General features: G+C 44.2%; 3 protein-coding genes across 4 annotated transcripts in view; all 3 read left to right on the top strand.

The window, feature by feature from the left end:
• The window catches only part of LOC311131060 (uncharacterized protein), a gene marked incomplete at both ends in the record, with an annotated part of 9,958 nt that extends 2,389 nt beyond the window's left edge, over window positions 1-7,569 (top strand). Inside the window, 10 exons of the mRNA XM_084163877.1 lie at window positions 94-281; window positions 2,987-3,066; window positions 3,906-4,079; window positions 5,157-5,316; window positions 5,776-6,343; window positions 6,443-6,543; window positions 6,676-6,799; window positions 6,886-6,957; window positions 7,129-7,236; window positions 7,529-7,569. Of these exons, the coding sequence (XP_084020003.1) occupies window positions 94-281; window positions 2,987-3,066; window positions 3,906-4,079; window positions 5,157-5,316; window positions 5,776-6,343; window positions 6,443-6,543; window positions 6,676-6,799; window positions 6,886-6,957; window positions 7,129-7,236; window positions 7,529-7,569 (1,616 nt within the window). The remainder of the gene's footprint in view (window positions 1-93; window positions 282-2,986; window positions 3,067-3,905; window positions 4,080-5,156; window positions 5,317-5,775; window positions 6,344-6,442; window positions 6,544-6,675; window positions 6,800-6,885; window positions 6,958-7,128; window positions 7,237-7,528) is intronic.
• A 19,258-nt stretch (window positions 7,570-26,827) lies between these two features.
• LOC311130930 (uncharacterized protein) lies at window positions 26,828-29,355 on the top strand (the record flags this gene model as incomplete). Its single annotated transcript, XM_084163742.1, has 4 exons — window positions 26,828-27,430; window positions 27,598-27,879; window positions 28,902-29,120; window positions 29,215-29,355. 4 exons carry the CDS (start codon window positions 26,828-26,830, stop codon window positions 29,353-29,355), a joined length of 1,245 nt encoding a protein of 414 aa, XP_084019868.1.
• A 4,353-nt stretch (window positions 29,356-33,708) lies between these two features.
• LOC311130899 (GTP-binding protein REM 2-like) lies at window positions 33,709-49,660 on the top strand. Of its 2 annotated transcripts, XM_084163712.1 has the most exons (6): window positions 33,709-33,889; window positions 34,007-34,060; window positions 34,822-35,137; window positions 35,324-35,397; window positions 42,416-42,593; window positions 48,958-49,660. In XM_084163712.1, exons 2-6 carry the CDS (start codon window positions 34,007-34,009, stop codon window positions 49,248-49,250), a joined length of 915 nt encoding a protein of 304 aa, XP_084019838.1. In that variant the 5' UTR covers window positions 33,709-33,889; the 3' UTR covers window positions 49,251-49,660. The 2 variants fall into 2 exon arrangements, with proteins under 2 accessions (XP_084019838.1, XP_084019837.1); XM_084163711.1 differs by having other exon boundaries at window positions 33,883-34,060.
• The last annotated feature ends 22,429 nt before the right edge of the window (window positions 49,661-72,089 follow it).

Below are 72,089 nucleotides of genomic sequence, written 5' to 3'. Positions count from 1 at the left end.
GACTCCTATGGGAACTTCTATCCCCTCTCCACTTCCTTCTCCATTTATCTTTGATCTCGTCATCTTTCCATCTTTTTTCTCTCTCTCTTTCAGGCCTGTGTGATGACTCCAGCTCCTCCCCACCGTCCTCTTCTTTCTCTTCTTTCTCGGCCCTCTCGTGCTCTGCATCCTGGGAGGGGCTGTCTGCGCTCCCTACCCAGGGTGCACCTCTCCATCATGTGACACGGGTTAGGCCGAGGCCCCCACGGAGGCACCGAGCAGGACACGCCCCCTCTGACACAGTAAGAGGAAGCTGATCTCAGCATCTCACCCCATATGGAATATACACTGCTCAAAAAAAAATAAGGGAACACTTAAACAACACAATGTAACTCCAAGTCAATCAAACTTCTGTGAAATCAAACTGTCCACTTAGGAAGCAACACTGATTGACAATAAATGTCACATGCTGTTGTGCAAATGGAATAGACAGGTGGAAATTATAGGCAATTAGCAAGACACCCCCAATAAAGGAGTGGTTCTGCAGGTGGTGACCACAGACCACTTCTCAGTTCCTATGCTTCCTGGCTGATGTTTTGGTCACTTTTGAATGCTGCCGGTGCTTTCACTCTAGTGGTAGCATGAGACGGAGTCTACAACCCACACAAGTGGCTCAGGTAGTGCAGCTCATCCAGGATGGCACATCAATGCGAGCTGTGGCAAGAAGGTTTGCTGTGTCTGTCAGCGTAGTGTCCAGAGCATGGAGGCGCTACCAGGAGACAGGCCAGTACATCAGGAGACATGGAGGAGGCCGTAGGAGGGCAACAACCCAGCAGCAGGACTGCTACCTCCGCCTTTGTGCAAGGAGGAGCAGGAGGAGCACTGCCAGAGCCCTGCAAAATGACCTCCAGCAGGCCACAAATGTGCATGTGTCTGCTCAAACGGTCAGAAACAGACTCCATGAGGGTGGTATGAGGGCCCGACGTCCACAGGTGGGGGTTGTGCTTACAGCCCAACACCATGCAGGACGTTTGGCATTTGCCAGAGAACACCAAGATTGGCAAATTCGCCACTGGCGCCCTGTGCTCTTCACAGATGAAAGCAGGTTCACACTGAGCACATGTGACAGACGTGACAGAGTCTGGAGACGCCGTGGAGAACGTTCTGCTGCCTGCAACATCCTCCAGCATGACCGGTTTGGCGGTGGGTCAGTCATGGTGTGGGGTGGCATTTCTTTGGGGGGCCGCACAGCCCTCCATGTGCTCGCCAGAGGTAGCCTGACTGCCATTAGGTACCGAGATGAGATCCTCAGACCCCTTGTGAGACCATATGCTGGTGCGGTTGGCCCTGGGTTCCTCCTAATGCAAGACAATGCTAGACCTCATGTGGCTGGAGTGTGTCAGCAGTTCCTGCAAGAGGAAGGCATTAATGCTATGGACTGGCCCGCCCGTTCCCCAGACCTGAAACCAATTGAGCACATCTGGGACATCATGTCTCGCTCCATCCACCAACGCCACGTTGCACCACAGACTGTCCAGGAGTTGGCGGATGCTTTAGTCCAGGTCTGGAGGAGATCCCTCAGGAGACCATCTGCCACCTCATCAGGAGCATGCCCAGGCGTTGTAGGGAGGTCATACAGGCACGTGGAGGCCACACACACTACTGAGCCTCATTTTGACTTGTTTTAAGGACATTACATCAAAGTTGGATCAGCCTGTAGTGTGGTTTTCCACTTTGAGTGTGACTCCAAATCCAGACCTCCATGGGTTGATAAATTTGATTTCCATTGATAATTTTTGTGTGATTTTGTTGTCAGCACATTCAACTATGTAAAGAAAAAAGTATTTAATAAGATTATTTCATTCATTCAGATCTAGGATGTGTTATTTTAGTGTTCCCTTTATTTTTTTGAGCAGTGTATAAAGTTACTACTGAACTGCTCAGACTGTTTGTAATGCTTGACTGTGAATATGGAAATACAGGATCTATAATAATTTATAGATTCACGTAGATTTCTCATTTGACTGCAGAAGAGTAAAGACGTAGATTTATTAGCTAATAAATTATACATTTAAGGAGATACTGATATGGCAACACATAGTTAAAGATATGTGAACTTTAAAAACTCATAGAGTAACATAGAGATACTTCCATATTAATAACACAGGATACAGATGTTATTAGCATAGATAATGACAACTAAGAAGATAATATTCCCTTATGATACAAGCACAATTTATAACTTGTGGCTATATTAATTTGCTTATTAAATAAACCAGATATGAATATTGATACAGGTTTGTAACACTGTGCTGTGCGTATGTGCGTGTGCCCATGCACATATTCTATTCCATAAGGGCAATTATTAATATGATTAACATAATGATAATACAAAAATGTTTAATTCCCATCGCATATTCCCAAATACTGGGGCCTCCCGACAGTGGCAGCATGCTGCTCTATTTTCAGGATGATTGGGTCCAGGGTTGTCTATACTAAGTGAATTACTCCAATTGGGTTAAGTCATCTCTCCAAAGCTACGTAGTATAATCCATTTGTATTATTAATAACAGAACATTTTAAAAATGAAACTGTACCCACCCCCGCCCCCCCAAAAAAGTGCTTACAGTGTTAGTGGGAAATCACTCTTTATTTCTCCATATGAAATCGTGGATGTATCAGACTAGGACAGATGTAGGATCTTAATTTGATCACCCTGTGCAGGAGAATTTTCCTTCAATGCAGGAAATGTAAAACTTGTAGTGTATTTGAAGTTTAAAAAGGCTTCTGAAGTTTGTAATTTCCACTTTGAAATTTCAGACTTGATTTTCCCTTACAAAAAATGTATCAACCCCTACAAAAATGTCAGTTAATTATAATGCACATAATAATTCACATTTCATGTTGCTGCAAGATAATTGTTCTGCTGTGAGAAACTGGTCAAATTAAGATCCTACATCTATCTGTATGGTCAATCTGAAATATGGGTGTTTTTCTCTGTCCCCAGCATTGCAATGAAAATGGAGCTGTCACCCCTCTTGATCATGGACTCCCAGATTTCTACACCAAGAGAGTCCTCCCTGATAGGTAGACCCCCCCCCCCCCCTCCTACACACCTCTCTCTCTCTCTACCCTTCTCTCTCTCTAATGACCAAAAGGCAATAAGAGTGAATAGCACACCATATGCATGATCTAAATTACATGAATCACCCAAAGAAACTACAGCCTAAGTCATTTAGCATAGGCCCTACTTTCCATCAGTCCATAGACTACTTTCAGAATAAGGACTTTAGGTGAGCTCTGCCTTTAGTAATAGTTTTAGAGAGTATCGTCTCCACCTGTCACAGACTGGCAGAGTAATGCTGGTCCATGCTAAAGTATACCCACACAGCAGATCATCTTGTTAAGTAGATGCTTTTAGTATTATTACATTTACTGTTAAACATATTTCTAAATTAATGCACTCTGGAAAAGCATTGTGTGCCAGGAGTGGTATCCTAGCAACGCCCCTTGCTGCTGGGAAGTGTTATTAAGTTTCAGAGGCAGCAGCCCAGAGAAACATACAGTCTTCTTCGGCTGTCCCCATAGGATAACCCTTTTCTACCTGGAACCCAAAAGGTTTCTACCTGGAACCCAAAAGGTTTCTACCTGGAACCAAAAAGGCTTCCTCAAAAGTTTCTCCTATGGGGACAGCTGAAGAACCCTTTTAGATTCTAGATAGCACCTTTTTTCTAGGAGTGTATGGGGGTCTGATGACAGAGACAATAAGAAAAAGTGCAGGTGCTGACTAGGGACAAACTGAACAGAAATATGTAATATAGACATACTGTATTTTTACAGCATAGCTATGGTCAGTTTCTCATAACATCTGCTTTTTCTCTTTTTCCTGTTTTGCTCCCCTCATCTCTCTCTGCCCTCTCCATCAGTCAGTTGTCCTCTCTCCATAAAGCCCACTCTCTCAGGCGAAAGAAAAGACGCAATATGCTGGCCATCTTTGGTTTCCGTAGGAACCGCAACTCAACGCTCTCCAATCAGGGGCCAGAGTCTGGCAGAGACGGGTGTGGGGAAGAGTGTCGCACTGTCGCCACGGCACCGACAGGGTTTGTGAATCCTCAGTATCATACACACTCTCCCATGTAGTATGATATATGCAGCTGCAATCTGCACATTATGATATATATCAGGGTGGCATAGTCTTCACTGTCACTTTATAACATACCACCCACTACTTTATGAATGTATCTCTCTCATTCACTCTCTCTTTCTCTCTCTGTCCCTCTGTTAGAGTGATGAGCATTAAGTGCATGCTCTGTGGGCCCTGTGTGCTATTAGTCTAATTGAGTGCTGGGATGCAGCTCTGTGTTGACATGAGGAATGGCCATGCTGCCGGAGAGCACACCCTTACAGAAACACCACATGATTTAACATGTCAACTTACACACAGCTCTGACACACACACTTACCCCACCAGACATGCCACCAGGGGTATTTTCATAGTCCCCAGGTCCAGAACAAATTCAAGAAAGCGTACAGTATTATATAGAGCCATTATTGCATGGAACTCCCTTCCATCTCATATTGCTCAAATGAACCCCAAACCTGGTTTAAAAAAACAGATGAAGCAACATCTCACGGCACAATGCCTCTCCCCTATTTGACCTAGATATTTTGAGTGTATGTATTGATATGTAGGCTGTGTGTCATTTTTAAGTTGATGTAGTTCTGTCCTTGAGATTTCTTTGTCTGTTAATGTTCTGTATTATGTCATATTTCATGTTCTGTGTGGACCCCAGGAAGAGTAGCTGCGGCTTTCGCAACAGCTAATGGGGATCCTAACAAAATACCAAGTTTCGTGTTATCACATTAACTTCACATAAGATCACATGTGAAATTCATGTGGTTTTTCCGTATGGGCAGCAGATGACACCAGTGTGTGTACATAGATGACAGCAAAATGGTTGTGGTGATGCAGTAAATGAATAAAGATGTCAAAATAATGCAAGTCTTATATGTTCTATCCCAATATTATAACATTACTATAACATAGCCTGCTGGGTTAGAAAAACAGGCCCATTTGTTGTCCACACCAAATCAAATACAATCCAGGGGCCACAGAGCAAATTCTTGGTTGACTCTGTCATTGTTTCTCTGACTGTCCTCTTCTCTCTCTCTCTCAGGACAGCCACTGAGAATGTCTACACGCTGCTGCAGCCCGCTCACTCTGCTGCCAGGGCAGGCTCTCCTGGTGAGGGGGGTGAGGTGGAGGACCAGAGGGGGGAGGAGCCAGTGCAGAGCATACCACCAGGCAGCAGACACCCCTTCTACTCACCCAGCCAGGTACAGTATATGCTGTATCACTTGTGGTACATTAACACTCCCCCTGTTTTCTCTGCTGCCACACGGCAAGAAGTACTGGTGCATCAAGTCTGACACCAACAGGCTCTTGAACAGCTTCTATCCCCAAGCAATATGACTGATAAATAGCTAACAAAATAGCTACACAGACTGAGTTAACCTTGTATCTTTATTGACCTTTTATTTAATATTTTGCACTGTATCTATGCACAATCATGGGGCCCTACACACTCATACACAATGTCAATCCAACACACACACAAACACTCACTCCATCATTTGCTCACACACATAATATACACATTTATACTGACTCTACACACCAGCAGACCCACTCACATAAGCTGCTGCTACTCTGTTTATCTTATATCCTGTTGCCTAGTACTGGTTGATGAATTCATGATTATAATATCTCTTATCTTTCCTATGTGTTTTTTACAGCCATCAGAGCTAGAGACAGAGCACGAGCAACCTGCAGATACAGACAGACAGTGGACAGAGGACAGACAGGCGGACAGACAATGGATAGTTGACAGACACACACAGAGACAGATCGACAGACAGTTTGATCGAGATAGACAGTGGACGGTGAGCAGAAAACAGACAGACAGAACGTGGGCAGAGGGTCGACTGACAGACATACAGATAGACAGACAGTGGATAGACAGCTGGCAGTCAGGGAGACAGACTGACAGACAAGCCCAGGGACAACATCTAGCTCAGAGACCTCTGCCCCCTTACCTATCAGACAGGACTCCATCACCTAAAAGTGAGACTGACTCCCAGAAAAACATGGAGGCAACCATGGACAGACAGAATTACTCTGACACACAGACGGACAGACATCTGCGCTCAGACACTGCTGTAGGACAGGTGGAAGGGTGGAAGGGTGGAGAAGGGTTTCCCCCTGGACGGGTTTCTACGAGTGCATCTAAACCAGACCCTCCTCCCAAGAGCAGCAAACCCAACCTGTCCAAACTGAGACAGAGACATCTACAGGAGAGCTCTGGTACTGCACCCTTCTCTTACATACCGTGTTGATTTAATGTATCTGTTTCATTATTTATAATATCGCAGAGTGATATTATTACTCCATCTTTATCTTCAGGGGCCGAGGAGGAAGCAGGTGGAGAGAGGGATGGTGGAAGAATGGAAAGGAAAGAGAGAGATAGAGATGCAGAGGGACAGCCTCCTCCTATTCCTGAAAAGGTGTCTGTCTTTTCATATGCTTCTGGCTGTCTTGTTTATGTGAATTATTTAGTATACTGGTGGATATGTGTGTGGTTATGTTTAGATATTAATTGATAATTTTATGGATTTTTGTGCCCAATTTATTTGCAGCCAAAGACATCATCCTATGTGTCTTCTCCAAACGAGTATGCCAATGAAAGGCCGATCCAGCCTCCTGCACCATCTGCATTCAGAAAGCCAGTGTTGGGATTGGCTGACAGGGCTGTCAGCCAAGGTATTAACAAATTAAGCCAATATTATTTTGTCATTGCAGTCAAAGAGTATGACAGTGTATGATTGACGGTGGTCTATGGTGTGCAGGTAAGGAAGCAGTGAGGCCTCAAGCCCCAGTGAAACCCCAGAGGAACAGAAAGGCTATGTCTTGTGACACAGGTACATCTGTCTGTCTGTATGCTTCTGTCTGTCTGTCAGTCTCTGTCCATTGTCCAATAGTTAGTAAATATGCTTGTATTAGTCCGTGTGTGTGTGTGTGTGTATTAATGTGTCTCATGATCACACCCTGTCTGACGGTTATCTTGTATTTCCTGTCTTCATTTACCCCAGGCACTGACAGGGATAGCCCTAATAATCTTGAGAAGCCCCCAAATCGCAAACCCCCTGTGAAAAAACCTAGACTACCCCAGAACAGAAACAAATCCTTGGACTATCCTGGTATCTCTCTTTCTCTATCTCTCTCTCTCTCTCTCTTTATGTGTGTGTGAATGTGAGCATGTGTTTCCTCTCATACATAATGCATAAAAACAGCTATATTTATTTGGATACAGCTATATTTGTGTGTGTGTTTATGTGTTTAGACTGAAACAAACTAAGCAACGTTTTCAATCACCCCTTTGGTCGGAATAGAATTTAAACATGACTTCATTGTTGGTAATTATCTGATTTAAATCGTGTTTTATGAGATTAATCAGTAATCAGGAATGTCTCTCGTTCTGTGCTCTTCCAGACAGTGTCAACTCAGTGTCTGGTAACAGCGAGCTGTTGTGATGGCGATGGAATTCAGCTGCTTCAGACCGACCAGCCAGAGGGTTGTCATGACAACTGGGCAGCATTTTGTCCAATGTGAAGAGGAGAAAGATGGGAGGGAAAGTCTAGACTCTATAGAGAGAGGGGACACAGATAGAGAGAGTGGGGGAGGGGAAGATAAATGGCTGAGAGTGCAAAATGATAAGGACATCGCCAAGCATCACTTACCTACTGCATTATTATTGGAACACACACAGCTTATCACTAGTCAGTCTCTGTCTGTACCTTGCCTTCACTGTCTGTTTTCCTGTCATCTCAATAGAAACCTGCTGAACTGTTTTGCAGCTATTCAAATGGTAGTTTCTACTTTTGAACATCAAATTCATTGTTGTCTGCACTTAAAGAATTGCTAAAACACTGTCATGCTACAATGCCAAGGGGCCAAACATTGGAACATTGTTATTATCATTATTCAGAGTTACACATTATTTTGTATTATTCATATAAACTAAGCTGGACTAAAGAAAGGAATTTGTCTTCATTAGAATGTTATGCATTTTGACTGCTGTGAATGTTGATTGCCGTGGTTGAAACTTGAAAATGAGTTGTTGCTTATTATTAAATGAAACTTTTATTTCTATCTAGTTCTGCTGTCATGGACTGAAAGGTAATATATTTTATAGAAAAATTCAATTGCAAAATGATGTATGAGTATACTGTATGAATGAATAAAATGCTGTACTGGAAGACACATTGAGAATGTCATCTTTTTTATGGTTTGGTTCGTAATAGGATAATAAACAGGTAAATGATTTCCTTCCAAGCTGCATTCATTATGCCTTAACCACAGTAATACCACACTGGGTTATAATACCTCAACCAGCGGAGTGGCATCTACAGTAGACCTCCTGTAATTCTCTCTAACAGCAGGTGGAGACCAACCCCAACGAATGAGAGGAGGACCACTCAGTGACAGAAAGACTCATAGGCTGCGTTCACACAGGCAGCCCAATTCTGATATTTTTTTCACTAGTTGGTCTTTTGACCAATCAGATCAGCTCTGAAAAAGATCTGATGTGAAACGATCTGATGTGATTGGTCAAAAGACCAATAAGTGTAAAAAAATATCAGAATTGAGCTGCCTGTGTAAACACAGCCTATTGAATACCAAACACATGAGCTGCTGAGAAGTCTTGCTGGTTGTCATTAGCAACTATGTCATGGCCTTATTTCTAAAGATGGTGGAATGAGTCAAATATTGTCTTTGGCTGGCTGGTGTGCTAAGTATACTCTGATGCCAGGAGACATCATACTTATGAGCTATTCATATGGAAATTGATAAGCTGCTTCTATAAACTGTAACTGAAACTTGAAAAGATGCTTCTCAGAAATCTCCCACCCTGCCTAACTTCTCATATTGTTGCTCATCTGATGTTTCCATGCCGTTATCTTGTCCATAGCATATACCATAGATATTTATGAATGATTGCAGTTGTTTTAAATGCATTTCCACATTCCTTGGCAGCTCTGTGGGCTGGCTTTGTGGGTGGGGTGGAGGGTGGAATGAATGGGTGGGAGGGGAGCCGACTGAGAAAAGACACTGGATCTTATATTTATCTTTTTTTATTATTGGCTTTCATGCACTTGGCAGTTAATCATCGTGATTAGAAACATGAACACTTACTTTAATATCCTCTGTTGGACATATTGTCTTAATTTGACTGTCTGGGCTTACTGTTCAACCATCTCTCAATATGAAGGGAAGTGTTTTATTAGGCTAAATTTACCTATATATTTACTTATACCAAAAAACGTTGCGGTTCCAAACTAAATACAGCTAGGGTAAGGCAGGTTGTCAGGACAGGTTGGGTACCAACAATAACTTGATCATGTTGAGTCAGGATGCTGAAGTATGTATTCGAGAGTATCTGTTGTGTGTTTGTGCTTCCCTCTTCCAGTTGTTGGGAAGACACATCATCCATAACAGGAGAAGCCTGTACCAATCCTACCCATAATTATTATTTTACCGTTACCAAGCAACATAATCACATATCATATAGAGTACTGGGAAAGGGAGAGAGCATGTGTGGGTAGAGCAAAGGGAGAAGGATGGACATAAAAGGAATGAAAGCAGAGCAATGTGCACACTGCAAAGCATCTAAACATCTTTAACCCATTATAGCCCCTGTACAGTATAGCATGAGGAGTGATCTGTGTGAAGAAAACAGGATGGACAAGGGGACAGACCCACAGACACATTAGGGTCATGTATACTGTACTGTAGGCTACACCAAGTTTATGAGAAACACAGAGACAACACAAAGAATGGTGTCGAAATTACATACAGAGACACCGATGCAGAGATAAATGTATTCAGAAACACTGACATATGCAGGGAAATGTACAGTACATTTTATCTGTACATGTACTGTACACCCACAACCATAGACAAAAACAGACCAGGTAGGGCTAGAATTTCCTAAATGGCCCAGGCTCTCCCATAGTTCTAGGAGTATACCATCAAATCAGGTACAGTGCCTTGCAAAAGTATTCATCCCCCTTGGCGTTTTTCCTATTTTGTTGCATTACAACCCGTAATTTAAATGTATTTTTATTTGGATTTCATGTAATGGACAAACACAAAATAGTCCAAATTGGTGAAGTGGAATGAAAAAAATAACTTGTTTCAATAAATTCTACAAAATAAATAACGGAAAAGTGGTGCGTGCATATGTATTCACCCCCTTTGCTATGAAGCCCCTAAACAAGATCTGGTGCAACCAATTACCTTCAGAAGTCACATAAATAGTTAAATGAAGTCCACCTGTGTGCAATCTAAGAGTCAAATGATCTGTCATATGAGCTCAGTATATATACACCTGTTCTGAAAGGCCCCAGAGTCTGCAACACCACTAAGCAAGGGGCACCACCATGAAGACCAAGGAGCTCTCCAAACAGGTCAGGGACAAAGTGGTGGAGAAGTACAGATCAGGGTTGGGTTATTAAAAAATATCAAAAACTTTGAACATCCCACGGAGCACCATTAAATCCATTATTTAAAAAATGGAAAGAATATGGCACCACAACAAACCTGCCAAGAGAGGGCCACCCACCAAAACTCACAGACCAGGCAAGGAGGGCATTAATCAGAGAGGCAACAAAATGACCAAAGATAACCCTGAAGGAGCTGCAAAGCTCCACAGTGGAGATTGGAGTATCTGTCCATAGGATCACCTTAAGCCGTACCCTTCACAGAGCTGGGCTTTACGGAAGAGTGGCCAGAAAAAAAGCCATTGCTTAAAGAAAAAAATAAGCAGTTTGGTGTTCGCCAAAAGGCATGTGGGAGACTCCCCAAACATATGGAAGAAGGTACTCAAGGAAAATGCTACATCTGGCGCAAACCCAACACCTCTCATCACCCCGAGAACACCATCCCCACAGTGAAGCATGGTGGTGGCAGCATCATGCTGTGTGGATGTTTTTCATCGGCAGGGACTGGGAAACTGGTCAGAATTGAAGGAATGATGGATGGCGCTAAATACAGGGAAATTCTTGAGGGAAACCTGTTTCAGTCTTCCAGAGATTTGAGACTGGGACGGAGGTTCACTTTACAGTAGGACAATGACCCTAAGCATACTGCTAAAGCAACACTCTAATGGTTTAAGGGGAAACATTTAAATGTCTTGGAATGGCCTAGTCAAAGCTCAAACCTCAATCCAATTGTGAATCTGTGGTATGACTTAAAGATTGCTGTACACCAGCGGAACCCATCCAACTTGAAGGAGCTGGAGCAGTTTTGCCTTGAAGAATGGGCAAAAATCCCAGTGGCTAGATGTGCCAAGCTTATAGAGACATACCCAAGAGACTTGCAGCTGTAATTGAGTAATGCAGTATGAAAAATGTATGCACTCACTAACTGTAAGTCGCTCTGGATAAGAGCATCTGCTAAATGACTAAAATGTCAAATGTAATGCAAAAGGTGGCTCTACAAAGTATGTAATTTTCTGGATGTTGAAATCAGGCTCATTGTTGGTTCTGAATGAAAGTTGAAAATAAGTAATTTATAGATGTTTGGGCCAAATCTAGGCCTGTCTGGACCGTACCAAATCTGAACCAAACAAAGAAGTCTATGATTGGTTCAGATTTGGCCTGAATGTGCAAATCAACGCCGGACTGGAACTGCACCAAAAAAATGACGTCCAAAAGGCGTCTGTGTCGGTCCGTGCTTACGGAGTTGTAGCTTACAGTGTTGCATGAAATTACATTTTATGAATACTCATCTATGTGGTAAGCCTTCCGTTTGTAAAACACCAAAAAACATCGGCTCGTGCTTATTGGGGTGTAGTTTACCATGTCCGCCCGCAATGGAATTTATGAATGCATATCCATGTTGTAGGCCCACCGTTTGTAAAACAGGCCATTGCATTGGCTTTATTTGTCCTAATTCCTGTGGCTAATCAATTTGGCTATTTAACCTCTGAATATCAGCTACCCAACTTTATCAGGAGTTATCGCGAGCCTATTTGCAATGTGTTTACACAGAAGGAAATGCAGAAGTATTTCATGCTTCGCTATGATCAGCTTGTCAAAAATTGAAGGATACAAACTTGAAACCACTGATCATGACAATGGGAGGAAACTCCTGGACAACAGTTGTGATTGTCCATTCCATATTGTCCATTTTACTTTTATCTGTCCTGTTTTTAGGATATGTTGTTTGTTAACATGACAGTGCATTTTTTATTTGATTGAGCGCCGTTTAGATTAGGCTATTTGATCGGAGAAACCTGCATGATGTTAAAAGTGTCCGTCTCATTACATTGTCATACATTTTATCTCCAGCCTGTAGGCTACAGAAAAGGCCACATACTCTTTCTACCATATCCTATATCCGCTACATGATTTATGTTCGATTTTTTGGGGGACAGAACGTTGGTGGAGCGCTGCAGAGATGCGTCTTTCCAACAGCGCCCTGGAGAGGCGCGCTGGGAATGGACAAGCAAAATATTTTGCATCCCTGCCTTTAACAAAGTGGGCACTGCTTATCAAAGGGCGGCATCAGCTCTTACCTAAAAAGCCCATATGCCACTGGTTGAGAGAAATTGTCATTGTTTTGGGGCAGAATTATGTGAGGTTTTATGTGTTGTTGTTGGAGGTGCGTCTTGGTCAGTTTCGCTCAGAAAATGCCGCCCTCTTCAATCTGCCCCATAGGCGGCTGCCTAATCCTGCATAATGAGCGGGCAGCCAGTGGTGGTGGGTGTTGTTTTCTGAAATTCCAGGCACTCTCAGTACAACACAGTTCTTTCAACACCTAAAATAGGACTGAAGTAGGCGGTTGTCACATTGTCAGTTGATACGCACAATGATCCAGGCAAAAGTATTTTGGGGGGTTTCATAAGCAATTTATATTTTTGTGCTCTACTTTGGAGTTTGTTTGACAGACGCCCAAAGAAAGATGGAATTCAATTATCCGACACTGAAGATGAACTCAGTGCTGTTGAGACACTTCATTTATTTTTAATCTGCGCCCTCATTCACTGTAAAAATTGAAGTCAAAGCAAGCCTAAATATCTTGAAATATCTAGAAAAATATATTGAAATAAGATAAGATGCTTGTATAAATATTTTTTTGGGGGTTAAAATAAGCAAAATGATCTGCCAATGATGTTAGATAACTTAGCTTGGTGCAATTTTTTATTTTAATTTTAAATTAATTATTTTACATTTACATTTTAGTCATTTAGCAGATGCTCTTATCCAGAGCAACTTACAGTTAGTGAGTGCATACATTATCACTCAATATAAGATATTTAGGCTTGCTTAGATTTCACTTTTTGCAGTGTTGGCACTTGGCTTGTTATTAGAGAGCTTTGGGTTTGAACAAAAAGGCAACCAAGTTCAGGTTCAAGTTCCTCATTCATACTTTCTGACAGTGCAGTGTCTGTCACCGCTAAGTGGTAGTCAATAATAATACAAAACGTGTAAATGAAAAGGTTTAAATTGGTTCCCTGGTTAACAGATTATGAAAGCTCGGGCAATGATATGACGCAATGTAATTTAATGTAATTATAACCATGTCTGCTAAAGGTCAGGAGTGAGCTGTTCAGCCCGTAGTCATGGGAACTGTCACCCTAGAGGCAGACATGACTGCCTTCAGGGCTACTTCAGAGCCGAAACAGCAGCCTCTTTTAGATCTGCCCACGGCTCACTGTAACTTCCACTGTGTTGTTACTCCAAGAGGGCCTCTGCGATTCCTTGTGTTTGGTGGTAGTGTAGCTGGGTATTACATCCAGACAATGGCAGACAGTTTGGCAGAGAAGACTTGGGTTTGAAAAACCCTCCTCCTATCTATCATTTATTAATTATGTTTAAATTGCCAGTAAAAAGCAATTAAGATTACTATGAGTACAATTGTTAGATGCTTCACCTGAAACTGGAAAAATGTGTCACCTCCTCATGCCCACTTGAGTACCATCGCCTGGCTTATAGCAAATTACACTTTTTCATAATAGGGCTCTATAGACCCATTGTAAAGATAAATGGCAGCCAGTGACTGATGTGTGTGATTAGTTATGATCAATAATTTACAGTAGACACTATAGCGTGTCTCTCAGTGTCGCCCGTGCCCCCGCTGTGTCAGAGTCTGACAGGTCTCACATGTGTTGACTCACTCCACACAGAGCTGACGCCCCCTCGGCTGAAAAGAATACCGGTAATCACAATCATTATCAGGCTTTAAATACTGCTATTACAATTCTCTGCAATTACTATTGAGTTCCTCTCCCTCTGTGTATATCCCCACATGTAGTGCCAAGCATTTAAGATTACTTTTTCTATCTTTTAAAAATTTTCCCCATTGATTTGTCAAAACTGTGTGTTGAGTGTTGTACAGTATTATGTGAATGTCTTAAAAGTATTATAAAGATTGAAATATAGCTATACATAATTAACTAAATGATCTCCCTACCATTGCATTACAAGACCATAATGTGCGTATTATACTAGATATTGTGTGTTGAAAGGCTCTACAGAGTAGCATAAATATAAACCAGTGTATTCCCAAAAACGGGGGAGGGAAGAGTGATGGGAGGGAGAGATGAATGAGGAAGGGAAGGGAGGAGAGATAGAGGAGGGATAGGGAGGGGAGAGAATTAACAGATTTAGTGTCATCTCTCAGTCTGGGACAGGAGCCAATGTATCGACCACCTTAATCCCATCATCCTTCTCTTCCTCCTCATCTCTGTCTACTCCATGTCTCTCTCTTTCTCTGTCTGTCTGTCTCCCCTGTCTTTTCTTTGTGTGTCTGGTTTTTCGTCTATTCAGATTAGTCTATTTAATGCCTATGTTTGTGTGGCTGTTCAGATCCAGCCCTGTAGCCTTCTGTATACTAGTGAGAGGTTTTACTCATTAAGATATCCAGAGCCATTCTCTAACTGGCACATAGCATTCTCCAGGGAGGAGATGGTTGGCAAGGGCCCTTCATCTATTCAGGTGGAACTAATGGTGATTTAGTGGTACAGTAATAGCTGTTATCTGCAAGTATTCAAATTAAAATGAAGAGTGGTTGCCATGGCAAAAAGTGGCAAAGGTGAGTTGCAGCACACAGTAGCACAGTCTGTGAGGAATACCCGACATGGAACAGGTACGGATGTTTGGGAGATAATTGTAGGGAAGTTTTAGAATCAAGATGAGTGAAGTTAAGAGCTTACACATCTAATAGAAAAACATGTTAAAACATGTACCATGATCGTGATTAACATTGGAATGTGGTAAATAACTTAGTACCATTGATCTGTGTGGGGTATAGACACTGCAGGGAGGGGGGTGAGGTAATATATGTTGGGATGCATGAGGGGGAGGACTATTGACAGCTTTTGTCTACATTACAGATGGTTTATTAAAGTGCGGGGATCTGTTAATCTAATACCAGTTACAGAAGCAGAATCAGCTCTCTAATCCCTTGACTAGCCTGATAATCCCACTCACAACGAGAACCAGCGCGTGGACAACACAAGTAAACACACATACACAGACACACACAAAGACACACAGCATCATTTACATACTATACAAACCTATGCCAGATAGCTCAGTCATAGTACTAGGACTAGTGGGGTGAAATCGATTAATCAAACTTGGAATCTACCAGTAATATTGTAACACAGTAGTTTTATAAATTCATGCCAAACAGTTACTGTTTTTGAGAGATGATATCAAAACATGCACCATGTCTGTGAGAAAAAAAGGGGAGGGAGGGGTGGGGGAGTGAAGGAGGGAGACTTAAATGGGCAAGATAAAGTAGGGTTTAACAGTTGAAGTGGTGGATTAGATCCATTTTACAATAATAATGAGATTGACAGACAGACACACAGGGGAGGGAGGGAGGGAGGGAGGGAGGGAGGGAGGGAGGGAGGGAGGATGGTGAAGGGAGGGAGATAGACGATAAACAACTGTTGCAACAGTGAATAACGGAGATCAATTTTGAGAAATAAAGAACTACAAGAGGAGAACAAATTGCAACAACTAAAGGGTGAAACCATGAATTATTTGTAGTAGAACATTATATGACTGTTTTCCTGACGTTTACCTGTGTTTCTTGTGTGTAATTTACAGTACAATGTTTTCTTTAATATTGTTATAGGCACAGGATATAGTAGGAGAGGGATGGACTGAGAAAAATATACAGTATACAGAGACAAAATCAGTCATGTTCATGTCTAAAGCAGAAGAATAGGGCCACGGCAGGCTATACTGGGTGCATGGGAGGTGAGATAGAGAGTGAAGGAGACAGATCCTGCGAGGGAGGGGGCCCTCTTATGAGGTGAGACGTGTAAGCCTGCTGCTTGTAACAGAGTTAGCCAGGATAAGGACATGTATCTGTGGGATCAGGGGGAGTTAGAGGGACCCTCCAGACCACAGCCTCACACCATCTGTCTCAGTCAATGCCCTGCGCTGTTCAAAAACAGGCCATGTTGCACTTTTGAGCAAATTTTAGATCTTGTCAGCGGAAACTTAAACATTGTGAGAATTTTGTGCAACTTCCGGCACGTGTTTACAGTGAACACTGAGGCTGTACCCTTACACTTTTAGACAGTAGCCAATAGGCTATTGTGGCTATTTGAGCATAATGTAGGCCTACCAACAAAACCAATGGAGCAAATCCCATAACATTTAAAAATTGAAATACACTACATGACCAAAAGTATGTGGACACGTGCTTGTCAAACTTCTCATTCCAAATTCATGGGCATTAATATGGAGTTGGTCCCCCCTTTGCTGCTATAACAGCCTCCACTCTTCTGGGAAGGCTTTCCACTAGATGTTGAAACATTGCTGCGGGGACTTGCTTCTATTTAGCCACAAGAGCATTAGTGAGGTCTTGCACTGATGTTGGGCGATTAGGCCTGGCTCGCAGTTGGTGTTCCAATTCATCCCAAAGGTATTCGATGAGGTTGAGGTCAGGGCTCATTGCGCATGGTGATCTTAGGCTGCTCGGCCATGGAAACCCATTTCATGAACAGTTCTTGTGCTGACAGTTCTTGTGCTGATGTTGCTTTCAGAGGCAGTTTGGAACTCCGTAGTGAGTGTTGCAACCGGGAACAGACGATTATTACGTGCTACGTGCTTCAGCACTCGGTGGTCTCGTTCTGTGAGCTTGTGTGGCCTACCACTTCGTGGCTGAGCCGTTGTTGCTCTTAGACGTTTCCTCTTCACAATAACAGCACTTACAGTTGACCGGGGCAGCTCTAGCAGGGCAGAAATTTTACAAACTGACTTGTTGGAAAGGTGGCATCCTATAACGGTGCCATGTTGAAAGTCACTGAGCTATTCAGTTAGGCCATTCTACTGCAAATGTTTGTCTATGGACATTGCATGGCTGTGTGCTCAATCTTTTGTCAGCAACAGGTGTGGCTCCGCTAATTTGAAGGGGCGTCTCCCGAGTGGCGCAGTGGTCTAAGGCACTGCATCGCAGTGCTAGCTGTGCCACTAGAGATCCTGGTTCGAATCCAGGCTCTGTCGTAGCCGGCCGCGACCGGGAGACCCATGGGGTGGCGCACAATTGGCCCAGCGTCGTCCAGGGTAGGGGAGGGAATGGCCGGCAGGGATTTGGCTCAGTTGGTAGAGCATGGCGTTTGCAACGCCAAGGTTGTGGGTTCGTTTCCCATGGGGGGCCAGTATAAAAAAATAAAAAATTAAAATAATAATGTATGCACTCACTAACTGTAAGTCGCTCTGGATAAGAGCGTCTGCTAAATGACTAAAATGTAAAAATGTGTCCATATACTTTTGTATATATAGTATAGCTTTCGATTTCTATTATATAGCCTATAGTAGCCTATATGTGGTGTTCAATGCAGGTCTACATTGCATGAGACTAAACGTTTTTACATTATGAAGGGCTTGACATTAATTATTGCTTTTTTTACTTGGTCTGTAACACCATTGGCCAAATAGGTGACTGTAAATTGCATTGTATTGTGTTGTATGATGCAAGAAACCACTTTACCAAATAAAAGTAATTATTATTATCCATACAGAGAATTAGACAATGTAGGCTACCCCTCTGACTATTGGCTTGTTTGCGTATTCAAGTCTGTCTCAAAATACAACACTGCCCCTTTAATTAACATATGCTTTTTACCTGACTGGCTTTTCAAAGAAATGTAACCTACACGTTTTGTGCTCTTGTAGGAAGCAGTAACTCCCCATTGCTGACCTATACTTATCTATAACTGGGCTAATAACTTGCTAACTAGCAAAGAATATCAACAAATGTGCAAATGCGCGGCTCTGATCTGAACTGATCTGAGAAGCGCATTCACTTGCGGGTGATTGAAAGACAGCTCGTGGGCTAACCCCACCAAAATAATTCTACTCCAGTGCGCTCTGGCTCTGCCTGCAACAAAATCACAGACTCTATCTTGAAAAGTTAGATTTGTTTTGGTTTGTTGCATTGAAAAGGGGCTAATATAATATTATTTAGATCACAGAAAAAGCGTTGATCTATATAGTGCAAAGTAATAGGGCGAACTCAGTGAAGTTCAATCTCTTGCGTCTCTGTGTGGCCTGGCATTTCTTCTGTGTGGCGGTCTTGGAGGAGGTGCGGCCGCAGCTTGAGGGACATTGCTCAAGTCCCTCTCCTCCATTCTCCTCTTCCTCTACTATCCTTTTGACACTTTGACCCAGGACAGGAGCTGTTTTATCGTATTAGGGTAAACAAACCGGGTTGACTGTGGGGTCAGCGCTGTGCTGAGGGGTTGGGCATCACTGGCTCTGTGGCTAATCATTGCCCTAGGCCAAAGCCCCCTGCTTAACCACATGACACAAGGAGCCTGAAACTGTTATTACACATATTACACTTATCAAAACTGCATATACCAAATAGAGTGATTATTACAGTAACAGTGTGGATAACAGCTAGGAAGACAGACTGATCCATTTTTTAATGCCACAGTAGACAGTAAAAAATGCTGCTAGTATAATTTCAGAGAGGTGTAGCAGGATCACTTCTGAAAGTTAGCCGCATGCAGATATACTGTAGCTCAACATTTAATATGTGTCCAATCGGTTATACCATAACCATTTAAATCTCTTCATAAACTCAGAAATATTAGGTTATTTCAGGATAGCTGGCTGACTTATTTATAAATAGCTGTATTCAACCATTGATGAGGTAGATTGCCAGGAGGTGAGGCATTGTTTTGAATCAGCTGTTGGGGTTTGAGAAAATTGACAGCATCACTCTATCCAAGCACTGCTGGGGTAGCGCTGGGATGGATGGGGGTCTGCTGAATCATGATGCAAGTATTACTGTTCAGGAGCAAGTGCTCAGAACAACATTTTTTTTTACATTTTAGTCATTTAGCAGACGCTCTTATCCAGAGCGACTTACAGTTAGTGAGTGCATACATTATTTAATTTTTTTCATACTGGCCCCTCGTGGGAAACGAACCCACAACTCTGGCGTTGCAAACGCCATACTCTACCAACTGAGCTACCTCCCTGCCGGCCATTCCCTCCCCTACCCTGGGCCAATTGTGTGCCGCCCCATGGGTCTCCCGGTCGCGGCCTGCTACGACAGAGCCTGGATTCGAACCAGGATCTCTAGTGGCACAGCTAGCATTGCGATGCAGTGCCTTAGACCACTGCGCCACTCGGGAGGTTATTACAAAGGAGAGAAAGATACATGTAGGTTGGATATGGACTGAAACAGAGTGAGCTTTGGGGTATGTGATATGTGGTATCATACAGTATGTGAGGTGTCTGAGTTATGTTGATGATTATCTGATAGTAGTGTTTGAGATGTGGCTCCTGAATAATGAGCGGTGAGGTGAGGAGGGATGTTGGAGCTGTTGTGTGTGCACTAGGGTTGGTGATGTATTTGGCATGAAGTATGAGGTAAGTTCCTCTATATCTCCCTCTCTCTCTTTGTCCCTCAGACTCATGGGAGGCCCAGTTGGTTTAACCGCTAAGCTTTCCCCCGGAAACATGACAGGAGATAGTGATGGAGAGATAGAGGAAGAGGAGAGGGGGGTCATTGTTTTTGCAGTTCTAGAAATAGTAGGATTGTCTCTGGTGGCTGTACCTCTGTCTGTTTGACTGTGTTGTTCTTTCACCCCAAGGCCGAATATGTGATTGATAAATAGACAACATAATTAAATGTTTTGTGTTGGACAGAGTTAAATAACATGGCCTAGATCAAAATAAATGTCTGTGCATCTTTTTTTGTATGTGTGGGTGTCTGTGTGTGCGTGCCTGTCTCGGTATGTTATTGGTTTTGTTTACCCTCCAGATCAGATTTGGGCAGACAATATTAACTCACTGATTCCTTAACGAGACGTTATTAAGACACAAAGAGACTCCGGATTAACGAGTTTAGCTTTTGAGGATCATTAAAAAGTGCTTGTTATGCTTTTCTCAGCTTGATGAATTTCAAAGGGGTGAAAAAACAGAGATTATATTGTTTCTAAAGGCTAACGCCAAGAGACAAGGGGGTGTGAGGAGACATGGGGTCTGGGATTTTGGGGGACAGGCAAAGAACAAAGACATGGACCATGCCCAGATATTTTAATATCTCTTGCCAGTGCCTGTGGCAACTTTGAGTTTATTATTTAATGTAGAAAGTCAAATAATGATTTGAAGTGAATTGGCGTTATTTTGCCTGCTTTATTTGCACCACAAAATAGCTTTCTAGTCGCTTCCCAGATATCTGATACAAAATAAGAGTTACATTTTCAATGAGAATGACTCACTTAAATGACACTGTACCGCTTCAAAACATTATCATGCATTTATCTTCTTGATTTCTGTCATTACATAATTGTTACACATTTCTTTTTGATAGGTCATCATAGTGTTTCAGTAGCGGTAAGTGGGAAAGGGGAAAGCGGGATACCTACAGTGCCTTCAGAAAGTATTCATACCCCTTGACTTATTGTGGTCCTCTGTAGCTCAGCTGGTAGAGCACGGCGCTTGTAACGCCAAGGTAGTGGGTTCGATCCCCGGGACCACCCATACACAAAAAAAATTTATGCACGCATGACTGTAAGTCGCTTTGGATAAAAGCGTCTGCTAAATGGCATATTATTATTATTCCACATTTTGTTGTGTTACAACCTGAATTCAAAATGGATGAAATAGATTTTAGCAAATGTATTGAAAATTAAATACAGAAATATTTACTTTACATAAATATTCACACCCCAGAGTCAATACATGTTAGAATCACCTTTGAAAGTGATTACAGCTGTGAGTCTTTCTGGTTAAGCGTCTAAGAGCTTTGCACACCTGGATTGTACAATATTTGCACATTATTCATTAAATAATTATTCAAGCTCTGTCAAGTTGGTTGTTGATCATTGCTAGACAGCCATTTTCAAGTCTTGCCATAGATTTTCAAGCCGATTTACGTCAAAACTGTATATAGGCTACTCAGGAACATTCAATGTCGTCTTGGTAAGCAACTCCAGTGTATATTTGGCCTTGTCTTTTAGGTTAATGTCCTGCTGAAAGGTGAATTTGTCTCCCAATGTCTGTAGGAAAGTAGACTGAACCGGGTTTTCCTCTAGGATTTTGCCATTGCTTAGCTCTATTCTGTTTCTTTTTATCCTAAAAAACTCTCTAGTCCTTGCCGATGACAAGCATATCCATAACATGATGCAGCCACCACCATGCTTGAAAATATGAAGAGTGGTACTCATTGATGTGTTGTGTTGGATTTTCCCCAAACATAATGCTTTCTATTCAGGACATAAAGTTAACTTCTTTGCCACATTTTTTGCAGTTTTACTTTAGTGCCTTAATGCAAACAGGATGCATGTTTTTTTTGGAATATTTTTTATTCTGTACAGGTTTCCTTCTTTTCACTCTGTCATTTAGGAGTTATTACAATGTTGTTGATCCATCCTCAGTTTTCTCCTATCAAAGCCATTAAATTCTGTAACTGTTTTAAAGTCAACATTGGCCTCATGGTGAAATCCCTGAGCGGTTTCCTTCCTCTTCAGCAACTGAGTTAGGAAGGACACCTGTATCTTTGTAGTGACTGAGTGTATTGATACACCATCCAAAGTGTAATTAATAACTTCACCATGCTCAAAGGGATATTCAAAGTCTGCTTTTTCTTTTACCCATCTACCAATAGGTGCCCTTCTTTGCATTCAAAGGGGTTGAATACTTATTGACTCCAGACAGTTCAGCTTTTGATTTTGTATTAATTTGTAAAGAAAATCAAAAAGCATAATTCCACTTTGACATTATGGGGTATTGAATCTAGGCCAGTGAAACAAAATCTCAGTTTAATCAATTTTAAATTCAGGCTTTAACACAACAAAATGTGAAAAAAGTTCAGGGGTGTGAATATTTTCTGAAGGCACTGTAGTCAGTTGCCCAACTGAATACATTCAACCGAAATGTGTCTTCTGCATTTAACCCAACGCCTCTGAATCAGAGTGTCCACTGTGTGGAGGTAGAGAGCCAACAAACCCATCAATCAAGTTTCAATACAACCTTACCAGATCGCTGTTGATAAGCTGTCAACATGGCTATCTTCATAAACATGTGTGTAGCAGTAGCAGTTCACTGTAGCAGCAAATGGAAGAAAGTATATGTCATTAAGCATTGATAAGGTGACATCATGACATGCCTGGATATGCACGCTCATTGTGGTGTTACCACCAAACGCTTAGCATGGTTTATAATATGATCTGGCATGTGACAACCTGATGGGTTTAATGTGTGTGAGTGTGTGTGTGCGTGCGTGTGTGTGTGTGCGTGCGTGTGTGGAGAGTTCATTTGGGGGATGGGTGTAGGTGCATGGGTGTATGTTGATGCAAAACATATTACATTTTAAACAGAGTTAATGGTATTTTTGCCAATGAGAAAAAGGTCAAAAAATGTGGGGGCTAGTGGAGTTGGGGGGACAGAATGAGAGAGAGAGAGAGAGAGAGAGAGAGAGAGAGAGAGAGAGAGAGAGAGAGAGAGAGAGAGAGAGAGAGAGAGAGATTTGGACCATGATTGCAGAGAGCCATGGCTCTAGAGAGGGATATTGGGGTGAGAGAAGAGGGGAGTGTGATGAAGAGAGGGAGAGAGGGATTTGCAACAGAGAGGAGAGAAAGAGAGGGGGCAGTGCCACTCAGTGACAGAGTGTCATATGCGCACACACATTCTCTTTTTTATTGTCTCTCTCTGTGAACGTGTGTCGGTAAATCTGTCAGTCAGTTTAGTCACTTTTGTGGGGGGAAATGGTGAGAGGACCTCCAAATCAATCATCCTATCTATGACCTACGGTAAGAACTTATTTTTCAACTACATCTCCTCTTTTCCTTCCCTCTCATCCCTCTCTCTTTCAGGCCTTTATCTCTCCCTAGTGTCATTCTACTTTTTTCTCTCTCTTTCCCTATGTCTCTCTCTCTTTCTGTTGGTTCTCTCTCTTTCCCTGTGTCTCGCTCTCTTTCTGTTGGTTCTCGCTCTTTCACTGTCTCTCTCTCTTTCCCTATGTCTCTCTGTCTTTCTGTTGGTTCTTTCTCTTTCCCTATGTCACTGTCTCTTTCCCTATGTCTTTCTCTCTTTCTGTTGGTTCTCTCTCTTTCCCTATCTCTCTCGCTTTCTGTTGGTTCTCTCTCTTTCCCTATGTCTCTCTCTCTTTCTGTTTGTTCTCTCTCTTTCCCTATGTCTCTCTCTCTTTCTGTTGGTTCTCTCTCCCTGTACTCTGGGCCGAAGCCAGGTTGAGGCCTCTGTGGCGCCCCATCACAGTTTGCTCTCTCTGTCATGGTCCATAGGGGACATCAGGGGGTACAATTAATGTGTGGAACCAGTAGAACCATCTGTCTGACATGGGTTGTCATTATTATTAATTTGACAGTAATTATGATTATTATCATCAGTATAATCAGTGCTGATACTGATTAAGTATTTGTTGTAGAAATAGTTTGGGATGTTGTACTATCAAATTTGTGGTTGTTGTTCAGATTTCAAATGATTGATTTTCAAGATAAAGTAATAGTACTGTATTTAGAAATATGCACTTGTACATGATCAGACAGATTTTCCATTTGTTTATGTAATTGTTGTGTGGTAATTAGCCAAAAGTTGAAGTTTCAAAATGTTCTATCATTTAAAAAAAGTATCAATTTTCTGTGAGTTTAATATCTTTTGACATGTTCAGTGAATGTTGGAGAATGTATTTGAAGTCTATGTTGTTCTGTCATTAATATCTATTTATAAAATATTCAGTTAGATTATCTGCTCTGTACAAGTGTTTCTTCGTTAAATTACCCTTAAGGAATAAAACAGCAGAGAAAAGTTACAGGTCTTCATTCAGTCACAACCTTCGCTTTGAAACAGTTGTTGAAATTTTATGGGATTTTGTCTCATGGGCTTGGAAATCTCTTCTGTTATTAGGATAATAAAAAATTAATGCTTTTTGAATGACTGAAATGTACTTTGACTTGTTATGTTATTAAATGAATGAATGTCATTCAATTAAGAAAATACTGAAGCTATGAGATGGGTTCTATCCTATTGCAGTGTTTACTAATTTGTCCCTGAAATTCAGAGAGCTTTGAAATTTCAGACAGCAAAAAAAGTTTAGTTGGACTTGATAATGACCAAAGTCACCCCATAGTCAATTATTTAAGCATCACACCATTCCAGTCATGTAATCTCACACATGGTGTCAAAAATCTTGACCAAAATATTAGGTGTATAATATGGGTATACCTATCTCTCTTGTAGCTCAGTTGGTAGAGCATGGCGCTTGCAACGCCAGGGTTGTGGGTTCGATTCCCACGGGGGGCCAGTATGAAAAATGTATGCACTCACTAACTGTAAGTCGCTCTGGATAAAAAATAAATAAATGGTAGACCTCCACAAGTCTGGTTCATCCTTGAGAGCAATTTCCAAACGCCTGAAGGTACCACGTTCATCTGTACAAACAATAGTACACTAGTATAAACACCATGGGACCACGTAGCCGTCATAATGCTCAGGAAGGAGACGCGTTCTGTCTCCTAGAGATGAACGTACTTTGGTGCAAAAAGTGCAAATCAATCCCAGAACAACAGAAAAGGACCTTGTGAATATGCTGGAGGAAACAGGTACAAAAGTATCTATATCCACAGTAAAACGAGTCTTATATCGACATAACCTGAAAGGCTGCTCAGCAAGGAAGAAGCCACTGCTCCAAAACCGCCATAAAAAAGCCAGACTACGGATTGCAACTGCACATGGGGACAAAGATCATACTTTTTGGAGAAATGTCCTCTGGTCTGATAAAACAAAAATAGAACTGTTTGGCCATAATGACCATCGTTATGTTTGGAGGAAAAAGGGGGGGCTTGCAAGCCAAAGAACACCATCCCAACCGTGAAGCACGGGGGTGGCAGCATCATGCTGTGGGGGTGCTTTGTTGCAGGAGGGACTGGTGCACTTCAAAAAATAGATGGCATCATGAGGAAGGAAAATTATGTGGATATATTGAAGCAACATCTCAAGATATCAGTCAGGAAGTTAAAGCTTGGTCGCAAATGGGTCTCCCAAATGGACAATGACCCCAAGCATACTTCCAAAGTTGTGGCAAAATGGCCACAACTGTATCTCAGTTGGTAGAGCATGGCGCTTGCAACACCAGGGTTGTGGGTTCGTTTTCCACAGGGGGCCAGTATGAAAATGTATGCACTGACTAACTGTAAGTCGCTCTGGATAAGCGCGTCTGCTAAATGACTAAAATGTAAATGTAAATGTATTGGAGTGGCCATCACAAAGCCCTGATCTCAATCCTATAGAAAGTTTGTGGGCAGAACTGAAAAAGCATGTGCGAACAAGGAGGCCTACAAACCTGACTCAGTTACACCAGCTCTGTCAGGAGGAATGGGCCAAAATTCACCCAACTTATTGTGGGAAGCTTGTGGAAGGCTACCTGAAACGGTTTACCCAAGTTAACCAATGCTACCAAATACTAATTGAGTGTATGTAAACTTCTGACCCACTGGGAATGTGATGAAAGAAATAAAAGCTGAAATAAATAATTCTCTCTACTATTATTCTGACATTTCACATTCTTAAAATAAAGTGGTGATCCTAACTGACCTAAGACAGGGAATTTTTTACTAGGATTAAATGTCAGGAATTGTGAAAAACTGAGTTTAAATGTATTTGGCTAAGGTGTATGTAAACTTCTGACTTCAACTGTACTCTCGCTGGAGAATAACACTACCTCACACACTGCTGTAAAACCACTTGATTGGGTGCATAGGGTGAGAGTCCTGATTTCTCTACTTTCTGGAAAGTTGCAATAATTGTTTTGTAACTAGTTCATTACTTGTACATGCTCAGACAAATTGTAAGCCATAGAGAGAGAGAGGTCTGATAAAGAGGTTCATCCGTCAATGGCCAGATTGTTGTTCTTGTGTTGTTTCCCACATCCTGTCCTCTTCTCTGGCCTCTTCTCTATCCTCATTAGAGATGTTATCTTGACCTCAGTTCCTGTCTACCTAACACATAGAGATGTTGTTTTCATGACTTTACACAAGCTTTGAGAGAACAATCACCTATGCCATTTTCTCTCTCTCTGACAGGACCAAGAAGAAACACACAAGGACACAGGAAGACTGTTTTTTACACAGAGGACAGTCGCCAGTCAGTCCATTACTGGACACCAGGGCTGTCTGAGAGTTGGGAGGCATCGAGCCTGTTTGGACTGCTGCTGCACTAAGACAGAGAGGTGGATTAACACACAACCCTGACACACAGACAAACTCAGTCTGCTCCCAAAGCCGTGGCCATGTCGTCTCCCTCTCTCCCCATGCCCTCCCTCCCCCCCAGTCCACTGGCCATGGAGTACCTCAATGACTTTGACCTCCTTAAGTTTGAGGTGAAGCCTGACACTCCTCCTCTCCCTCCCCCCTGTACATTCCCCAAGTCTGGCCTCCCCCACGACCCCTCCACTTCCCCTGGTCCCTACACTAGCCTCAGCTCCAGCCCATACAACTCCATGCCCCCCTCTCCAACGCTGAGCGATGCCCACCCACCTCCCTCAGCCTCTTCCTCCCTCTCCCCTTCCTCCTCCTCCATCTCCTTCCCTCTGTCCATCTCAAACAGCTACACCTCTGGCATCAGTTCTGGATCTCAGGGGAATGTGGAGGGTAGCCCCTCCAATGGGGGTGCCCAGGGTCCTAACCCTGCCTCTTTGGAGGATCTGATCTGGCTTGCAGCGCTGCAGCAGCAGTTTGGAGGGGAGGCGGGGGGACCTGCGTCCCTGCTGGGGGCCTTGGGAGGCGGGCCAGAGCGGGGAGACAGAGAAAGAGGGTCGGTCGGCAGCTTCCTGGGCTGTGAGGACGCAGTGGAGGCTCTACTGAACTCAGCTGCTGCAGCTGTAAACTCACAGGTATGTAACACTGTCTATATTGTCTGTGGATGTCTGTAAATAATATGTTGTTATTCACTTTTGATAGTGGGTTCGGAATGACATAGATAGACTATAATCAATATTTATATTTATTTTTCTCTCTCTCTCCCTTGTTCCAATCCTCCACTGTGTATACTTGCTCTCAGTTCCCAGTGCTTTCCCAGAGTTCCAGCAGTAACCTGGGGGATTCAGGCAGTGACAGTGGAGGTGACATTTCCTGCGCCAAGGGGACAGATATGTGCCATCGTCCACTCCTCTACCTCTCCTCTGTCCCTCAATCGCTCCCCGACACCAACCCCTCTTCAGCATCCTACCCACAACCCCAGAGCCCCTCTGACCGACTTCATCACCATCATCCACATCATCATCATCACCACCCGCACCACCCCATGCATGGCCATCATCATCACCATCATCATCACCTCCAAGTAATTAATGGGGTCAGGGGGCATGACAGTATGAAACAAAAGATGGTAGAATAACAGAGATAAGAATAACGAGAAGGCTAGCAACAGGCTAGCAACAACAGCGACAGTACTGGATGGAGCAGGAGCATATGGAAGAGGGGAGGGAGAGGTGATAGAGGGATCACACTGTAAAGGATTAGAATTAGAACATTAGAACATGATTATGTGTGCTTGCCGTCTACCTGTTATAAGTATAGAAAACATGCCTCTACTCTGAGATGACAATGAGTTTATCTGTAGACCTTCCTTGTTTAAAAATGCATTGTTTGTCCTGCAGGCAAGTACAGAATATTGGAGGAAATGTAAAAAAGGGAGCAATTGTTCTCCTTTTAATAGATACATCAACGTTGATATATGAACTGTGTTAAAGCTAATACTTACTAGGCCACATTAATAACTCCAGGGTTTTGATTTGATTAGAATTTGATTTTCCCCTAGCTGTTCTAGAGTTGAAGGAGCTGTGTGTGGGGCTGCTAGTGCTATTGTATATGGAAAGTTCAGTACTGTTCTATAGCTGCATTCCCCAACCAGGTGTCTGAAAGAATCTCTGTACAGTATGTGGAGCACAGTGTGAGCTTATGATAATATCTGCTATTATTGCGGTGTATAACCCTGATTACTGTCACTCACAATCAGTCAGATTACCTGACAGATTATGGACATGTGGTACAAAAATGTTCCCCCTGACACACACAGCTAGGCACACTCTCACATCACGCACACAACCACACATGCACAACTCAGACACACACACAGACGCACGACCACAGTATCATTTTGAAATAGAATAGCAGACTGAAGTCTCGTATCAGTATTGTAGGCCTACTTATAACTAGTGAACTATACACTAGCTCCATCATATTTCCTACTAAATATATTGAAAGTCAGTCAAAATGTTTTAAGTCCTCTCTATTCTGTATAACTGTAATTCATGTCAACATTTGGAAGTAACCATATCTATTTCCCTCTGTCTCTGTGTGCAGTGTGGTGGGGTGGATGAGCGTTTCTCAGACGAGCAGCTTGTGAGCCTGTCGGTACGGGAGCTGAACAGACACCTGCGTGGCATCAGTAAGGACGAGGTGGTGCGTCTCAAGCAGAAACGTCGTACGCTAAAGAATCGAGGCTACGCCCAGTCCTGTCGCTACAAACGCTTGCAGCACCGCCATGCACTGGAGTCCGAGAAACACGTCCTCACACAACAGGTAGGACACACAAACACACAACAACAACACACCACTGCCAACCACTACAAAATAAAAGCTCTAATAACTCTCTCCTGTCTGTCTCTCTCCTCAGTTGGAACAGCTACAGCGTGAGCTATCTCGGGTGCTGAGGGAGAGGGACGCCTACAAGGCTCGCTACGAAAAGCTTGTCAGTACAAACGAGGCTCCATCTACCAACAACCCCCCCTCACCACCCCCTGACTACTTCCTCTGAGGACATACCAAGACGAGACGACAGAGAAAGTGAGGGATGAGAGCGGGGTGAAAGTGCAGGTTAGCCTAAATAAGGCTGTCACTGAGAAATCAGACTTTGGGAGGGAGGGAGGGTTTGGGGTGTGTGCGTGTGTGGAGGTTGGCAGGCGGGTAGTGGGGTTAGGACTAGGACCTACGATACCAGTCAAAGGTTTGGACACACCTACTCATTCAAGGGTTTTTTACATTGTAGAATAATAGTGAAGACATCAAACTATGAAATAACACATATGGAATCATGTAGTAACCAAAAAAGTGTTAAACAAATCAAAATATATTTTATATTTGAGATTCTTCAAATAGCCACTCTTTGCCTTGATGACAGCTTTGCACACTCTTGGCATTCTATCAACCAGCTTCATGGTGCAGTCACCTGGAATGCATTTCAATTAACAGGTGTGCCTTGTTAAAAGTTAATTTGTGGAATTTCTTTCCTTCTTAATGCGTTTCAGCCAATCAGTTGTGTTGTGACAAGGTAGGGGTGGTATATAGAAGATAGCCCTATTTGATAAAAGACCAAGTCCATATTATGGCAAGAACAGCTCAAATATGCAAAGAGAAACGACAGTTCATCATTACTTTAAATCATGAAGGTCAGTCAATACGGAACATTTCAAGAACTTTGCAGTCGCAAAAACCATCAAGCGCTATGATGAAACTGGCTCTCATGAGGACGGCCACAGGAATGGAAGACCCAGAGTTACCTCTGCTGCAGAGGATAAGTTCATTAGAGTTACCAGCCTCAGAAATTGCAGCCCAAATAAATGCTTCACAGAGTTCAAGTCACAGACACATCTCAACATCAACTGTTCAGAGGGGACTTCAGGCCTTCATGGTCGAATTGCTGCAAAGAAACCACTACTAAAGGACACCAATAAGAAGAAGAGACTTGCTTGGGCCAAGAAACACGAGCAATGGACATTAGACCGGTGGAAATTTGTCCTTTGGTCTGAAGTCCAAATTTGAGATTTTTGGTTCCAACTGCCGTGTCTTTGTGAGACGCGGTGTGGGTGAACGGATGATCTCCACATGTGTATTTCCCACAGTAAAGCATGGAGGAGGAGGTGTTATGGTGTGGGGGAGCTTTGCTGGTGACACTGTCTGTGATTCAAGGCACACTGAACCAGCATGGCTACCACAGCATTCTGCAGTGATACGCCATCCCATCTGGTTTGGGCTTAGTGGGACTATCATTTGTTTGTGAAGGAAAAGCAGCCAACAAGTGCTCAGCATATGTGGGAACTCTAGACTGTTGGAAAAGCATTCCAGGTGAAGCTGGTTGAGAGAATGCCAAGAGTGTGCAAAGCTGTCATCAAGGCAAAGGGTGGCTATTTGAAGAATCTCAAATATAAAATATATTTTGATTTGTTTAACACTTTTTTTGCTTACTAAACGATTCCATATGTGTTATTTCATAGTTTTGATGTCTTCACTATTATTCTACAATGTATAAAATAGTAAAAAGAAAGAAAAACCCTTGAATGAGTAGATCTGTCCAAACTTTTGACCGGTACTGTATATGACTGTGAAATCAACCCGCTGAGCAATCAGCTGGCCCTTGACTGTTAACTTAGGGTTAGAATCGGGCCCTTGATTGCTTCATAAACAGGACTAATGGTGAAGATTTCAGTTTTGATATCACTATGACATTCATAGGAGCACAAAGACTCAATGAGACATCTTCAGGATGCATCCTGCACTGGTGAAATCAGGGCATGGAAGGTCACAGGTCATCCTCAAACTGAACAATGTGAACCCAAGGGCTTGTCTTCAATAAACAAACTCCATCGTATCATTCATCGCCCCTAACACTATCAACCTATCTATGCACATTTCTTTCAAGCAGAACAAATGAAAAGATGAACTGATATCCAGACAATGATTGGGTTGAATCCAGGCCCTGACATGCACACTGTGATGGTGCAGGTTGACTGGGCTCATTGGAAACCCAAAGGTCTGAGTACTGCAGTGGTATTGGATGTGTGGTGGTGTATGATCTTCAAGTGTCCATGGCATGCAGTTGTACTCGCCAGCGAATATTTCACAGTTGCCTACCAAGGTGTTTTTTCTCACCAAGACTTGTTACTCACTATCACATTTCTAAGATGAATAATCATAGAAAATTAATGTACAAGGATCCTTTTCCTGAGACAATTTCTGCAGTTGTGCTAAATTAATAATAGACATAAACACTCATGTATAAAGTAGATACATAATTTTTTTAATTAAATAATCCATACTTTGCTTGTTGAAAATAACATAACTATTTGTCATAATGACAATGAAGAATAATTGCAGTGTGCTATCTGTGATTGGTGTTTTGTTTCATGAAAAGAGGATGAACTGACCTCCATTGAGACTTCTTCTGTCAACCTGTACTTTCGGATTTCCACAATCAATCAGTGAAGCAAGAAAGATGTGAAGCAAGAAACTATGGTTGCTGCAGCTGTTGTGGTCAAATAGGTCTGTACAAAGAAAATCCCCCCCAAAAAAGCAACAGAGTGCTAAATGAACTGTGTTACTGTGTATTGTCTTCAAGCTTTAATAATACAATCTAGGTTGTGCTGAAAACACTTTTGTAAGAGAGCGACAACTATAATGCAACAAGCACCACAGAGCTGGACACTGTGGATTCTTAAAAACTGGGTTGAAATGCAAGAAAATGCAGACATTCAAAGACACCTCTCTTAACTATCTCATGAAATGTTACCAGGCTAGCTACATTAGAGCTAATTGTTTTGGCTAGGTGTAGGTTAATTAATTGATTTATCTGTTTTATTTATTCACTTATTTATTCACAGTATTTATTAATAGTTTATTTATGTACCAATTCTTATTATTTTCATTTTACTGGTTTACAATTTAATCTACAAGCTTAGTGTGTACTTTTATTTTCAAGCAGGATAAATCAATATTTCAATGATCTTTTTGATTATTTTCAATAGTATGATTACAATCATTATTGCCATCATTGTTTATTCTCCTATTGTAGTGTGGTTTCCTATGAAATAAATACAATATTTTTACCATCCTTGGCAGCTATGTTTATTTTGCACTATTTTTCTGAATTTCTCTCTTTGTCTCCGTTTCACATGTGCTTTAAATACCTAGTAATCCCTCTCTCTATCCCTTCTCTGTCCCTCCCACTTTTCCAATCTCCTGTAGACCTGTTCTCTACCTCATCCCCTCTCCCATTTCTCTCTCCCTCCATCTCTCTGTCGTTCTGTGTGTCCCTCTATAGAGAGGCAGTGACCCTGGCTGAGCGCTGTTTGGGATGACCTCACCCTAGGCCCTGCCTCCCTCTCTGTGTCTCTCGCTCTCTCTGGCCTGTATAATAGGGAAAGGATTAGGGCTATAATAGCGCCCTGACTGCTCACTGCCGGAGTCCATTGTAGCATTGTGTGCAGAGGACGTACACAGAGTAACATGAACACTCACCCCACTCAGGCTGTTACACACAGCCACTCACACTCACATTCAGGCAGTCACACAAAACATATGTTGGAATACACATAGTTTACAGTGACGCGTAAATGAATTCACATTCATACAATCTCAGCTCGCAAATATCAGAGGTGATAAATTGCATAGTGTTTTTTTCCCAGTGTAAAATAATATTTACAGAGAGCATGATAGAGAGAGACAGGAAATACCAACAACAGGAAACACAGTGCTAAGATTTAGATAGCCTAATATGATATGAGAGAGGCAGACAGAGAGAGAGAGAGAGAGAGAGAGAGAGAGAGAGAGGGAGAGAGAGAGAGATAGAGAGAGAGAGAGAGAGAGAGAGAGAGAGAGGTTATGAGGCCAAGCCTCACTGCCCAAGGGATAAAGTGACCGCAGAAAGAATGAACACATGTACAGTACTTTGTATGCCCAAAGACACAAACATGTATGCACGAACACACACACACACACACACACACACACACACACATACTCAAAAGGGCAATGCATGGTAGAGGTGTTGGAAGAAAAAACTGTACTCTACTGCGCCCTAGTGCCGAAATGTAGACCTATTATTGCAAGTTACTGCAGCATCCAAAATATAAATTAGAGTGGAGTGAAATGAGCATCTTATCAACAGATTATGATTTATGCTTTATCTGACCCATGTAGCTCCTGCATTCAAACATTTTATAGAGATGGACTCCGCCTGACCTTTTCTTTACAGGGAAGATGCAGTTCCCGCAGCTTTACATTTAATAGCCTAAATCAATTTTGTCTAAGAAAATGAAAAGCTGGCAACGATCATTTATTTACACGTCATGTAAGTGAGTCATAATGCAGAAGCGCGAGGTAAGACACTGCAGGAGGACCGAACTTAATGTACGAAAGCAAACTGTGTGGGAGAGAGAAGTGTGTTGTCTATGTAGCCTCTGAGTCTGTGCGTGTGATGTTTGTTTGTGAGCGCGCATGAAAGAGAGAGAGAGAAAGAGAAAGAGAGAGAGAGAGAATCCGGTTTTACTTTGTTGGTGCTGCGAGTCTTGTGCCAGGTAAGATCATCCTGTGGCTTTGAGGTAGAGCGCGCTGGAGTGAGAAGAGTGGGAGGGCGGGAAAACGCTCGGGAGTCCGTAAAAGTCGATTTCTGACCGATGTATTTCACATTGCAGATGCAGACAGATGCGCTCATAGACATTATCAATATCGAGGAAACACTGGCGAAGGTAGGCGGGGATGTTTAAACACAATGTGCGAGGCAGCACGTAGCTTTTGAACTGTTTATATCGATGCAAATATGTCATAGTTTGCCTAATGGTTGCCTCACAAGACATCTGCCATATGTGAGTGACAAGACGTGGGAGGTGCTGGTGACATAATTGAAGGGCTTTGATTCTTTATTTATTTTTGAGCTTCAGATTTCATTAACATCAAATTTGTCATGGGCATGAGACCATTTAGTTCTTGAGTGGTTCTCTGCATCTCTTAATGTGTGTGTGTGTGTGTGTGTGTGTGTGTGTGTGTGTGTGTGTGTGAAGAGAGAGACAGAGAAATAGAGAGATGAAAATATAAAGGGAGATTTGAGATAGAGATAGGGAGACAGGCAGAGACAGTGTAGGTGTTGATGAGGGCGATAGATACAAAGTGAGATACAGTAATGTGACAAGAGCTTTCTATTACAGGATCACACGGAAAGTTATAACATGTCAGGTACAGAGTGACTAGACCACTCCCTATTACAGTCCAATTGGTGTCAAGTCTTACTGGAGACAGATTAAGTTAAGGTAGTTCATTAGGAATCACAGCCTTGCACAGGGAAGCTACATCACCTTCCCTGCTTTCTAGACAATTGGCGATTTCTGTGTGTATGCAAAACTGCCGCTGAGTGTGGAACGTTGATGGAAATGTGGACTCAAAGTCAGAATCTGGTTGGTGCATGTTATATGTGAATATAATGTGTATATCTATTTATTTGTCTCTCTTTTAGTGTGACAGTATGACTCTGTCCAGTGCCCTGCCTTTACGCAGAGGAAGTACCCCTGTGCCAATCAAACACCAGCTCAGACGAGAAGAAGCAGTCCATGATGATTGTGATTGGACATCAGGGTTGGCTGGACCTTCTCCTCCTCCAATCAGTTTCAGCCCGGCGAAGGATGAGACCATCACCTCAGCGGTAGAGGGGAGACCCCCCTCTGAAGGGCCCTTTCGAATTGCCCTGCTGGGGCAAAATGGGGTGGGCAAGTCAAGCCTTGCTATCGCCTTGGCTGGGGATTTGGATAGAACTGCATCTGTGGATTCTGAAGGTACATTGATTGGTGTTTGGATGTTGGTCAGTGTTTCAACAAAAATAGGCCTATGATACTAACAGGTAGAAAGTGTGCAATGCATAACACCCCAGCAATGTGTATGTCTTGTAAATAAGCATAGGCTAAAACCCCTCTTCCCCCCCATCTCCCACCTGAGACTTGCCTGCTATGTCTCTCCCTTAGGAGAGGGCTATGTACGTACTGTTACCGTGGACGACGAGGACTGCACCATCCTTATCTACGACAACTGGAGGCAGGTGAGCCAAACGACACCTCTGTGGCCCCACTCTACCCCAGCCTTCTCTCTCCCACTCCTCCCCTCATGTTTAGTCATAAAGTGTTGCCCGATCTCCCTGTCTGTGATCAGGCAGTGGAAATATGACATTCCTCTGTGGGAGTCTGTGATAGGCTGGGTAGGAAGCCTATTATCAGGTTATTTTCCACAGGATTACCTCTGTTCCCCTGAGCACGCTTCAAACACATGTGTTCATGGATGTGTGAGGGAGGGAGCTGCTCACTGAGCAGATGTACTGGGGACATTTTCTCCTTCTGCTTGTTCTGACTCAGCTGGAGGTTGGGTATCCTGAGTGGCGCAGTGGTCTAAGGCACTGCATCGCAGTGCTAACTGTGCCACTAGAGATCCTGGTTCGAATCCAGGCTCTGTCGCAGCTGGCCGCGACCGGGAGACTCATGGGCGGCGCACAATTGGCCCAGCGTCGTCCAGGGTAAGGGAGGGAATGGCCGGCAGGGATGTAGCTCAGTTGATAGAGCATGGCGTTTGCAACGCCAGGGTTGTGGGTTCGATTCCCATGGGGGGCCAGTATAAAAAAAAAAATTTATTCACTAACTGTAAGTCGCTCTGGATAAGAGCGTCTGCTAAATGACTAAAATATATTGCAAAATTATCTCGCTGTATCAGCTCTCTAGTCTGCAATCACAAGAGTTTGTGAATTTCCTTTTCGTTTACCTTAATCAGCATGATTTTATTCCAGTGCTGTTTATGTACTGATGTAGGATCTTAATTTGACCCGTTTCTAACAGCAGAAAAATAATTCTGCAGCAACAGGAAATGTGAATTATTGTGTGGATTATAATTAATGGACATGTTCATAGGGGTTGATACATTTTTAGTTAGGGCAAATGAAGCCTGAAATGTTAAAGTGGAAATTACAAACTTAAGAAGCCTTTTTAAACCTTAATTACACTACAGGTTTGCAGTTCCTGCAACAACAGGGTGATCAAATTACAGGGTTTTTTCAATCACTTTGGTGCAATTTTCACAAGTATGTTGTACATTTTCACAACTCTAAGCACAAACATCAAAACAGATCATCAAAACGGCTCATGTTTCAAAACTCTAAGCACATTTCAATTGACTGAGTACAACAAACAAATTGACAAAGTCACTTGTTCACTGCACCAAATCCCTCTTTCAGTTTGGATGCATATTCAATCTAAGTATCTGCTTTTCAAAATGCAATATTCACGTTACTTTTGATATGATTTTCCTGCATTTGTTAAGAAAAGCCATATCTCAGACTGGCCAATAAAAATAATAGATTAAGATGGGCAGTCTGAGATATGGCTTTTTCTTTGCAAATCTGCCTAGAAGGTCAGCATCCCGGAGTCGCCTCTTCACTGTTGACGTTGAGACTGGTGTTTTGCGGGTACTATTTAATGAAGCTGCCAGTTGAGGACCTGTGAGGCGTCTGTTTCTCAAACTAGACACTCTAATGTATTTGTCCTCTTGCTCAGTTGTGCACCGGGGCCTCCCACTCCTCTTTCTATTCTGGTTAGAGCCAGTGTGCGCTGTTCTGTGAAGGGGGTAGTACACAGCGTTGTACGAGATCTTCAGTTTCTTTGCAATTTCTCGCATGGAATAGCCTTCATTTCTCCGAACAAGAAAAGACTGACGAGTTTCAGAAGAAAGCTATTTGTTTCTGGCCATTTTGAGCCTGTAATCGAACCCACAATTGCTGATGCTCCAGATACGCAACTAGTCTCTAGAAGGCCAGTTTTATTGCTTCTTTAATCAGCACAACAGTTTTCAGCTGTGCTAACATAATTGCAAAAGGGTTTTCTAATGATCAATTAGCCTTTTAAAATGATCAACTTGGATTAGCAAACACAACGTGCCATTGGAACACTGGACTGATGGTTGCTGATGATGGGCCTCTGTACGCCTATGTAGATATTCCATAAAAAATCAGCCGTTTCCAGCTACAATAGCCATTTACAACATTAACAATGTTTACACTGTATTTCTGATCAATTTGATGTTATTTTAATAGACAAAAAAATTGCTTTTCTTTCGAAAAACAAGGACATTTCTAAGTGACCCCAAACTTTTGAACGGTAGTGTAGCTGTAAATACTACATCATCATTCTCCATCAGCCAGTCTGCTTCAATAGGACAAAGTGGAACGAGTCACTCTATGTGCTACCATTTGGAATTATAGTGCAGTGTACAATGCATTGCTGAAATACCTGGGTTGTAACTTGCATTTAACAATGTTCAAATCATTATCTGAATTTCATTGATACAATGTAAGCTGATGAATTTCATTGATGCACTGTAAGCTGATTAATTTCAAGCAGCGAGACAGGCGGTACTGTATCAGTTGACAAGTCACGTAGAAAAGGTGATGGGGCAGAAATGGCATACAACACTGTGCTACATTTTTACAGTAGTGAACTGATTTACAATACCCTATTTCTGATGATTTGTCTGACGTGTTGTCACGTTCGTTCATGAACGGGTCAGACCAAGGCGCAGCGTGATATGCATACATGTTTATTTGAACCGAATAAACAACTACAAAACAACAAGTCCAAGGTACACAAACAACATACCTCAACACGGAACAAGATCCCACAACCCACTAGTGCCAATAGGCTGCCTAAGTATGGTCCCCAATCAGAGACAACGAGCGACAGCTGCCTCTGATTGGGAACCACACCGGCCAACAAAGAAATACACATACTAGAATATACAACATAGACAATCACAACATAGAAAATCACACCCTGACTCAACAAATAAGAGTCCCCAGAGTCAGGGCGTGACAGTACCCCCCCCCAAAGGTGCGGACTCCGACCGCACAACCTTTACTTAACAGGGTAGGGGCCGGGTGGGCATTCCGCCTCGGAGGCGGATCCGGCTCCGGGCGTGACAACCACCTATTCTCCGCCTCCCTGTTGTGCCCCTGGTCTGGTCTGGACCTCGGCGTGCTGCTTCCCCTCTCCTTCCTCCCACTATACTCCAAGCCCTGTCTGGACCCTGGTGTGGGAGACCCCGAACCTGGAGAGGGGCTGACGTCTGGGTCTGGACTGGAGCCGCTGACTGGAGCTGGACCAGGCACCGGTGGAGTGGACTGCTCTGGCTCCGGAGTGGAGCCGCTGACCGGATCTGGACTGGACCCCGGTGGAGCGGACTGCTCTGGCTCCGGAGTGGAGCAGCTGACCGGAGCTGGATCAGGCACCGGTGGAGCGGACTGCTCTGGCTCCGGACTTGAGCAGCTTACCGGAGCTGGATCAGGCACTGGTGGAGCGGACTGCTCTGGCTCCGGACTGGAGCTGCTGACTGGTGGCGGACCAGGCACCGGTGGAACGGGCACGGGCCGTGCCGGACTGGACACACTCACCACTGGTCTGGTGCGAGGAGCAGGCACGGGCCGAACCGGACTAGGAACATGCACCACCGGCTTGGTGCGAGGAACAGGAACAGGCCGGGCTGGACTGGCGACACGCACCACTGGCTTGGTGCGAGGGGCAGGAACAGGCCGGGCCGGGCTGGCGACGCGCACCACTGGCTTGGTGCGAGAAGCAGGAACAGGCCGGGCCGGGCTGGCGACGCGCACCACTGGCTTGGTGCGAGGGACAGGAACAGGCCGGACCGGGCTGGCGACGCGCACCACTGGCTTGGTGCGAGGGGCAGGAACAGGCCGGGCCGGGCTGGTGACGCGCACCACTGACTTGGTGCGAGGGGCAGGAACAGGCCGGGCCGGGCTGGCGACGCGCACCACTGGCTTGGTGCGAGGGACAGGAACAGGCCGGACCGGGCTGGCGACGCGCACCACTGGCTTGGTGCGAGGGACAGGAACAGGCCGGGCCGGGCTGGCGACGCGCACCACTGTCTTGGTGCGAGGAGCAGGAACGGGCCGGACCGGACTGCGAAGGTGGACTGGAGGTCTGGAGCGGAGAGCTGGCACAACCCGTCCTGGCTGGCTACCCACTTTCGCACTACACGTGCGGGGCGCTGGCACAGGACGCACTGGGCTGTGCACGCGTACTGGCGATACAGTACGTAGAACCGGCGCAGGATATGCGGGACCGAGGAGGCGTACTGGAGACCAGGAGCGTTGAGCCGGCACACCCCGTCCTGGCTGGATGCCCATCTTCGCACGGCACATACGTGGTGCTAGCACAGGACGTACAGGGCTGTGCCGGCGCACTGGCGACACAGTACGTAGCTCCGCATAACACGGAGCTTGCCCAGTCATACGCCTTCTCGCGTGAGTACGGGGAGTTGGCTCTGCTCTAACCCTAGGCTCCGCCAACCACCCTTTTAGCCCCCCAAAATTTATTTATTGGGGCTGTCTCTCGAGCTTCTTCCTCGGCCGGCGCCTTCTGCGTTGCCGCTGCTCCTCTCTATACCGCGCCTCCACTGTCTCCTCCCAAGGACGGCGATCCATCCCGGCCTGAATCTCCTCCCATGTCCAGGAACCCTTCCCTTCCAGGATCTCCTCCCATGTCCAGGCTGTCTGCTCCTGGACACGCTGCTTGGTCCTCGTTTGGTGGGATCTTCTGTCACGTTCGTTCATGAACGGGTCAGACCAAGGCGCAGCGTGATATGCATACATGTTTATTTGAACCAAATAAACAACTACAAAACAACAACCGAAACGTGAAGTCCAAGGTACACAAACAACATACCTCAACACAGAACAAGATCCCACAACCCACTAGTGCCAATAGGCTGCCTAAGTATGGTCCCCAATCAGAGACAATGAGCGACAGCTGCCTCTGATTGGGAACCACACCGGCCAACATAGAAATACACATACTAGAATATACAACATAGACAATCACAACATAGAAAATCACACCCTGACTCAACAAATAAGAGTCCCCAGAGTCAGGGCGTGACACGTATGTACTGTATAAGGATAATGAAACTGTAAGACTGACATATTTCTCAACATTCTCACTATTGGAAACAAATGATAAAATAATTGTGCATGTCAAGTTTTAATCAAATACTGTATGGAAAATTATATTTACCCACTACTATTCTTTCTAACCAGCACTTCAAAAAGAACAGTTTGTATCTTTTATTTTTGCTATTGGATGAAATGGTAGTTAAAATGACTAAATGGAGCCTATCATTATCTGATGTACAGTATGGGTGACTAAACAAAATGTTCTCATGGTATTTCACAGAAAACTTAGATTTTCCATGAATGACTCAGGGGTGAAAGATGTGTGAAACCCCAATGAATGCACAATCTAAGGTCCTTAACATAAGATAGGGGGCATTACAAGTGTTATCAGTTTAGAGTTTTGTGCTTAGAGTTTTGAAAATATACAACTTACATCTAAAAATGTGCCAAAGTGATTGAAAAAAACAGTAAGATCCTACATCTGTAAGTGGATCACAGACGTTGTTCTTTGTTTGTCTTGTAGGAGATACTGATCTTGGTGATGCTGCTCTGTCTTATCTGTTCAGAATAGTTTGAGTTAGCCTTTTGATGCAGTCCAGTCTCAAGAGTGAAATCATAAATTCAGATTTTAGAAATCAAATGTAGCTTTGCTCATGCAGTGTCCCTGAAGCGTTTTCAGTGACTTATGAAGGATTCACTCAAAGGGCATACAGTGTGTGTGTGTGTGTCATTGTATTCTCTGTGTGTGTCATCAGTAATTGATGTGGTTCCCAGTTGGTGTGGTATGGTAATTTGTCTCTAGGCAGCAGGGAATCATAGAATGAAAGCGCACAGGGCTTCACTCTCACTCTTGACTGCTGCAGCAGGCTTTCACTGCATACCACCAAAACAATAATTTGTTTGAAATGTTGAAAAAACACAAGCACACACACTCTTTGATATGACTATTGGTCTGTAGAGCACTCATCATGCCAGAGTTATAATTAAATGTTGCAACTGACTCTCATTTACAAGGCTCTCAGCACAGCAGTCGGAAAATGTGGAAACAAACCATTCAGACTCAGAAAAATAGATTTTTAGGGAGGGAAGAGCTGCCTCCCTCTACCTCTTCACTTGGTGACGTCTATAGACCCATTGTGATGGGGGGAAATCAATCCAGTTCCATATCGGGATATTCTTTTTGACGATATATCATTTTGACAATATCGCAATATTATTTATGCGCTAGTTGGCTGTACCTGCACAAAAAATCCAGTATCTTTCCTTCATAGCTTGTTCTCCATCTTATTTTTAAATAGGGAGCCAATTTATTTTCAGCACTTTTATTTCCATGACTGATCAAAATGTGTTTTTTTCATGGCTCTCTTTTGTCCCTCTGCAGCAGACATATGCTGAGAAATATGTTTGGAACATCGAATCGCAATAAAATCATAGTATCGAATCGCAATACATATAGAATCATGAGAATCGCAATACATATCGTATCGGCACCTACGTATCGTGATAATATCGTATCATGAGGTCCCTGGCAATTCCCAGCCTAGTTTATACCTGGTTCTAACATGCGTCCTTTGGCATGATCTTGTCCACATTCTGATTGTGCCCACATTTTTAGACAGGTGTAGACAATTAAATACGCACTGTGATCTGATTGTGATCAGATCTTCCTGACCATCTCTGGAGGTAGTCAGACACGCATTGTGTCTGGATGTGCAAGTGTAGACAGATCTGGACAGTGAAACCATTTAAATCATCATTATCCCACCCTCTAAAATCATTGACAGGTGGCACCATTCACTTATGCCATCAATATGTGTCTTAAAATAAATAAATAAATATTATTTGGAAAATATAGCAGTGAAATTATTTGCTTAAAGGGAAGGACCAGAAAATCTGGTCACAATGTAGACACAGTGGACAGATAAGAGACACGTTTTCAAAGTGTGGGCACAATCAGAATGTGGACAAGATCAGGACACAGGACCCATGTTAGCGCCAGGTAGAAACTAGGCTTATAATACATAGACATGTATTCTCATTGAAATTTATACGACTAAATGGAAGGTAAAGCGGTATGGTTGTGGTGATCTCGTTCCCTCCCTCTCTCTCTCAGGACCTGTCTGCTCTGCAGTGCGAGGTGTGTGTCCTGGTGTTCTCTGTGACGGACAGGCGTAGTTTCCACCGCACCGCCCAACTTCGCCTCCTCCTCAGGGAGATGCAGCCACAAACTCCCATCATCCTTGTGGGCAACAAGAGTGACCTGGTCCGTTCGCGTGAGGTCAGTGCTCAAGGTGAGGCAGATTGTCCCTCTCTTTGTTACAGCACAGTGGTAGAGTGGTCGCCCTTTGTCTCTGCAACCTTAACCTGCAGTATTGTATAGTGTATACCTTTCCCTATAGATGATATCTTCCTATATATGCTCTCTTCTCTCATTGCCTTGTCCCTGCCTGCCATCTCCACCCAGTGTGTTGACAGGTTGAGTTATATGATGTATCTCTGCAGGGTACTGGGGTGCAGGGAGAAATGTAGAAATATAGAAGGAAAGTTGTCACGGTTTCGGCCGAGGCTGCTCCTCCTCCTGGTTCGGGCAGGCTTCGGCGGTCGTCGTCCCCGGAGTACTAGCTGCCACCGATCGATGTTTCATGTTCGTTTGGTTTTGTCTTTATGTTGTACACCTGTGTCTTGTTAGTCCTCGTTAGTGTCCTATTTAGTTCTCGTTGGTTGTGTTTGTCTTTGTGTGTGATTGCTCTTCTGTTTTCGTGTTGGAGCTACGTACTTCCCTCCAGTGTTTTTGGAGAGGGTTTTCGCACATGTTAGTGCGCCGTTTGTTTGACGCCTGTGTGCGCCGTGATTTCGCCTTTGGGCTTATTGTGCTTATTTTCTACGTGATTATTGCACTAAAGTCTTTTGGACTGAGCTTCTGCGTCCTGCGCTTGATTCATGCACCACACCCACCTTCAGCACCCCTTGACAGAATCACACACCAGAATGGAATCAGCAGGATCTGCAGTTACGCCTGAGTCGCTCGAGGACCATGTCCGCGGCCAAGATGACCAGATACGACAACTGGGGACCGCTCTACAGGACGTCATCAACACCTTGCACCGATGGGAGGCCAGCGGGGTACCCACGCCTCCACCTACCCTGCCAACCCCATCGGCCGGTCCACCAGTCCCAGGTCCGGAACCTTCGGCTCTCGCTCCCGAGGGCGTATGACGGAACAGCTGCCGGGTGTCAGGGGTTCCTCCTGCAGGTGGAGCTCTACCTGGCCACTGTACACCCGGTGCCCTCGGGACACGAGAGCGTTTCCGCCCTCATCTCCTGTCTCACGGGCAAGGCGTTGGAGTGGGCTAACGCCGAGTGGAGGAAGATGGACGCCAACACCATCTCCTACGCCGAGTTCTCCCGTCGCTTCAAGGCCGTGTTCGACCATCCACCGGAGGGCAAAGCGGCGGGGGAGCGTCTAGTCCACTTGAGACAGGGGAGGAGGAGCGCACAGGCATTTGCTCTAGAGTTCCGGACTCTAGCGGCGGACGCAGGGTGGAGTGAACGGGCCCTCATCGACCATTTTCGATGTAGCCTACGGGAGGACGTTCAACGTGAGTTGGCCTGCAGGGATACCCATCTTACCTTCGACCAGTTGGTCGATATGTCCATCCGTCTGGACACCCTGCTGGCCACCCGTGGACGTCCCGAGGGGGGTCCGTCCATTCCGCCCTCCGGCACCTCCGAGCCGAGCCCTATGGAGCTCGGGGGTGCCGGCGCTAGAGAAAGGAGGAGGAGGAGCCCGAGGGGGCCTGTCTCCTGCACCAAGTGCGGTCGTGGAGGGCACACTGCGGCCAGGTGCTGGGGAGGGTTCTCCGGGGGAGAAGACGACAGGCCACGCACTGGGGGGGCCTCCCAGGTGAGTAGACGTCCCACTTACCCAGAGCTTTCTGTTGCGCACTTTTGTATACCTGTTTGTTTTCCACAGGTTGCACCTCATTCCCAGCATAAGGCGCTAGTAGATTCAGGCGCAGCTGGGAATTTTGTTGATCGGAAGTTTTGTGTAGATTTAGGGATCCCTCTCCTACCTGTTGACAAACCTTTTCCCGTTCATGCCTTAGATAGCCGCCCGTTGGGGTCGGGGTTGATTAGGGAGATCACAGCGCCACTTAGGATGTGTGCGCAGGGGGGTCATGAAGAGACTATACAGCTGTATCTGATCGACTCTCCTGCGTACCCAGTGGTGCTGGGAATTCCCTGGTTAAGCACCCATAACCCTGCTATTTCGTGGCAACAGAGGGCTCTCGATGGGTGGTCTGCTCAGTGCGAGGGGCGATGTCTGGGTGTTTCCGTGGGGGCGACTTCGGTGGAAAGTCCAAACCAAGTGCCCGCACTGCACATTCCGCCTGAATATGGGGATTTAGCTCTCGTGTTTAGCAAGACTAGGGCGACGCAGTTGCCTCCTCATAGACAGGGGGATTGTGCGATTGATCTCCAGGCAGGAGCAGCGCTCCCACGGAGCCATGTGTATCCTTTGTCTCAAGAGGAGAGAAAAGCTATGGAGACTTACATAGCCGAATCTTTGAGACAGGGATACATTCGGCCCTCCACTTCTCCCGCCTCCTCAAGCTTCTTTTTTGTGAAAAAGAAAGATGGAGGGTTGCGCCCGTGCATTGATTACCGTGGTCTCAATCAGATTACTGTGAAATACAGTTATCCACTCCCTCTGATTGCGACCATGACGGAGTCATTGCATGGAGCGCGGTTTTTCACAAAACTGGATCTCAGGAGCGCGTATAACTTGGTGCGCATTAGGGAGGGCGACGAATGGAAGACAGCGTTTAGTACCACGTCAGGTCATTTCGAGTATCTTGTCATGCCATATGGGTTGATGAATGCTCCATCAGTCTTCCAATCCTTCGTAGATGACATTTTCCGGGATATGCAGGGACAAGGGGTGGTCGTGTACATTGATGATATTCTGGTGTACTCGTCTACCCGAGCCGAGCATGTAACCCTGGTGCGTCGTGTATTGAGGAGGCTGTTGGAGCACGACCTATATGTCAAGGCAGAGAAATGTCTGTTTTTCCAGGAGTCGGTCTCCTTTTTGGGTTATCGGTTGTCCGCGTCAGGGGTGAGAATGGAGGTGGATCGTGTGTCCGCTGTGCGTAATTGGCAAACCCCAACCACTGTAAAAGAGGTGCAGCAGTTCTTGGGCTTTGCGAATTACTACCGGAGGTTTATCCGGGGTTTTGGACAGGTGGCAGCTCCCATCACGTCCCTTCTGAAAGGGGGTCCGGTGCGCCTGCAGTGGTCAGCTGATGCGGACAGGGCCTTTGGGAGACTGAAGGACCTGTTTACGTCGGCTCCGGTGCTGGCGCATCCGGATCCCGCATTACCCTTTCAGGTTGAGGTGGACGCGTCTGAGGCAGGTATAGGGGCCGTTCTCTCTCAACGGTCCGGCTCGCCACCTAAACTCCGCCCCTGTGCTTTTTACTCAAAAAAGCTCAGCCCGGCGGAGCGTAACTATGACGTTGGGGACAGGGAGCTGTTAGCTGTAGTTCAAGCCCTTAAGGTGTGGAGGCATTGGCTTGAGGGGGCTCAACACCCTTTCCTCATTTTGACTGACCATCGGAACCCGGAGTACATCCGGGCAGCGAGGAGACTGAACCCTCGCCAGGCTCGATGGAGTATGTTTCTCACCAGGTTCGTATTTAAAATCACGTACATCCCTGGGTCCCAGAATGGTAAGGCAGATGCACTGTCCCGGCGGTATGACACGGAGGAGAGGTCCGTTGAGCCTACTCCCATACTACCGGAGTCTTGCCTTGTGGCACCGGTGGTGTGGGAGGTCGATGCCGAAATCGAGCGAGCGTTGCGTACCGACCCCAGCCCTCCACAGTGTCCTGAGGGTCAGAAGTACGTTCCGCTCGAGATTCGGGATCGACTCATTTACTGGGCTCACACGTCACCCTCCTCTGGACATCCGGGTATTGGCCGGACAGTGCATTGCCTTAGCACTAAATACTGGTGGCCTACTTTGGCTAGGGATGTGAGGGTTTATGTCTCCTCCTGCTCGGTGTGCGCCCAGTGTAAGGCGCCCCGACATCTGCCCAGGGGTAAGTTACAACCCCTGCCCGTTCCACAACGACCATGGTCTCACCTCTCGGTGGATTTTGTGACAGACCTTCCCCTCTCTCAGGGGAATACCACCATCCTGGTCGTTGTGGACCGGTTCTCAAAGGCCTGTCGTCTTCTCCCTATGTCGGGTCTTCCTACTGCCCTACAGACCGCTGAGGCCCTATTTACCCACGTCTTCCGGCATTACGGGGTACCCGAGGATATAGTGTCTGATCGAGGCCCCCAGTTTACCTCCCGTGTTTGGAGAGCGTTCATGGAGCGTTTGGGGGTCTCGGTTAGCCTTACCTCAGGGTACCACCCGGAGAGTAACGGGCAGGTAGAACGTGTCAACCAGGATGTGGGTAGGTTTCTGAGGTCGTATTGCCAGGACCGGCCTGAGGAGTGGGCACGGTACATTCCCTGGGCCGAGATGGCCCAGAACTCTCTCCGCCCTCCTCTACCAACCTAACCCCCTTCCAATGTGTGTTAGGTTACCAGCCGGTTCTGGCACCGTGGCAGCAGAGCCAGATCGAGGCCCCTGCGGTGGATGATTGGATGAGGCGCTCGGAAGAGACGTGGAACGCTGCCCACCTCCACCTGCAGCGGGCCGTCCTTCGTCACAAGGCGAGCGCCGATCTGCACCGCAGTGAGGGGCCGGTGTACGCACCCGGAGATCGAGTCTGGCTCTCTACCAGAAACCTACCCCTCCGCCTGCCCTGCCGGAAGCTGGGTCGGCGGTTTGTGGGGCCCTTTAAATTCCTGAGAAGATTGAACGAGGTGTGTTATAGGTTACATCTACCTGTTGAGTATAAGAATATTAACCCCTCGTTCCATGTGTCTCTTCTCAGGCCGGTGGTAGCTGGTCCACTCCAGGACAATGAGATAGGAGAGACTCCTCCGCCCCCACTGGACATCGAGGGGGCTCCGGCGTACACCGTTCGGTCCATCTTGGACTCCAGACGCCGGATGGGGGGTCTCCAGTATCTCGTGGAGTGGGAGGGGTACGGCCCGGAGGAGCGGTGCTGGGTGCCGCGGAGGGACATCCTAGACCCATCTCTCCTGTCGCAGTTCCACCGGGACCATCCCGCGCGCCCTGCTCCGCGTCCTCCTGGTCGTCCCCGAGGCCGGGTTCGGCGCACGGCTGGAGCCGCGCGTCAAGGGGGGGGTACTGTCACGGTTTCGGCCGAGGCTGCTCCTCCTCCTGGTTCGGGCAGGCTTCGGCGGTCGTCGTCCCCGGAGTACTAGCTGCCACCGATCGATGTTTCATGTTCGTTTGGTTTTGTCTTTATGTTGTACACCTGTGTCTTGTTAGTCCTCGTTAGTGTCCTATTTAGTTCTCGTTGGTTGTGTTTGTCTTTGTGTGTGATTGCTCTTCTGTTTTCGTGTTGGAGCTACGTACTTCCCTCCAGTGTTTTTGGAGAGGGTTTTCGCACATGTTAGTGCGCCGTTTGTTTGACGCCTGTGTGCGCCGTGATTTCGCCTTCGGGCTTATTGTGCTTATTTTCTACGTGATTATTGCACTAAAGTCTTTTGGACTGAGCTTCTGCGTCCTGCGCTTGATTCATGCACCACACCCACCTTCAGCACCCCTTGACAAAAGTGGCACAGCACTTCAGCTGCAGTGCAGTGTGGGAGTATGGGGGGAGGGACTGTGCATGCTGAGAACTGTGCATGAGATACTGAGAACACACACATTCATCTATTCATCTAGATGTACATATCAACTGAGGATAAGGCTGTGTGGTGTGTTCAGAAGACCCACCTGAGCTTGGCTGTATGGTCACCAAAACCTATAACACACATGTACACAAAACTCTCTGTCTTTCAAACTGTCTCTCTTTCACCCCCACCGTCTGTGTGTTGTGTGTTGCTCCAGACTGCAGCTCCTCAGGCCTGGCTGTTTTGGGTTTATGTTATGAGTGTTGTGTAACCTCAGAGCCATGTGGCCTTTGACTTATTATGAGGCAGAGAGCAGAGCAAGGCATTCTGCTTAATTACTTTCACAGTCACTGGGTAAAAACTCCCTTCCTTCTCGCTTTATGCTATAGCTGAACGAGCATGCTCAGAAGAAAAAACATGAACCATACTGGTTCTCTCTTCCTCTGCTGTCAGGGATAATTTAACCTCTCTAATTAACAAATAAGGTTTTAATTAGGACAAATTTGGGCAATTGCTTCTCACCATCTTTCATCATCTAGCTTCTCATTCCCCGTGATTTCTGTGTTGCACTCTTGCACTCGATCTTTTATATGTGCTTTTTTGTGTGTGTTTATCCTGGGGATAGTAGTCTGCAATGACACAATAAATCCAGAGAGGCAGGGATGTTTATATTGTAGTGTTTCTGAGGTCAACCAGAGGGGAGCTGGGCTGAGTCACAGCACAATGAGAATAAGAGGTGCTTCATCATGTAACTAATATGGATGAACCTGTGACAACAGCACATCACCGTGTACCCAATCTCATCCGAAATGCTCTCATCCTAAATGGGTAATGCGTTTACCACTGACAACTGTGCTTATTCATGGGTCTCTCTCTCTCGCTTTCTCTCAGAGGCCTTCACCAGTGCTACTCTGTTTGACTGTCTGTATGTGGAGATGTCAGCCTCCCTGGACCACCGCACGGTGGAGCTCCTGGAGTCTGCTGTGAGGTTAGCCAGAGGCCTCAGCCCGGTGCCCCCAGGGACCTATGGGCACGACATGGCTGGCGGCCTGGTGAGCATCACCCACCGGGCCAAGCGTTTCCTCACTAGCCTGGTCCCACGCTACCCTCGCGAGAGGGAACGAGACGGGGGCAAGTTCTTCAGACAGAAGTCCCGCTCCTGCCATGACCTGGGGGCCCTGTGATCAGGGATGAGGGAGGGATAGAACGAGCGAGGTATAGAAAGAGAGAGGGGTGGCTAGAGAGCGAGCAAGAGGGAAATAGCATGTAAGCAATTGCAAAATAGAGAGAGGGATCCAAAGAGGTAAATGATGGTGAAGAGAAAAGTGAGTGTGAAAGTGAGTGATGAGAGGAGGATACAGTAATGGAGGATGACACATGCATGAAGCAGAGAAGACCAGGAAGAGAGAATGGTGGACATATCTGGGTTGATTCATGTAGAAATGTTGTAGTGGAAAACCATAGAGAATAGAGAATTAGCTGTTGAACCCCTGTAAATACAACGCTAAGCATCATACTGCAGTTGTGGGACTGATTCTCCATCTCCATTCCGATGTGATGTCATTGAGGGCCAAATAAAACACTTTTAGAAGTCATGAGAAAGGAAGGTGACTCTTTTTTATCTGGTTATGTGTCTCTGTGTGTTGTGATACAGTTGAGAGACTTCACAGCCCAGAAACTTAATTGAATGCTTTTTGCAAGTGCAAGAGAGCAATCACAGTAGCAGCCCTGGTATAACATGGTTTTCACAGTGTTTCAGGTTTTGACGATTCACTTGATTTTTTGAGTATACAGACAATCTTGTATCCATGGGGATACAGAGAGGGGGTAGATAAACAGCCAGAGAGAGAGACAGAGAGAGACTAAATTTAGAGAGGGCATAAGATAGAAGGATGGAGGGGATGGAGAATGGAGCCAGGATTTATTGTATGTAGAGTGATCATTGCCAGCTTACTGTTGTCAAGGAGACATAGAATCTTTGTGCCATATGCATTTTGTGTTCAACATTTTCCCATACAAAATTAGGGTACACTTGGAGGGGAATTAATTAGATTTCAGAATGTGTTTATTTTGGCGAGGAGTGCCAGAAAGCACTTTGTCAGATATCAGTATCACACAGCATCACTCTACTACCCTTAGTTCCACTCTCCATTCAATCCCACTCACACCCACACTATTGAAGAGCAAGCAGAGTATATCATCATGGGTCTTCCTATCATTGTCATGGACTTCATCAAAGAGAATGGTAGAACACTTCTGTAATCAGGAAGAAACAGTTGGGAAAATCACCCCCTTTAAATCGTGGCATGAAATCATATTTTATCTGTGACTCATTCCCCTGGCTCCAAACCCCTGGCTGGGAGCAGTGGGGGTGGATACTAGATACTGGATACCTGGAACAGGCAACAGGCTCCCCCCTGTGGTCAGATAACACACTGAACCAGCTACTTTTTTGTCTTAGAATACCTTTTCTACTCAAGACTACTAAAGTAGCAGATGTAAAAGAAATGCCTGAGCGGAGTCCCCACATCTGGTTTTCAGGGGAAACAGAAGCAAAGATGGTGGATAACGATGGTCATGGCTAGAAGGGATCCTTTTGTCAAATTAACAAATTACTTTTTTTGCATTTAGCTAACCTTAACCTTTTTCCTAACCTTAACCTACTGTTTACCATTGAAAAAAATGAAAAGGTTCTCTGTGTAAGTGGGCGTTTCCTCTCTGAATCTCCCAGCAAAATTAGACTACATTTAGGCAATTTTTTATATGTGTATTTCACAATGTTGATGTAAAAATCGGAGTATAACGCTTGTATGGATGTCAACCCCAATATACTGTATGTTCATGTAATCTTCACCAATCAACTGCATTACAGTTAAAAACGACTTTGACTACCACCACTGATTTCTGTATGCTAGCTATGCTACCAGCATACATTTTTTTTTTTATCGCTTTGGTAATATTTTCACAATGGTAAACGTTAGGTTAAGGTTAGCTAAAATCCAAAAAAGTAATTTGTTAATTTGACAAAAACTGGATCCCTTCTAGCCATGTCCATCGTTATCCACCATCTTTGCTTCTGTTTCCCCTGAAAACCGGATGTGGGGACTCCGCTCAGGCAATTCTTTTACATCTGCTACTTTAGTAGTCTTGAGTAGAAAAGGTATTCTAAGACAAAAGAGGACATGACAGGACTTCTTGTTTCTCAAGAATCTGATAGAAAGAGTAAAGGAGGAAGAACGTGATCTATATAAACCCAGTGATGTGTCTAGGTAGGTATTGCTCCTGAGTCACACTCAGAACCACCTCTTCAGTTCTTAAGATATTGTCTTGAATCTAGGTTGTGCCTTCAGATTTCGAGAAAATTAACAACTAAATAATAATTTTTCACTTCGCTCATTGACTTCTCAAACCCCAAACCCCGGCCCACCTGATCTGCTAAGTCTGCTTCGCAAGCGTTCCCGGAAGTCTGGCAATGTTGCGTCGCTGGGTTTAGAAACTCTATGACCAAGCTCTGAATCAAGGTCCTGAATTCATACTGTCCAGTATCAATTTATCCTGAAGGTTTTTCCAGGACCATAGCCCGTAAAAACAAAACACTGGTTTTCCAATGTCTGTGCATGGATATGAGATTTTGAGAAGTAACCAATCCTGTGAACAAGCTGCTAAAATTCATAAGAAGGGAGGTAAGGTGGGAGCTTCTGATGAATGGCCAGATACCAGTGCTGTAACCTTCTTCTGGTTTAGTGAGGTCCAGCTTACACTCTGGTGTATAACACAATGGTGGGTGAGACACTCAGTATTAGTAATAAAAGAGCACATGATAAACTATGTCAAGATTGAACACATAATGTGGAGGTAGCAGCATGCATACATACAGTCACATCTGAAATTATTGGCACCCTTGTCTCCCGAGTGGCGCAGTGGTCTAAGGCACTGCATCGCAGTGCTAGCTGTGCCACTAGAGATCCTGGTTCGAATCCAGGCTCTGTCGTTGCCAGCTGTGACCGGGAGACCCATGGAGCGGTGCATAATTGGCCCAGGGTAGGGGAGGGAATGGCCGGCAGGGATGTAGCTCAGTTGTTAGTGCATGGTGTTTGCAACGCCAGGGTTGTGGGTTCGATTCCCATGAGGGGCCAGTATGAAAAAAATGATGTATGCACTCACTAACTGTAAGTCGCTCTGGATAAGAGCGTCTGCTAAATGACTAAAATGTAAAATAAAGATGAGCAAAAAATACTGAGCTATAGGCCTTTTGTATTTAATTTGATAGTAAAACAATTAATCAGATAAATATATTTTATTTAAGTAAAAAAACAAATCTCAAAAAGATGGGTGACAAATTTATTGGCACCCCTAACAATTCTTATGAATAAAATTAACAAAATGTAATCTGCATTACCATTCTACTTTTTTAAGTTAATCTCAGTTTAAGGAACTGTCTTGTGGCCTTTAATGGCTTCCTGTTTCACTGGGGTATAAAAATGAGGTAACGCATGTCAAATCCATTTGTCATCCATCACCATTGGGAAAGGCAAAGAACTCAGAAAATGAAAAGAGACAAATGGTTGTTGATTTTCATAAATCAAACATTGGGTACAAAAACAACAACTGAAAAACTAAATGTACCACTTACCACTATTATGGCAACAATTAAAACCACAGAAACAGTGGTAATCTTGCCTGGTAGAGGACCCAAGTATATCTTGTCTCCACGCATGGTGAGGAAGATGGTTTAGGAGGCAAAGAAGAGTCCAAGGGCCACAGCTGAAGAATTACAGAACTTGGTTGCATCTTGGGGTCACCAAGTCTCCAAATCTGCAATTAGACGCCACCTCCATGCCAATAGGCTATTTGGAAGGGTTGCCATGAAAAAGCAACCAACAAATGTAGATGCCTGGAGTTTGCTGAACGGCATTGGCACTTGATTTGGAACTGGGTGCCATGGTCAGATGAGACAAAAATAAAGTTATTTGGCCATCACACCAATGGTGGGTTTAGCCTTGAAAGAAGGATCTATATGAAGAAAATAACCTCATTCCTATTACTGTAAATATGGTGGTGGATCTTTGATGTTATGGAGCTGTTTTGCTTCCACTGGTCCTGGGGCCTTAGTTAAGGTCAACGGCATCATGAACTATACCAAGTATTGGGACATTTTAGCCAAAAACCTGGTTGCCTCTGCCAGGAGGCTGAAACTAGGCTTTAAGTGGATCTTCCAGGAAGACAATGACCCCAAGCACACAACAAAATCCACAAGGGAATGGTTCATTGACCACAAAATCAACATTTTGCAATGGCCATGTCAGTCTCTGGACTTGAACTCCATTGAAGACTTGTGGTTTGAATTGAAGAGGGCAGTCCATAAGCGCAGACCAAAGGATATCAAGGATCTGGAAAGATTCTGTATGGAGGAATGGTCTAAGATCCTTCCATCGTTCAATCTCATAAAACATTATAGAAAAAGGCTAAGTGCTGTGATCCTCGCAAGGGGAGGGTGCACAAAGAATTGAAAACAGGGGTGCCAATAATTTTGACACATATATTTTAGAGATTTGTTTTTATTACTCTTTTTTTCTGAGCAATTGTATTAATATAACATTTTATTATTTTCCTATTTTTTGAGCATACAATATAGCTCAGCATTTGTATTATCTATTTTATACAGTGTTTTTTGCTTTATCAAGGGTGCCAATAATTTTGGATGTGACTGTACAACACATTACATTGCCATAGTCAATTATAGGTAGGAAGGTGGCTTGTACAAGTATTTTCTTAATGTACTATGAGGGAAGGGTCACTGCCGCGTTGGTTCTACTTTTGGCAATAAGCTTTTGTATTTAATTCCATTGTCCTCCAAGTGTTGCTGAATCTCCCCTGGATTTAATTTAAGCCCCCCCCACCCCACCGCCCCCAAAAAGAACAAAAAAATAAGTTGGACTTTCAGTTTCTTCGAAGACAGTTTATCATCTAACCATTGTACATGCTGCAAGTCTTCAAGCAAGAAATTCAGTCATTTGACAAAAAAGTCACTGCCCAACTGCCCACACAACTGAAAATAACTGCCCAGTTTTCATAAACTTTACAGTCAATTCAGATAAATGTCAAATTGCACTCTCATCTTATCATATAAAGTGATTTCCACTTCCAATTGTATGTTTTATCTCAAATGGACCACTCCATACAGGTAATAACAACTGATGACAATTAGATTGAATATGTAAGCCTAATGTACAGCAGTCAAGTTCTGAAACAACTTGTTTTTCATCAGAGTCATATCATGATGAAAAACAGCATACGATTAATCCTTATCAGGACATGACAGGACTTCTTGTTTCTCAAGAATCTGATAGAAAGAGTAAAGGAGGAAGAACGGGATCTATATACAGTTGAAGTCAGAAGTTTATATACACCTTAGCCAAATACATTTAAACTCAGTTTTTCACAATTCCTGACATTTAATCCTAGTAAAAATTCCCTGTCTTAGGTCAGTTAGAATCACCACTTTATTTTAAGAATGTGAAATGTCAGAATAATAGTAGAGAATTATTTATTTTAGCTTTTATTTATTTCATCACATTCCGAGTGGGTCAGAAGTTTACATACACTCAATTAGTATTTGGTAGCATTGCCTTTAAATTGTTTAACTTGGGTCAAACGTTTCGGGTAGCCTTCAACAAGCTTCTCACAATAAGTTGGGTGAATTTTGGCCCATTCCTCCTGACAGAGCTGGTGTAACTGAATCAGGTTTGTAGGCCTCCTTGCTCGCACACGCTTTGTCAGTTCTGCCCACAAATGTTCTATAGGATTGAGGTCAGGGCTTTGGGATGGCCACTCCAATACCTTGACTTTGTTGTCCTTAAGCCATTTTTCTACAACTTTGGAAGTATGCTTGGGGTCATTGTCCATTTGGAAGACCCATTTGCGACCAAGCTTTAACTTCCTGACTGATGTCTTGAGATGTTGCTTCAATATATCCACATAATTTTCCTTCCTCATGATGCCATCTATTTTGTGAAGTGCACCAGTCCGTCCTGCAGCAAAGCACACCCACAGCATGATGCTACCACCCCAGTTCTTCACGGTTGGGATGGTGTTCTTCAGCTTGCAAGCCCCCCTTTTTCCTCCAAACATAACAATGGTCATTATGGCCAAACAGTTCTATTTTTGTTACATCAGACTAGAGGACTTTTCTCCAAAAAGTATGATCTTTGTCCCCATGTGCAGTTGCAAACCGTAGTCTGGCTTTTTTATGGGGGTTTTGGAGCATTGGCTTCTTCCTTGCTGAGCGGCCTTTCAGGTTATGTCAATATAGGACTCGTTTTACTGTGGATATAGATACTTTTTTACCTGTTTCCTCCAGCATCTTCACAGGGTCCTTTGCTGTTGTTCTGGGATTGAATTGCACTTTTCGCACCAAAGTATGTTCCTCTCTAGGAGACAGAACGCGTCTCCTTCCTGAGCGGTATGACAGCTGCGTGGTCCCATGGTGTTTATACTTGCGTACTATTGTTTGTACAGATGAACCTGGTACCTTCAGGCGTTTGGAAATTGCTCCCAAGGATGAACCAGACTTGTGGAGGTCTACAATATTTTTTCTGAGGTCTTGGCTGATTTCTTTTGATTTTCCCATGATGTCAAGCAAAGAGGCACTGAGTTTGAAGGTAGGCCTTGAAATACATCCACAGGTAGACCTCCAATTGACTCAAATGATGTAAATTAGCCTATCAAAAGCTTCTAAACCATGACATCATTTTCTGGAATTTTCCAAGCTGTTTAAAGGCACAGTCAACTTAGTGTATGTAAACTTCTGACCCACTGGAATTGTGATACAGTGAATCATAAGTGAAATAATCTGTCTGTAAACAATTGTTGGAAAAATTACTTCTGTCATGCACAAAGTAGATGTCCTAACCGACTTGCCAAAACTATAGTTTGTTAACAAGAAATGTGTGGAGTGGTTGAAAAACAAGTTTTAATGACTCCAACCTAAGTGTATGTAAACTTCCGACTTCAACTGTAAACCCAGTGATGTGTCTAGGTAGGTATTGCTGCTGAGTCACACTCAGAACCACCTCTTCAGTTCTTAAGATATTGTCTCGAATCTAGGTTGTGCCTTCAGATTTCGAGAAAATTAACAACTAAATAATAATTTTTTCACTTCGCTCATTGACTTCTCAAACCCCAAACCCCGGCCCACCTGATCTGCTAAGTCTGCTTCGCAAGCGTTCCCGGAAGTCTGGCAATGTTGCGTCTCTGGGTTTAGAAACTCTATGACCAAGCTCTGAATCAAGGTCCTGAATTCATACTGTCCAGTCTCAATTTATCCTGTAGGTTATTCCAGGACCATAGCCCGTAAAAACAAAACACTGGTTTTCCAATGTCTGTGCATGGATATGAGATTTTGAGAAGTAACCAATCCTGTGAACAAGCTGCTAAAATTCATAAGAAGGGAGGTAAGGTGGGAGCTTCTGATGAATGGCCAGATACCAGTGCTGTAACCTTCTTCTGGTTTAGTGAGGTCCAGCTTACACTCTGGTGTATAACACAATGGTGGGTGAGACACTCAGTATTAGTAATAAAAGAGCACATGATAAACTATGTCAAGATTGAACACATAATGTGGAGGTAGCAGCATGCATACATACAGTCACATCTGAAATTATTGGCACCCTTGTCTCCCGAGTGGCGCAGTGGTCTAAGGCACTGCGATGCAGTGCTAGCTGTGCCACTAGAGATCCTGGTTCGAATCCAGGCTCTGTCATAGCCGGCTGTGACCGGGAGACCCATGGGGCGGCGCACAATTGGCCCAGGGTAGGGGAGAGAATGGCCGGCAGGGATGTAGCTCAGTTGTTAGAGCATGGCGTTTGCAACGGCAGGGTTGTGGGTTCGATTCCCATGAGGGGCCAGTATGAAAAGAATTATGTATGCACTCACTAACTGTAAGTCGCTCTGGATAAGAGCGTCTGCTAAATGACTAAAATGTAAATGTTAAATAAAGATGAGCAAAAAATACTGAGCTTTAGGCCTTTTGTATTTAATTTGATAGTAAAACAATTAATCAGAGAAATATATTTTATTTAACAAGTAAAAAAACAAATCTCAAAAAGATGGGTGACAAATTTATTGGCACCCCTAACAATTCTTATGAATAAAATTAACAAAATGTAATCTGCATTACCATTCTACTTTTTTAAGTTAATCTCAGTTTAAGGAACTGTCTTGTGGCCTTTAATGGCTTCCTGTTTCACTGGGGTATAAAAATGAGGTAACGCATGTCAAATCCATTTGTCATCCATCACCATTGGGAAAGGCAAAGAACTCAGAAAATGAAAAGAGACAAATGGTTGTTGATTTTCATAAATCAAGCATTGGGTACAAAAACAACAACTGAAAAACTAAATGTACCACTTACCACTATTATGGCAACAATTAAAACCACAGAAACAGTGGTAAACTTGCCTGGTAGAGGACCCAAGTATGTCTTGTCTCCACGCATGGTGAGGAAGATGGTTTAGGAGGCAAAGAAGAGACCAAGGGCCACAGTTGAAGAATTACAGAACTTGGTTGCATCTTGGGGTCACCAAGTCTCCAAATCTACAATTAGACGCCACCTCCATGCCAATAGGCTATTTGGAAGGGTTGCCATGAAAAGCAACCAACAAATGTAGATGCCTGGAGTTTGCTGAACGGCATTGGCACTTGATTTGGAACTGGGTGCCATGGTCAGATGAGACAAAAATAAAGTTATTTGGCCATCACACCAATGGTGGGTTTAGCCTTGAAAGAAGGATCTATATGAAGAAAATAACCTCATTCCTATTACTGTAAATATGGTGGTGGATCTTTGATGTTATGGAGCTGTTTTGCTTCCACTGGTCCTGGGGCCTTAGTTAAGGTCAACGGCATCATGAACTATACCAAGTATTGGGACATTTTAGCCAAAAACCTGGTTGCCTCTGCCAGGAGGCTGAAACTAGGCTTTAAGTGGATCTTCCAGGAAGACAATGACCCCAAGCACACATCAAAATCCACAAGGGAATGGTTCATTGACCACAAAATCAACATTTTGCAATGGCCATGTCAGTCTCTGGACTTGAACTCCATTGAAGACTTGTGGTTTGAATTGAAGAGGGCAGTCCATAAGCGCAGACCAAAGGATATCAAGGATCTGGAAAGATTCTGTATGGAGGAATGGTCTAAGATCCTTCCATCGTTCAATCTCATAAAACATTATAGAAAAAGGCTAAGTGCTGTGATCCTCGCAAGGGGAGGGTGCACAAAGAATTGAAAACAGGGGTGCCAATAATTTTGACACATATATTTTAGAGATTTGTTTTTATTACTCTTTTTTTCTGAGCAATTGTATTAATATAACATTTTATTATTTTCCTATTTTTTGAGCATACAATATAGCTCAGCATTTGTATTATCTATTTTATACAGTGTTTTTTGCTTTATCAAGGGTGCCAATAATTTTGGATGTGACTGTACAACACATTACATTGCCATAATCAATTATGGGTAGGAAGGTGGCTTGTACAACTATTTTCTTAATGTACTATGAGGGAAGGGTCACTGCCGCGTTGGTTCTACTTTTGGCAATAAGCTTTTGTATTTAATTCCATTGTCCTCCAAGTGTTGCTGAATCTCCCCTGGATTTAATTTAAGCCCCCCCCCCACCCCCCACCGCCCCCAAAAAGAACAAAAAAATAAGTTGGACTTTCAGTTTCTTCGAAGACAGTTTATCATCTAACCATTGTACATGCTGCAAGTCTTCAAGCAAGAAATTCAGTCATTTGACAAAAAAGTCACTGCCCAACTGCCCACACAACTGAAAATAACTGCCCAGTTTTCATAAACTTTACAGTCAATTCAGATAAATGTCAAATTGCACTCTCATCTTATCATATAAAGTGATTTCCACTTCCAATTGTATGTTTTATCTCAAATGGACCACTCCACACAGGTAATAACAACTGATGACAATTAGATTGAATATGTAAGCCTAATGTACAGCAGTCAAGTTCTGAAACAACTTGTTTTTCATCAGAGTCATATCATGATGAAAAACAGCATACGATTAATCCTTATCAGGACATGACAGGACTTCTTGTTTCTCAAGAATCTGATAGAAAGAGTAAAGGAGGAAGAACGGGATCTATATACAGTTGAAGTCAGAAGTTTATATACACCTTAGCCAAATACATTTAAACTCAGTTTTTCACAATTCCTGACATTTAATCCTAGTAAAAATTCCCTGTCTTAGGTCAGTTAGAATCACCACTTTATTTTAAGAATGTGAAATGTCAGAATAATAGTAGAGAATTATTTATTTTAGCTTTTATTTATTTCATCACATTCCGAGTGGGTCAGAAGTTTACATACACTCAATTAGTATTTGGTAGCATTGCCTTTAAATTGTTTAACTTGGGTCAAACGTTTCGGGTAGCCTTCAACAAGCTTCTCACAATAAGTTGGGTGAATTTTGGCCCATTCCTCCTGACAGAGCTGGTGTAACTGAATCAGGTTTGTAGGCCTCCTTGCTCGCACACGCTTTGTCAGTTCTGCCCACAAATGTTCTATAGGATTGAGGTCAGGGCTTTGGGATGGCCACTCCAATACCTTGACTTTGTTGTCCTTAAGCCATTTTTCTACAACTTTGGAAGTATGCTTGGGGTCATTGTCCATTTGGAAGACCCATTTGCGACCAAGCTTTAACTTCCTGACTGATGTCTTGAGATGTTGCTTCAATATATCCACATAATTTTCCTTCCTCATGATGCCATCTATTTTGTGAAGTGCACCAGTCCGTCCTGCAGCAAAGCACACCCACAGCATGATGCTACCACCCCAGTTCTTCACGGTTGGGATGGTGTTCTTCAGCTTGCAAGCCCCCCTTTTTCCTCCAAACATAACAATGGTCATTATGGCCAAACAGTTCTATTTTTGTTACATCAGACTAGAGGACTTTTCTCCAAAAAGTATGATCTTTGTCCCCATGTGCAGTTGCAAACCGTAGTCTGGCTTTTTTATGGGGGTTTTGGAGCATTGGCTTCTTCCTTGCTGAGCGGCCTTTCAGGTTATGTCAATATAGGACTCGTTTTACTGTGGATATAGATACTTTTTTACCTGTTTCCTCCAGCATCTTCACAGGGTCCTTTGCTGTTGTTCTGGGATTGAATTGCACTTTTCGCACCAAAGTATGTTCCTCTCTAGGAGACAGAACGCGTCTCCTTCCTGAGCGGTATGACAGCTGCGTGGTCCCATGGTGTTTATACTTGCGTACTATTGTTTGTACAGATGAACCTGGTACCTTCAGGCGTTTGGAAATTGCTCCCAAGGATGAACCAGACTTGTGGAGGTCTACAATATTTTTTCTGAGGTCTTGGCTGATTTCTTTTGATTTTCCCATGATGTCAAGCAAAGAGGCACTGAGTTTGAAGGTAGGCCTTGAAATACATCCACAGGTAGACCTCCAATTGACTCAAATGATGTAAATTAGCCTATCAAAAGCTTCTAAACCATGACATCATTTTCTGGAATTTTCCAAGCTGTTTAAAGGCACAGTCAACTTAGTGTATGTAAACTTCTGACCCACTGGAATTGTGATACAGTGAATCATAAGTGAAATAATCTGTCTGTAAACAATTGTTGGAAAAATTACTTCTGTCATGCACAAAGTAGATGTCCTAACCGACTTGCCAAAACTATAGTTTGTTAACAAGAAATGTGTGGAGTGGTTGAAAAACAAGTTTTAATGACTCCAACCTAAGTGTATGTAAACTTCCGACTTCAACTGTAAACCCAGTGATGTGTCTAGGTAGGTATTGCTGCTGAGTCACACTCAGAACCACCTCTTCAGTTCTTAAGATATTGTCTCGAATCTAGGTTGTGCCTTCAGATTTCGAGAAAATTAACAACTAAATAATAATTTTTTCACTTCGCTCATTGACTTCTCAAACCCCAAACCCCGGCCCACCTGATCTGCTAAGTCTGCTTCGCAAGCGTTCCCGGAAGTCTGGCAATGTTGCGTCTCTGGGTTTAGAAACTCTATGACCAAGCTCTGAATCAAGGTCCTGAATTCATACTGTCCAGTCTCAATTTATCCTGTAGGTTATTCCAGGACCATAGCCCGTAAAAACAAAACACTGGTTTTCCAATGTCTGTGCATGGATATGAGATTTTGAGAAGTAACCAATCCTGTGAACAAGCTGCTAAAATTCATAAGAAGGGAGGTAAGGTGGGAGCTTCTGATGAATGGCCAGATACCAGTGCTGTAACCTTCTTCTGGTTTAGTGAGGTCCAGCTTACACTCTGGTGTATAACACAATGGTGGGTGAGACACTCAGTATTAGTAATAAAAGAGCACATGATAAACTATGTCAAGATTGAACACATAATGTGGAGGTAGCAGCATGCATACATACAGTCACATCTGAAATTATTGGCACCCTTGTCTCCCGAGTGGCGCAGTGGTCTAAGGCACTGCGATGCAGTGCTAGCTGTGCCACTAGAGATCCTGGTTCGAATCCAGGCTCTGTCATAGCCGGCTGTGACCGGGAGACCCATGGGGCGGCGCACAATTGGCCCAGGGTAGGGGAGAGAATGGCCGGCAGGGATGTAGCTCAGTTGTTAGAGCATGGCGTTTGCAACGGCAGGGTTGTGGGTTCGATTCCCATGAGGGGCCAGTATGAAAAGAATGATGTATGCACTCACTAACTGTAAGTCGCTCTGGATAAGAGCGTCTGCTAAATGACTAAAATGTAAATGTTAAATAAAGATGAGCAAAAAATACTGAGCTTTAGGCCTTTTGTATTTAATTTGATAGTAAAACAATTAATCAGAGAAATATATTTTATTTAACAAGTAAAAAAACAAATCTCAAAAAGATGGGTGACAAATTTATTGGCACCCCTAACAATTCTTATGAATAAAATTAACAAAATGTAATCTGCATTACCATTCTACTTTTTTAAGTTAATCTCAGTTTAAGGAACTGTCTTGTGGCCTTTAATGGCTTCCTGTTTCACTGGGGTATAAAAATGAGGTAACGCATGTCAAATCCATTTGTCATCCATCACCATTGGGAAAGGCAAAGAACTCAGAAAATGAAAAGAGACAAATGGTTGTTGATTTTCATAAATCAAGCATTGGGTACAAAAACAACAACTGAAAAACTAAATGTACCACTTACCACTATTATGGCAACAATTAAAACCACAGAAACAGTGGTAAACTTGCCTGGTAGAGGACCCAAGTATATCTTGTCTCCACGCATGGTGAGGAAGATGGTTTAGGAGGCAAAGAAGAGACCAAGGGCCACAGTTGAAGAATTACAGAACTTGGTTGCATCTTGGGGTCACCAAGTCTCCAAATCTACAATTAGACGCCACCTCCATGCCAATAGGCTATTTGGAAGGGTTGCCATGAAAAGCAACCAACAAATGTAGATGCCTGGAGTTTGCTGAACGGCATTGGCACTTGATTTGGAACTGGGTGCCATGGTCAGATGAGACAAAAATAAAGTTATTTGGCCATCACACCAATGGTGGGTTTAGCCTTGAAAGAAGGATCTATATGAAGAAAATAACCTCATTCCTATTACTGTAAATATGGTGGTGGATCTTTGATGTTATGGAGCTGTTTTGCTTCCACTGGTCCTGGGGCCTTAGTTAAGGTCAACGGCATCATGAACTATACCAAGTATTGGGACATTTTAGCCAAAAACCTGGTTGCCTCTGCCAGGAGGCTGAAACTAGGCTTTAAGTGGATCTTCCAGGAAGACAATGACCCCAAGCACACATCAAAATCCACAAGGGAATGGTTCATTGACCACAAAATCAACATTTTGCAATGGCCATGTCAGTCTCTGGACTTGAACTCCATTGAAGACTTGTGGTTTGAATTGAAGAGGGCAGTCCATAAGCGCAGACCAAAGGATATCAAGGATCTGGAAAGATTCTGTATGGAGGAATGGTCTAAGATCCTTCCATCGTTCAATCTCATAAAACATTATAGAAAAAGGCTAAGTGCTGTGATCCTCGCAAGGGGAGGGTGCACAAAGAATTGAAAACAGGGGTGCCAATAATTTTGACACATATATTTTAGAGATTTGTTTTTATTACTCTTTTTTTCTGAGCAATTGTATTAATATAACATTTTATTATTTTCCTATTTTTTGAGCATACAATATAGCTCAGCATTTATATTATCTATTTTATACAGTGTTTTTTGCTTTATCAAGGGTGCCAATAATTTTGGATGTGACTGTACAACACATTACATTGCCATAATCAATTATGGGTAGGAAGGTGGCTTGTACAACTATTTTCTTAATGTACTATGAGGGAAGGGTCACTGCCGCGTTGGTTCTACTTTTGGCAATAAGCTTTTGTATTTAATTCCATTGTCCTCCAAGTGTTGCTGAATCTCCCCTGGATTTAATTTAAGCCCCCCCCCACCCCCCACCGCCCCCAAAAAGAACAAAAAAATAAGTTGGACTTTCAGTTTCTTCGAAGACAGTTTATCATCTAACCATTGTACATGCTGCAAGTCTTCAAGCAAGAAATTCAGTCATTTGACAAAAAAGTCACTGCCCAACTGCCCACACAACTGAAAATAACTGCCCAGTTGTCATAAACTTTACAGTCAATTCAGATAAATGTCAAATTGTACTCTCATCTTATCATATAAAGTGATTTCCACTTCCAATTGTATGTTTTATCTCAAATGGACCACTCCACACAGGTAATAACAACTGATGACAATTAGATTGAATATGTAAGCCTAATGTACAGCAGTCAAGTTCTGAAACAACTTGTTTTTCATCAGAGTCATATCATGATGAAAAACAGCATACGATTAATCCTTATCAGGACATGACTTCTTGTTTCTCAAGAATCTGATATAAAGAGTAAAGGAGGAAGAACGGGATCTATATACAGTTGAAGTCAGAAGTTTATATACACCTTAGCCAAATACATTTAAACTCAGTTTTTCACAATTCCTGATATTTAATCCTAGTAAAAATTCCCTGTTTTAGGTCAGTTAGAATCACCACTTTATTTTAAGAATGTGAAATGTCAGAATAATAGTAGAGAATTATTTATTTTAGCTTTTATTTATTTCATCACTGTCACGATCGTCGGGAACAGAGGACCAATGCGCAGCGTTGAATGCAAACATATTTATTTAATCTGAAAGATAACACGAACAAAACAACAAAACGATAACGTGACGTCCTTAGCTCAAACACAACCTACTAGGAACACGGAACAAGATCCCACAAACACTGATGGAAAACAGACTGTTTAAATATGGTTCCCAATCAGAGACAACCAGCAACAGCTGACACTCGTTGCCTCTGATTGGGAACCACTCTGGCCAACATAGAAATACAAGACCTAGAATGGAAAACAAAAAGCACAAAACATAGACTCTACACACCCTGGCTCAACATAAAAGAGTCCCTAGAGCCAGGGCGTGACAGTACCCCCCCAAAGGCGCGGACTCCGACCGCGCCAACAGAACACCACAGGGGAGGGACCGGGTGGGCACTCCGCCTTGGCGGCGGATCCGGCTCTGGGCATGATCCCCACTCCCTCTCTAACCCCCCACAGTACCCTGGTCCGGTCTGGCCCTGCTGGCCGGAGCTGGACTGAACACTGGTGGAGCGGATTGCTCTAGCTCCGACGTGGAGCAGCTGACCGGTACCGGACCAGGCACCGGTGGAACAGGCACGGGCCGTGTCGGACTGACGACGCACACCACTGGCTTGGTGTGGGGAGCAGGAACAGGCCGAGCCGGGCTGACGAAGCGCACCACTGACTTGGTGCGGGGAGCAGGAACAGACCGGGCCGGACTGGCGACACGCACCATCCGCTTGGTGCGGGGAGCAGGAACAGGCCGGACCGGGCTGGCGACGTGCACCATAGGCTTGGTGCGGGGAGCAGGAACAGACCGGGCCGGATTGGCGACGCGCACTATCGGCTTGGTGCGGGGAGCAGGAACAGGCCGGACCGGGCTGGCGACGCGCACCATAGGCTCGGTGCGGGGAGCAGGAACAGGCCGGGCCGGGCTGGCGACGTGCACCATAGGCTTGGTGCGGGGAGCAGGAACAGGCCGGACCGGGCTGGCGACGCGCACCATAGGCTTGGTGCGGGGAGCAGGAACAGGCCGGGCCGGGCTGGCGACGCGCACCATAGGCTTGGTGCGGGGAGCAGGAACAGGCACGCCGGGCCGGGCTGACGACACGCACCACAGGCTCGATGCGAGGAACAGGAACAGGCCGGACCGTACTGGGGACACACACCACTGGCCCTATGCAGGGATCAGGAACGGGCCGGACCGGACTGGTAACACACCCCAGTACCTCTCGCCGTGCCTCCACACTTTCCCTCTCCTCTGTGACCAGTGGCCCCCTTAACCTGGCGGCCTCCTCTGCAAACCCGCTGGACCGCTCTATCGCGGCCTCCTGCTGCCCCGCCGTCCACGGCGTGAGCCCCCCCCCTAAAAAATTTCTGGGGGTCTCTCCGCCCCGTGGGCCAGGCCTCTATAGTTCTCGCCCAACTCTCGCTCTTCTGCTTCCAACTCCAGCCTCTCTCCTCCTCACATGGCTTGACCCAGTCGAGACTCTTCCTCCACTGCTCCCAAGTCCACCCTCTCTGCTCTTCACTAGGCTTGACCCAGTCGAGGTTGCCACGGAGATCCGCTAGCGATTCCCCTGGCGATGGCTCCTGGAAACGCTGCTTGGTCCAGTTTTGGTGGGATCTTCTGTCACGATCGTCGGGAAAAGAGGACCAATGCGCAGCGTTGAATGCAAACATATTTATTTAATCTGAAAGATAACACGAACAAAGCGATAACGTGACGTCCTTAGCTCAAACACAACCTACTAGGAACACAGAACAAGATCCCACAAACACTGAGGGAAAACAGACTGTTTAAATATGGTTCCCAATCAGAGACAACCAGCAACAGCTGACACTCGTTGCCTCTGATTGGGAACCACTCTGGCCAACATAGAAATACAAGACCTAGAATGGAAAACAAAGAGCACAAAACATAGACTCTACACACCCTGGCTCAACATAAAAGAGTCCCTAGAGCCAGGGCGTGACAATCACATTCCGAGTGGGTCAGAAGTTTACATACACTCAATTAGTATTTGGTAGCATTGCCTTTAAATTGTTTAACTTGGGTCAAACGTTTCGGGTAGCCTTCAACAAGCTTCTCACAATAAGTTGGGTGAATTTTGGCCCATTCCTCTTGACAGAGCTGGTGTAACTGAATCAGGTTTGTAGGCCTCCTTGCTCGCACACGCTTTGTCAGTTCTGCCCACAAATGTTCTATAGGATTGAGGTCAGGGCTTTGGGATGGCCACTCCAATACCTTGACTTTGTTGTCCTTAAGCCATTTTTCTACAACTTTGGAAGTATGCTTGGGGTCATTGTCCATTTGGAAGACCCATTTGCGACCAAGCTTTAACTTCCTGACTGATGTCTTGAGATGTTGCTTCAATATATCCACATAATTTTCCTTCCTCATGATGCCATCTATTTTGTGAAGTGCACCAGAGCATGGCGTTTGCAACGCCAGGTTTGTGGGTTCGATTCCCATGAGGGGCCAGTATGAAAAATAATGTATGCACTCACTAACTGTAAGTCGCTCTGGATAAGAGCGTCTGCTAAATGACTAAAATGTAAATGTAAAATAAAGATGAGCAAAAAATACTGAGCTATAGACCTTTTGTATTTAATTTGATAGTAAAACAATTAATCAGAGAAATATATTTTATTTAACAAGTAAAAAAACAAATCTCAAAAAGATGGGTGACAAATTTATTGGCACCCCTAACAATTCTTATGAATAAAATTAACAAAATGTAATCTGCATTACCATTCTACTTTTTTTAATTAATCTCAGTTTAAGGAACTGTCTTGTGGCGTTTAATGGCTTCCTGTTTCACTGGGGTATAAAAATGAGGTAACGCATGTCAAATCCATTTGTCATCCATCACCATTGGGAAAGGCAAAGAACTCAGAAAATGAAAAGAGACAAATGGTTGTTGATTTTCATAAATCAAGCATTGGGTACAAAAACAACAACTGAAAAACTAAATGTACCACTTACCACTATTATGGCAACAATTAAAACCACAGAAACAGTGGTAATCTTGCCTGGTAGAGGACCCAAGTATATCTTGTCTCCACGCATGGTGAGGAAGATGGTTTAGGAGGCAAAGAAGAGTCCAAGGGCCACAGTTGAAGAATTACAGAACTTGGTTGCATCTTGGGGTCACCAAGTCTCCAAATCTACAATTAGACGCCACCTCCATGCCAATAGGCTATTTGGAAGGGTTGCCATGAAAAGCAACCAACAAATGTAGATGCCTGGAGTTTGCTGAACGGCATTGGCACTTGATTTGGAACTGGGTGCCATGGTCAGATGAGACAAAAACAAAGTTATTAGGCCATCACACCAATGGTGGGTTTAGCCTTGAAAGAAGGATCCATATGAAGAAAATAACCTCATTCCTATTACTGTAAATATGGTGGTGGATCTTTGATGTTATGGAGCTGTTTTGCTTCCACTGGTCCTGGGGCCTTAGTTAAGGTCAACGGCATCCTGAACTATACCAAGTATTGGGACATTTTAGCCAAAAACCTGGTTGCCTCTGCCAGGAGGCTGAAACTAGGCTTTAAGTGGATCTTCCAGGAAGACAATGACCCCAAGCACACATCAAAATCCACAAGGGAATGGTTCATTGACCATTAAATCAACATTTTGCAATGGCCATGTCAGTCTCTGGACTTGAACTCCATTGAAGACTTGTGGTTTGAATTGAAGAGGGCAGTCCATAAGCGCAGACCAAATGATATCAAGGATCTGGAAAGATTCTGTATGGAGGAATGGTCTAAGATCCTTCCATCGTTCAATCTCATAAATCATTATAGAAAAAGGCTAAGTGCTGTGATCCTCGCAAGGGGAGGGTGCACAAAGAATTGAAAACAGGGGTGCCAATAATTTTGACACATATATTTTAGAGATTTGTTTTTATTACTCTTTTTTTCTGAGCAATGGTATTAATATAACATGTTATTATTTTCCTATTTTTTGAGCATACAATATAGCTCAGCATTTGTATTATCTATTTTATACAGTGTTTTTTGCTTTATCAAGGGTGCCAATAATTTTGGATGTGACTGTACAACACATTACATTGCCATAGTCAATTATGGGTAGGAAGGTGGCTTGTACAAGTATTTTCTTAATGTACTATGAGGGAAGGGTCACTGCCGCGTTGGTTCTACTTTTGGCAATAAGCTTTTGTATTTAATTCCATTGTCCTCCAAGTGTTGCTGAATCTCCCCTGGATTTAATTTAAGCCCCCCCCACCCCACCTCCCCCAAAAAGAACAAAAAAATAAGTTGGACTTTCAGTTTCTTCGAAGACAGTTTATCATCTAACCATTGTACATGCTGCAAGTCTTCAAGCAAGAAATTCAGTCATTTGACAAAAAAGTCACTGCCCAACTGCCCACACAACTGAAAATAACTGCCCAGTTGTCATAAACTTTACAGTCAATTCAGATAAATGTCAAATTGCACTCTCATCTTATCATATAAAGTGATTTCCACTTCCAATTGTATGTTTTATCTCAAATGGACCACTCCACACAGGTAATAACAACTGATGACAATTAGATTGAATATGTAAGCCTAATGTACAGCAGTCAAGTTCTGAAACAACTTGTTTTTCATCAGAGTCATATCATGATGAAAAACAGCATACGATTAATCCTTATCAGGACATGACTTCTTGTTTCTCAAGAATCTGATATAAAGAGTAAAGGAGGAAGAACGGGATCTATATACAGTTGAAGTCAGAAGTTTATATACACCTTAGCCAAATACATTTAAACTAAGTTTTTCACAATTCCTGATATTTAATCCTAGTAAAAATGCCCTGTTTTAGGTCAGTTAGAATCACCACTTTATTTTAAGAATGTGAAATGTCAGAATAATAGTAGAGAATTATTTATTTTAGCTTTTATCTATTTCATCACTGTCACGATCGTCGGGAACAGAGGACCAATGCGCAGCGTTGAACGCAAACATATTTATTTAATCTGAAAGATAACACGAACAAAACAACAAAACGATAACGTGACGTCCTTAGCTCAAACACAACCTACTAGGAACACGGAACAAGATCCCACAAACACTGAGGGAAAACAGACTGTTTAAATATGGTTCCCAATCAGAGACAACCAGCAACAGCTGACACTCGTTGCCTCTGATTGGGAACCACTCTGGCCAACATAGAAATACAAGACCTAGAATGGAAAACAAAGAGCACAAAACATAGACTCTACACACCCTGGCTCAACATAAAAGAGTCCCTAGAGCCAGGGCGTGAAAGTACCCCCCCCCAAAGGCGCGGACTCCGACCGCGCCAACAGAACACCACAGGGGAGGGACCGGGTGGGCACTCCGCCTTGGCGGCGGATCCGGCTCTGGGCATGATCCCCACTCCCTCTCTAACCCCCCACAGTACCCCTGGTCCGGTCTGGCCCTGCTGGCCGGAGCTGGACTGAACACTGGTGGAGCGGATTGCTCTAGCTCCGACGTGGAGCAGCTGACCGGTACCGGACCAGGCACCGGTGGAACAGGCACGGGCCGTGTCGGACTGACGACGCACACCACTGGCTTGGTGTGGGGAGCAGGAACAGGCCGAGCCGGGCTGACGAAGCGCACCACTGACTTGGTGCGGGGAGCAGGAACAGACCGGGCCGGACTGGCGACGCGCCCCATCGGCTTGGTGCGGGGAGCAGGAACAGGCCGGACCGGGCTGGCGACGCGCACCATAGGCTTGGTGCGGGGAGCAGGAACAGGCCGGACCGGGCTGGCGACGCGCACCATAGGCTTGGTGCGGGGAGCAGGAACAGGCCGGGCTGGGCTGGCGACGCGCACCATAGGCTTGGTGCGGGGAGCAGGAACAGGCCAGGCCGGGCCGGGCTGGCGACGCGCACCATAGGCTCGGTGCGGGGAGCAGGAACAGGCCGGGCCGGGCTGACGACACGCACCACAGGCTCGATGCGAGGAACAGGAACAGGCCGGACCGTACTGGGGACACACACCACTGGCCCTATGCAGGGATCAGGAACGGGCCGGACCGGACTGGTAACACACCCCAGTACCTCTCGCCGTGCCTCCACACTTTCCCTCTCCTCTGTGACCAGTGGCCCCCTTAACCTGGCGGCCTCCTCTGCAAACCCGCTGGACCGCTCCATCGCGGCCTGCTGCTGCCCCGTCGTCCACGGCGTGAGCCCCCCCCTAAAAAATTTCTGGGGGTCTCTCCACCCCGTGGGCCAGGCCTCTATAGTCCTCGCCCAACTCTCGCTCTTCTGCTTCCAACTCCAGCCTCTCTCCTCCTCACATGGCTTGACCCAGTCGAGACTCTTCCTCCACTGCTCCCAAGTCCACCCTCTCTGCTCTTCACTAGGCTTGACCCAGTCGAGGTTGCCACGGAGATCCGCTAGCGATTCCCCTGGCGATGGCTCCTGGACACGCTGCTTGGTCCAGTTTTGGTGGGATCTTCTGTCACGATCGTCGGGAACAGAGGACCAATGCGCAGCGTTGAATGCAAACATATTTATTTAATCTGAAAGATAACACGAACAAAACGATAACGTGACGTCCTTAGCTCAAACACAACCTACTAGGAACACAGAACAAGATCCCACAAACACTGAGGGAATCAGACTGTTTAAATATGGTTCCCAATCAGAGACAACCAGCAACAGCTGACACTCGTTGCCTCTGATTGGGAACCACTCTGGCCAACATAGAAATACAAGACCTAGAATGGAAAACAAAGAGCACAAAACATAGACTCTACACACCCTGGCTCAACATAAAAGAGTCCCTAGAGCCAGGGCGTGACAATCACATTCCGAGTGGGTCAGAAGTTTACATACACTCAATTAGTATTTGGTAGCATTGCCTTTAAATTGTTTAACTTGGGTCAAACGTTTCGGGTAGCCTTCAACAAGCTTCTCACAATAAGTTGGGTGAATTTTGGCCCATTCCTCCTGACAGAGCTGGTGTAACTGAATCAGGTTTGTAGGCCTCCTTGCTCGCACACGCTTTTTCAGTTCTGCCCACAAATGTTCTATAGGATTGAGGTCAGGGCTTTGGGATGGCCACTCCAATACCTTGACTTTGTTGTCCTTAAGCTATTTTTCTACAACTTTGGAAGTATGCTTGGGGTCATTGTCCATTTGGAAGACCCATTTGCGACCAAGCTTTAACTTCCTGACTGATGTCTTGAGATGTTGCTTCAATATATCCACATAATTTTCCTTCCTCATGATGCCATCTATTTTGTGAAGTGCACCAGAGCATGGCGTTTGCAACGCCAGGTTTGTGGGTTCGATTCCCATGAGGGGCCAGTATGAAAAATAATGTATGCACTCACTAACTGTAAGTCGCTCTGGATAAGAGCGTCTGCTAAATGACTAAAATGTAAATGTAAAATAAAGATGAGCAAAAAATACTGAGCTATAGGCCTTTTGTATTTAATTTGATAGTAAAACAATTAATCAGAGAAATATATTTTATTTAACAAGTAAAAAAACAAATCTCAAAAAGATGGGTGACAAATTTATTGGCACCCCTAACAATTCTTATGAATAAAATTAACAAAATGTAATCTGCATTACCATTCTACTTTTTTTAATTAATCTCAGTTTAAGGAACTGTCTTGTGGCGTTTAATGGCTTCCTGTTTCACTGGGGTATAAAAATGAGGTAACGCATGTCAAATCCATTTGTCATCCATCACCATTGGGAAAGGCAAAGAACTCAGAAAATGAAAAGAGACAAATGGTTGTTGATTTTCATAAATCAAGCATTGGGTACAAAAACAACAACTGAAAAACTAAATGTACCACTTACCACTATTATGGCAACAATTAAAACCACAGAAACAGTGGTAATCTTGCCTGGTAGAGGACCCAAG

Source organism: Coregonus lavaretus (genome assembly GCF_964263955.1).
Source record: "Coregonus lavaretus genome assembly, chromosome: 6".
Taxonomy (NCBI): domain Eukaryota; kingdom Metazoa; phylum Chordata; class Actinopteri; order Salmoniformes; family Salmonidae; genus Coregonus; species Coregonus lavaretus.
Note: the sequence above shows the minus strand (reverse complement) of the source record. Positions and strands in the feature narration are given on the sequence as shown.

Coding starts and splice junctions, on each gene's coding strand:
- LOC311130899 (XM_084163711.1), top strand. CDS start 33,989: ATGTATTTCACATTGCAGATGCAGACAGATGCGCTCATAGACATTATC. Junction 35,398..42,415: donor TCTACGACAACTGGAGGCAG/GTGAGCCAAACG, acceptor TCTCTCTCTCAG/GACCTGTCTGCTCTGCAGTG. Junction 42,594..48,957: donor GCGTGAGGTCAGTGCTCAAG/GTGAGGCAGATT, acceptor GCTTTCTCTCAG/AGGCCTTCACCAGTGCTACT.